General features: G+C 43.4%; 2 protein-coding genes and 1 pseudogene across 2 annotated transcripts; 2 read left to right on the top strand and 1 right to left on the bottom strand.

The window, feature by feature from the left end:
* The first annotated feature begins 38,440 nt into the window (after window positions 1-38,440).
* LOC133019349 (E3 ubiquitin-protein ligase TRIM41-like) lies at window positions 38,441-40,637 on the top strand. The gene is made up of 2 exons (XM_061085788.1): window positions 38,441-38,509; window positions 38,593-40,637. The coding sequence occupies exon 2, from the start codon at window positions 38,595-38,597 to the stop codon at window positions 40,221-40,223; it is 1,629 nt and encodes a 542-aa protein (XP_060941771.1). The 5' UTR covers window positions 38,441-38,509; window positions 38,593-38,594; the 3' UTR covers window positions 40,224-40,637.
* Window positions 40,638-42,823: 2,186 nt separating this feature from the next.
* LOC133019753 (protein EOLA1-like) lies at window positions 42,824-43,332 on the bottom strand. The gene is given in 3 exon segments (XM_061086309.1): window positions 42,824-42,991; window positions 42,994-43,097; window positions 43,245-43,332. Coding segments are annotated over 2 exon segments (270 nt in total). The 5' UTR covers window positions 43,096-43,097; window positions 43,245-43,332.
* An 18,838-nt stretch (window positions 43,333-62,170) lies between these two features.
* LOC133019752 (putative bifunctional UDP-N-acetylglucosamine transferase and deubiquitinase ALG13) lies at window positions 62,171-68,158 on the top strand (annotated as a pseudogene).
* The last annotated feature ends 3,931 nt before the right edge of the window (window positions 68,159-72,089 follow it).

Here is a 72,089-nt window from a genome sequence, read left to right as displayed (position 1 = left end):
GCAGGAATCACTTCTGCTCGTTCAACCTTCACGCCGAATAAAAGGAGCTCTCGTCGCCAAATTGTGTTTTAAATCAAAAGTCTGCAGACGCCTTGTCTCGTTCTTTCAAAGTCTTAAAAAGCTCATAAATGAAAACACACAGTGATGCAGCTTCACGTCTCCCCTCCGGCGTCCTGACCAGGGCTTTGGCAGCGAAGCCACTCGGCCTGTGTGTGAAATCAATCACGGCAGACAAGCGCAGTTGTTTTTGTGCTTAATACAATGAGATGGAATGAGACCCCCCCCCCCCCCCCCCACCCCACCCATCCCCTCCCTTCCAAATAAACTCTCCAAAACCACAACTCAATTATTCTGAGAGCTTTCCCGGCTCCTCGGAGAAGGAAGAGGCCGAGCTCCCGATGGGACTCATCCTCCTCCGGGCTCGTCCAGTCGGGATAATGAATCGCTCGGTGAATAATTCATTGTGAGGCGCGAGTCAAACACAGACAGTGGGGGGGGGGGGGCTGTTGTATGAGGACGATGGACGAGGCCTCCGGTCGGACGCTGACCTGAGACCAGCGTGAAAAGCACCTGCACTGATGCAAACATGAGGCCGACAAATCTCCGAGAACGATTCCATCAATAATTGAGAATCGGTGTTAGAACAGTGTGAGACGAATCATCTGGATCGCCCCCTGGTGGCTGGCTGCAGTGTAGCTCGTAAACCCTGTCTCCTCCATGTTAAGAGACGGGACATGGACCAAACTCTAAAGGGAAGAACACATTAAAAAGACGGTTCTTAGCACACGTGCATGTTCAAGTGTTTTAATTTGATATTTGATGATATAAAAACCGAGTGAAAGTCATTTTCTCACAGACTTCTTCTTCTTCTATTTTTCAGGCTTCACTTTCCAGACATCCATTTTTTATTAACAGTCGCTGGTTCGTGTGGATTCAGTGGAGACGTGTCGTCCATCTTTACACTCAGGAGAGGAAAAACGGTTTCCTTTTCACAGGTGCATACATCCACTGTAGGTTTCCCACAGGAGAGAAACAAACACAGCATTTCTCCTCGATGCACAAAGGCCCAAAACAATCTGTCACGCACGCCGCCTCCCGCCAGTGTGGACATGGATGTGGACGTCTCTGTCTGTCTTTGACCCACCAGCTGCCTGACTGACCTTTTACTTAATAATCTCCAAGTGGTCCAGAAGCAGATGTGTGCCAGCTGCTGCCTCCGGGCCTGCTCCTCACGCTCCTCCTGCTCCTCCTGCTCCTCCTGCTTGTTGCTCTACGGCAAACACACACACAGCTCTATTTGGATACAGTGGTATTTAAACTCCAGACGTTTGGTTGAGGTGATGGATTCATGTCACTTCTCTTTGTAAGATGACACACGTGGATGATGCATAACGGACTTTGAAGAACCGGAGTCAAACCTGTGACCTTTAGGCTGCTGAGCTCCTTCCAGACGTTTCTGATAAATCATGATATCTCAAATTGGCTGCCTTGTGTCGTTGTGTTTATTTCATCTCAAGTAACAGCCTGAAGCTGCACACACACACACACACACTCAGACACACACTCTGACACACACTCTGACACCGTGCACATGGCACAGCTTCATTAAAGTTGTTGTTATAATGGCGCCTGTTTTGCTCCAGATGTCACCCTAAAGATGTTTAAAGTGAACTCATAATGCAGCGTTGATCAATTGCATGTTTCCACTGCTGAAATATTGCCGCTCTGAGCTCTTGACAGTTTAATTACTGTAATCTAAAGACGAATTGTAGCACAATCTCTGTCACGGTTTTGCGATTGTGCGTTTGCTGCCAGAGGGAAATGGCACCGGTGCAAATCACGCCAGAGTCCCCTCCGGCAGCTGTCCTTGTCAGGGCTTTTTGATTTGGTGCGAGTGGACCAGAGGCACTCATTCAAAAACTCACTAATGGAGAAAAGTGAGAAACACTGGGGTGTTACTCATCATGATTTACCGCGACACGCAAACCCACAAAGAGCCTAATCTGTGTCAGACTGCTGCTTTTTAGATTTTTGTTCCTCTGAAAGAAAAAGAATGGCCTCGGGATCCGTGTTACTTTATTGACCAAGAAGAGTAAAGGCATGTTAATTTGTCTCAGTTACACCGGCGCACTGAGGGTGTCAAGTATAGTCATGGTTCTCTGATTTGATAACAGCGTAAAAAAGATTTCATTCCAAAGCCCAGAGGGAGAAGCAGGCCTGAACAAAATAGAAGATGTTGCACACGTTTGTATCACGGCAGCAAGAAAAACCGCCAAAGCTCGGGGGCGAGAAACGCAGGAGTCGGAGAAACTGACAATAACAGGATCTCCTAAAAGAGAGAGAGGAGGACGGGAAGAAACTAGTGAAAGATAAAATGATAATGAAGCGATCAGAGAGGAGGGTTGAATTGGCTCAACGCACTTTATCTCCAGGAAAGTTCAAGGTTTGAAACTTCAATGTTCCGCCACAAAAACCATCTTGTTTCCACACAGCAGGATTGTGAGTCACTTCAAGAGACTTTGCCACCGTGCACTCTGAGTTTCACTCTGTTCAAGGTTGTGTGTGATTTCATTTCTACGGTGACGCATCAAAAGCAAAGTTAGAAGAAGAAGGTGAGAACTTCTGTCTCATTAAAGCAACAACGGAAAAACAGCTGCAGGCTTTTTTTACACATACGATCAGGTAAAAGATCCGAGATCAGTTCGACCACTTAGTGTGTCTGTGTGTGTGTGTGTGTGTGTGTGTGTGTGTGTGTGTGTGTGTGTGTGTGTGTGTGTGTGTCTGTGCGTGTTACAGTATTATATCTGTTATCATGTCATTTCTTACATATACATGTTCAGGTTTCATCATTGAGATTGATCTACAATAACCAGCATCTGGAATAAAAGAGCAAACTGGGATAAGAAGTCATAATTATTTATTTCTCATTTTCTATTTTCCCATAGTATGAAAGTATAGAGGTGTGAGGAAGGAGGGGGAGGGTGAGGATTAGGGGATGGTTGAGGGAGAGGAGGGATGAGAGAGGTTATAGGAGTAGCTCCGTCGTTTAAAGAGAAAACTGGGGAACATCTTCCTCCTCTGTTCCCCTTCTCTCTCCTCCTTCTCCTCCTTCTCTCTCTTCTTCAGTGCTTTATTCTCCTCCTTCTCCTCCTTCTCTCTCTTCTTCAGTGCTTTATTCTCCTCCTTCTCCTCCTTCTCTCTCTTCTTCAGTGCTTTATTCTCCTCCTTCTCTCTCTTCTTCAGTGCTTTATTCTCCTCCTTCTCCTCTCTCTTCTTCAGTGCTTTATTCTCCTCATTAATCTTCTCTCTCTCCAGTTGCTCTTTCCTTTCCAGCTTCTTCTTCTCCTTCCTCTCCTTTTTGACCTTCTTGTTCTTCAAGGCGCGTTCCTGAAAAGACAGAGACACAACATAAGTGTCCACATTATCTTCTTCAAAGTCTGAACATGGAACAAACCTACAATCCATATCATTCAAATCTAAAATGATCTGATGTTATGACCCTGAAGCTTAAAGTTCTGCTGCATCAGCACTTTTACTGCAAACAGCTTCTCCTTTGTCTCCGTGATCTGGTTCAGCTGAACCTACACACGTCTGCTTTTAAAGTCTGTAAAACTACAGTTAAGTATGAAAAGTTGTGTTTTGAAGTCTCTCCTGCTTAGAGCAAAACTTACTGTGTCTCTAAAGCAGTCGATCGTCTCCGTCGAGGATGAAAGGAGGTAATCCATTATAAAAGACAAACTTGTAAAGTATTTTAGCCGTGAAGCGCTGGTCTACTGACGCTCGTCTGTCGCGGTTTCAGGACGTGGTCAGAGAGAAGAATCTCGTGCAGCTGTCGTCTACTAACGTTGAGACAAGACTCATGAGACCTGTTGCTCCTTTATATGAGAGTCGATTGGCTTTGATCTAGAATCCTGAGTTTGAAATGTGACATCAACATATCAAAGGATCTAAGAATCTAAGGACTGTTGTTTATGTCATTCGACCGACATCAGAGCACAAACTGTTTGAGTTGTTGTGAACAGAATTACTTATATATATATATATAATAAAACAAATATTTTGTATAATTACTCTGATGTTAATATGTAACATCATCTCTCTGTGTACTTGAGCTGACTTATGTTTCAATTGATAATTCGGGCCCTAGCCCCTCAGTTAGCTTTCACCGATCTTCACAAAAATCGTAGCCCAGGTGTATCATGACTAGACAAAAAAAAAAGTCTGAGGTGCAATGGGAAAAGCCTAACAGGAAGCCCGCCATTTTGGATAGGGCCCTTGTCTTTTCATGACAAACAAATAAGTCTGATGAACTTGTCCTTGGGCTTAGAACAACTTCAAATTCTGTGAATGTCATCTCAACAAGATGGATATATCAACCACCTCGGTATAAATGATTTCATCACACGGTGTGACCGTGGCGTGACATTTTGATGATTCGCCAAAAAAGGGGTTTATTATAACTCCTCTCTGCATTGTTCTTTCAGCCTCAAACCTCATTCACACATTCACAGTCCCGCCCTGATCAGATCCATATCAATATTGACTCATCATTACAGCGCCACCTGCTGGCTACAGGAAGTGACATGTTTTAAACCTTGATGAACTGCTCTTGGCTGCTTTATAATATACAGCTCAAATGAGCTGTACATATGAAAGAACACTTCAAAGGATACATTAAGCAAATAATTATTTGTTGTCAGTTTGCTTTAATGTCACAGTGTCAATGGTGTTAGAATCCTCTGATGTCTTAGATGTAAAGATGAAAGATTTATAAGATCTGAAGAGAGAAATTAGTGATTTTGACCTGAACAGATCTATGAGTCTAGTAAAGTGAGAGCGATAGCACCACCTACTGCCAAAAGGATGTAAGCCTCGTTTTAAAACTGAATTTGATGAAGATAAAATTTTTACGGAAGCGTATTGCATTCACTTGAAAAAATAAAAAAAGCTCTGGGTAAATAAAAAAAAAAGTTCGAAAAACAGGATTTTTCCTGTTTTTTGAACTTTTTTTTTTTTCTTCCTGTTTTTCGAACTTTTTTTTTCCTGTTTTTCCGAGATAAAAATCCTGTTTTTCGCTCAAATTTTTTTCCATGCTTTTATTTTGAAAGTGACGTATAGCGTCCATAGACGTAGCGTCAAATAAACCTGAAAACATCAGTCGAAAGTCTCGACCATCTTTCGGGGGATATGCTACATATAGTTAGAGGATAGTTTTTATTTTTGTCCCGTTAGTGGCTTTATTATAGAAGATTGATGTGTAGTTCCTGTTATAAGCAGGTTGGTAGTTGGGACTCTTGTTTTGAAAGGGGTTCTAACGGAAAAGGGTTCAATCGATAGAGAAAAGTGTGAAGGAAAATAAACGAGTGTGATGTCCCGATTCAATGACCATCTCTTGTGTCCTCTTTCGGCTGAGGCCTCCTGACAGTATGATAGAACAAACTGCTCGGCTACATTAGTCTGTTGCAGGTTCAGGCTGATGCAGCAGCAACCAGACTCCATGCGTGTGAGAGCTTCAGGCAGGATTAAGGGAACGCCTTTTCCGGAGAAAACTTAACTCAGAAAAACAGGATTTTTATCTCGTAAAAACAGAAAATAAAAAATCTCGAAAAACAGGATTTTATCTCGGAAAAACAGGAAAAAAAAGTTCAAAAAACAGGAAAAATCCTGTTTTTCAAACTTTTTTTTACCCAGAGTTTCTTTTATTTTTTCAAGTGAATGCAATACGCTTCCGTAAGTTTTCACTACGGGGTCTAACTTGATGGGGTGGACCGTAATGCGTGATTAGTGAGCGTGGTCCAGCGGTGCATGACAGACGCAGGAAGTGAAGCGTTTATTCTTGCCGCAGTACGCAAAACTCATGCAACGCGGAGACTTGCGCTTGGTCATTGATCGCTCTCTCCACTAACCGCTTTGACATAAGGGCAGCAGCTGCTGAGGAGAGGTAAGACCAGACTGTTGCTCTTTTCAATAGTGTGTTAAAACGTGGGAAAAAGAGGAAGTGAACGAGAGGGGGAGGAGCAGAGATCTGTTTCTGTTCAGAGGAAGTGAATCTGTTCTACAGTCTCTGGCAGCAGCTGAAATGGAGCAGCAAGAAAATCAACTGGACAGAGGAAGATTCTCCTGTTGGATCTGTGTGGATCTACTGAAGGATCCGGTGACTACTGTCTGTGGACACAGCTACTGTAAGAGCTGTATTAACACCCACTGGGACAAAGAGGAGGAGAGAGGAAGCTACAGCTGTCCTCAGTGTAGACAGACCTTCACACCGAGGCCTGTCCTGGAGACAAACACCATGTTAGCTGATTCACTGGAGGAGCTGAAGAAGACTGATCTCCTAGCTGCTCCTGCTGATCACTGCTATGCTGGACCTGAAGATGTGGCCTGTGATGTCTGCACTGGGAGAAAACTGAAAGCTCTCAAGTCCTGTATGAATTGTTTGGCCTCTTATTGTGAAAACACCTCCAGCCTCATCTTCAGTCAGCTGCATTGAAGAAGCACAAGCTGGTGGAGCCCTCGGAGAAGCTGCAGGAGAACATCTGCTCTCGTCACGACGAGGTGATGAAGATGTTCTGACGCAGAGAGCTTCAGGAGAGACTGGAGCAGGAAATCACTGAGCTGAAGAGGAAAGACCATGAACTGAAGCAGCTCTCAGACACAGAGGATCACAACCAGCTTCTACACAACTACCCCTCACTGTCACCACTCAGTGAATCTACACACTCATCCAGCTTCAGGATCCATCCTCTGAGGAACTTTGAGGACGTGACAGCAGCTGTGTCCTAGGTCAGAGGTTGTAGCTCCCAAGTAGTTCACACGAGGCCAGAGGTCTTTGTTAGAAAACGGGGTTTTATTTCCAGGTCGAACCAACCCGTGAGAACTGGGTTTAGAGAGAAAAATAAATGAAAATAAATACAAATTCACAATATGCAAATGTCCGTTTTTACAGCAGCACAACAGGTGTTACATTACACCAAAAAACACTTCACACACACCTCACATACAGCCCGCAGCTCAATATTAACTTGCACATTTACAAACTTAACTTACATAAACATATTCACAACTTTACATAGTATGCAAATCACTATCACGCACAACCATGCAATTGAAAGCAACACAATAAAATCGTTCACATTCTTCTTAGATATAAATAAATGATAAACATACCTCGTCCACTGCTTACTACTTGAGGGAATCTTATCTTATTGCTTGTCCTTTATAGTTTTTTCTTCTTCTTCTTATGTGCTTTTACTTTTAACTTTAATTTATAGCTTATTGATTGTGCTGCTTCTTTCACGCTGTTTGGCTAGGTACGTCGCTTAAAGGTGTGGTGTAAGAAACATATGACGGCGGCAATTAGTTCCGCCCCAGTGCCATTATAACCAGTAGGAACCAAAAACGGGAGGTTAACCAACTAAACAAACTGCCAATGTGCGGCAGTTACAGAGGTCGACTACAGGACTATCTTTTGGATAGACATGCTACACCAAACAGGAAGCCGTATGGCTTTCATCAGATCAACTTATTGTTTCTTACTTTATATAGTGTCTTACTGTATATATTGTTTTGTTTTTATGTACAGTGCACCAACCACACCATGGCAATTTCCAATATATGCAAATATACGTGGCAATAAAAATAATACTGATTCTGATGCAACTTCTGGGAATGTCATCTCAACAAGACAGAGATATGAACTACCTCGGCATATTTGATTTCATCACACGGTGTGACCGTGGCGTTGCATCAAAGTTTGATTAAACGCCATCAAAACAGGAACTTCTGCATCTCGGCCTGAAGACATCTACACAGACAACATGACTTAAAATCACAGCGCCACCTGCTGGCTACAGGAAGTGACATGTTTTATACTTTGATGAACTGCTCCTGGATGCAAAACAGCTCAGTCATCTCATTGGATCAAGGTCAGAATTGTGACATTTCCTCAAACCGTGTAAACGTTGATGTGCGGCGACCGATCATCCTTCGCCGCACATCAATGACAACATTGTCTCCTTTGGCGAAGGACACGATGTTGTCATAACTCCAGTGTGCATTGTCCTATCAGCATCAAACTTCTGTCACATGATCGGAGACTAAGCCTGAACAGCTCTATGTGTAAATATTTCCTCAGTGTCATAGCGCCACCTAACCCTAACCACCTACTGATTCGCAATTAAACAGGAAGTACTATGTAAATCCACTCTGCATTATCCAACCGGCTCCAAACTACTGACCAATGATCACAATCGTGACCTGAACACATCCATATATTAATATTACTTCAGGGTCATAGCGCCACCTACTGATCAGTATGAAAATTAAGTTGTTGTAACATTGTCCAATTTACACAAAATTGCTCACGCTACATCAGAGCGCCTACTTGAACAGATATATTAGTCTGTACGCAATAATAGGGAGGGCGCCACCTACTGGCAACAGGAAGTAAGCTTTGTTTTACAACTATCATTCGATTTACATAAAATCGGATTCAACGTGCGGGTGCTCTGTCAGGCCTGGACTGGAATGAGGACTCAGAAGCAGAGAATATCACGTACCAGCACACTTTATTGAATTCAGAACCTCAATGCAGAGTGACAAACAAGAAGGCTATGAAAATCTCACTAACTATATCTATATAATAATATAATACCTGGCAAGAAATAACTGGGGGAAAAGAACTTCCTTATAAATACAAAACACGCTACAAAAAGAAAAAGGTTTTAAACATAAATCACCCCCGATGGAGGACAAACAAATGGCAAGAACAAGAAATCAAAAGCGCTCCCGAAGGAGGAAAACCAAACTACTAATGAACGGGACAAAAGAAAAGGCTCACCTAAACAGGAGGCTCAACAAACTAACTAAATCTCTCTTAACATAAATCGCTCCAAAAGGGAAGAAAAACAGATTACAAACAACACAAAACAAAGCTAAACTGGAAAACTTTAACAAAAGAAAAATCACTCTCAAGGAGGAAACAGAAAACAACTTACATGGCGTAGCAAAAACTCTTTGGCAAAAACGACAATGACTGTGGGTAAGGCTTAGGTGCACGAACAAGAACGAAACACTTCGGCACAAGACAAAGGGGAGACGCAGACTATAAGCACATGAGGGTGAAGGGAACAGGTGGAAACAATCAGAGACAATCAGACCGGTGACACATGAGGAAGGGCAAGTGACCTGAAACGAGAGGAGAGTTAGGATTTCAAAATAAAACAGGAAGTTACGAGACAAAAACCCCAAGACAAGACAAACCTCACCGCGGTGTGACATGCTCGAGCCCGCCAGTGCTACAACGTATCCCTAGTTTAGATTGATTTCCCTTCAAATCTATCTATGGCCTCAGAATTCAATAACAGTCATTGGAGTCGACAGACGCCCTTAATTAAATTGGCTGAATTAATTACACTTCTAATTAATCAAAAGCTGTTTATGCTTGGTGATCTTAATTCAGACCACAGCATCAAACAATCCTAAATCATCTAAAATCCATTAACAGCTTGTTTCACATTCCTCTCACTCCGACCTCAAGGATTCTGCTAAGTCAAGCTCAACTGACGTGATACTGACAAACAGACCTGACCAATATCTGCCAGTGGTGTTTTGACCTTGGTATTAATGATCATTGTCCGACAGCTTGTACCACACTTCTGAAACGGAACCAAACAAATTCACACACAGTGGTCAGGAGGACAGTGGAACATTTGAATGACAAGTCCTTTACTCCAGACCATTTGGTGACACTCCAAAAATGCCTGAATTAACGTTCAGCTATTTTACTTGTGTTTCGAACTCGCAACTTTTAAAAACATAACAACAAGTTGTAGCTCAACTCCGTTGTTCACAGCTGAGATTTCTTACTCAAACTATTCCACAGATCCTGGGAGCAGCAGAACAGATCCCTGCCATCGACTCTTCTTTAGACCGCTCTGACTCTTACCCAAAGTCTTTTACTAATTCTTCAGTTAAATCTGGTGTGTGGTGTGTTTGTGTCAGAGCCGTGAAGATGATACAACCTTTGTCTGGCTCGACATTCAGATATAACAATGTGTTATTTTATCATGATATTCATAACCAGCTCGTTATCGTTGTAGTTACTAAGTGTGAACAGCGCCGCCGCTCCCATAACGTGCACTACGCACTGTGCGTAGGGCACCAAGTCCTCAGGGGGCACCAGAAAATAGGCAACTGAAAAATCATCATGTTATAATAATTATGTAGCCGAGCGTTTGGTTGTGTCATAGGTCGACAAGGACACGAGAGCAGGTCATGGGCTCGGGACAGCACACCCGTTTAGTCTCCGCTCACTTTGCAACTTCACTCATCACAGAACCCACTTCCTTTAAAACCCCCTTTCAAAATAAGAGTCACTACCAACAACCCGTTTAGAACAGAAAATACAAGTCAACCCTCAACAATAACGTCATTAAATAAAATAGCTTACAATTATAATGCCGATTTTATTTCAGTATAGAAATATTAGGCCCCTTTTAGGCATGTGTATCACAAAACAAGAGATATATTTAATTGCTAAAAAAAAAAAAGTTACATGAGAAGTCCTGTCATTGAGAGTCCATCAGCAGGTGACAATGTAGAGACCTGTGTGCCCCTCCAACTGATCCTGCTCTTTGGCCGCCACGAGTTTTAGACGCTGATCGTGTTGAAATAGTACGAAGAGGTCCATTTAAAATCCCAGATTTTCTCAATACTTGAATGTGTGTGTTTGTTCAACATAGTGTGTTTACAAAGTAAAGTAAAATTGTGTGGATTTATTGAAGAAGATTTCTAACTTGTATACTTCTGCTATTAGTTTGTATTTATTGATGACTATTTAATTTCTACGAAGATTTTGCACATCCCAATACTTGTGTGTATGTATGTTTTGGCTGTTTTAGATTTTCCTTTTTTCGTTTTAATAAAATCATCATAAAGGAGTTATGCTTAGGGCCCCGAAATGGCTAGCAGCGACACTGAGTGTGAATCTCAATAAACATGTGAATCTGTAGAATCTGGTTACATGTGGTGAGTCAGGGAAGTGAGGGAAAAAGAATGAGAAGAGAAGAGAGTAACGGAATGAAGGAAATGAGACATGAAAAGTTGCTGAGTCAGCAGGAGAAGAGGAGGATGAAACAGTTGAAAATAAAAGGAGTGAAGAGCAGGGGAGGAGAAAAAAGTAGAAGTTTGGAGATGTTTGATATCATAAACACCTGAAGAACTCTTAATAAATCTTTTATTTTCTATTTTCCTCTTTCAGTGGAGGTGATTTCCAGGAATAAAATCGGTTTTAAGAGTAAAAACGCTGTTTACAACAAATGTTTTGCCGCCGGTCTCCCTCAAGTCGATTCTGCGTGAATCTGCAGCTTCACTCTCGGGTTTGTCCTCCGACTGTGGATAAGTGATGGAGGCTGTATGAGGCGGTCGGTATTAATCCGACATGTTCAGGAGGCTCATCAGCTGCACAGCGTGGCCATGGAGTCGGGGAGGAAGCGCTTGTTCTCGTCTCCTTCCTCCAAACGGATTCACACCGAAAGAGAAAAGTCATGAGAGACAGAGGTGTTAAAAGTATTCACATTCATTACTCAAGTAGAAGTATAGATACTAGGGTTTAAAAATACTTTTGTAGAAGTTGAAGTATCAACTCCAGCTTTTTACTTAAGTAAAAGTGTAAAAGTACTGGTTTCAAAACTACTTAAAGTATAAAAGTAAAAGTAATGTAAGGGGAAAAAAAAAATTCCATTAAGGACAAACTCTTAACTATGACTATAATGTTATATTAAAATGTTATGTTGAAAAATGTGGGATGCACTAGGCTACCCGTTTGAACTGCAAATATGCCCATTGAAAATTATAAAATTTTATTACAATGCAAATACATATATTGTTGGAAGAGACCTTTGGACTCAACACTACCAATAATCAAACTTGACTATCTAGAGGAAGTAAAAGTTGTAACAAGGTCGTGTTGCCTTTTTTTGTGTGTGTTTTTGAACGATGACAAACCGGAATGAAAACAGGCCAAAATTAAATAGGAGTAACGAGTCTATTTTTTAAATGTAAGGAGTAGAAAGTACAGATATTTGCATGAAAATGTAAGAAGTAGAAGTAAAAAGTCGTCTGAAAAATAAATACTCCAGTAAAGTATAGATACCCAACATTTCTACTTGAGTAAGGTAACGAAGTATTTGTACTTCGTTACTTGACACCTCTGATGAGAGATAATGAGATATGAGACTTTTGGCTTTTGTCTCTGCAGGTGAAATGTGCTTCTAACCTGCTTTGTTTCAATCTTTATTATATTTCAGTCGTCTCTTCAAATAATCTCTGGAATCTGGCGACAGCTTTTTACCTGGAAAAAGAGGATTTCAAAGTGATTGAATTCTCCCTCGACACTGTTGATGAATCTGGACGTATTTTTGGAAGAGGTTTGATTAAAGTACTTCTGTGCCTGTTTGGAATGAGCCGCACGCTGATGAGTCCCAGTCTCTGCTGCCACAAAGTCCGGGGTCGCCTATCAATTCAGATTTTATTATTATTGAACACATCATGAGTCCAAGTTGCACAGAATACAACAAGGTTTGACGCTGATTAGAAGAAGCTCTTTAGATATGAGAGACACAAACAGACAGACGAGTGTGTAATTGGAATTTTGGTTCAGATCCAAATAAGAGTCTGGACGTGGTGAATTTAAATATGGTTTTAAAAGGGGACTGCAGAGGAACAGTTTCCTGAATCGTTGATCCAGATCCACAAAACCACAGCGATCGGAACCTGACGAACATCTGCACGGGGACTTTGTCATCGTGAGTTTGTTTGCATGACGACCGCTTTCCTCCCGGTGACAAGACCCAGCGCTCCGAGTGCTGCGGAACCAATTAGTCCGTGTGCAGCACCGTGGCTCTGCCTGGTGACAAGCTCTGTGGAGCCCAACCGCATAATGGTGCTCGGCTCCGGGGGCAGAGGCTGCTCCCGCTTCAACAGCTTCTCAGCAGGACACCGAGGACACACTACAGGGAGCATGTGTGTGTGTGTGTGTGTGTGTGTGTGTGTGTGTGTGTGTGTGTGTGTGTGTGTGTGTGTGTGAAGAGAGGCAACTTGTAGGGGACGTCAGCTGAGAGATTACATGGCGGTGCAGATCGGTAGCTGCGGCACGCTCGAGGCGGAACCTCGGCACAGCGAGGTGCATTGTTTGTGTCAGTCACAGAACACGAGGCTCCAGAGGGAAACACAATAATCTCATTGTAGGATTTAAATCTCAGCAGGCGAAAGGAAAATAGGAACGTTTTCCTCCGAGCGCTAATTAACTAGAAGGCAAGTTTTAAATTGGTCTAAAAGGAACTTTTATCATTTCCAGCTCTTATACCAGTGACGTCTCTCTGTGCTCATTAGAACTCATTGTTCACTGAGCCTGACCTGCTCCACGTCAGTTTCAGTGCCACAGAACAAACGTCCTCCATCGCTCGGCAGGGACCGAGGATTCTGCAGAATTGATCTTTTCTTAATGTTGTTGTTCTTTCACGTTCAGGATTCTGCAGTTTGAACCATATTGCAATTTAATTATAAAAGCAGTTAATACCTGCTTTCCAACATTTAATTGTTTTGTCGTTGGTGCTAAAGTTGCTTACTTCAATCTTTATGTTTGGTTCCTGGTGGCGAATTATGAGAATAACGGCTGTTCTGTGCAACAGCTGAGCTACAGGGAGAAGCTGGAATCAAATCATTTAATGTCATTTAAATACAGTTCTTAAAAGACACTTGCAGCTTTGTGAAGTTCAGATGCTCAGACATAGATTTATGTTTTTTAACTGGACAGGATTCAACTGAAATCATTTGTGAATGTCCACGAAATAGACAATCATTTGAATAACCTGTATTTTTGATTTGATAATTGTCTCAAAGTGCAGCTGAGGCCAATGGGACTGTTATAATAGATATTTGGCCATAAACTAAAATACTGTACTAAACAAACCACTTTACCTTTTCTTGTGTCGCACCAACATTCTCAACAAAGTTTGACTTGTTGGAGGCTAGATTATGGAAATATACAAATCCCATGAAATCTCTTTTGAAATGTTTCAGTCTGAATCATTGACTATAAATAAAGATGTCAATCGAGACGTTTCCCCCTGTTTCTATATAATCAAATAAGTATTTAAAAACTTATCAGAAAACCTTCTCTTCTTCCATCTTTCCCCGTGTGAGACCTGAAGTTTCTCTGTTTCATGTGATATCAAATGAAATCCCTGGTTTGCTAACGCCTGGTTCCTTTGTATGATTGAGTTGTATTGGTCTCCAGAGGACGGGGGCGTGTGTCTCCTTCGCCCTGTTCCCTGTTTGCTCGTACAAACATCAGGAAGGTGTCGTCTGTCACTTTGTTTTATTCCTGCATCAGAGGTGAAGTCTCCCTGACTCTCATCAGCTCGAGCTGGAAACTGTGAGATCGGTGCTGCTGCACTTCTACCAGGAGACACGTTGGACTGATCATGACCTCATGCAGGGTTACGCTTGTCAAATAACGAGTACACACAGAAACACGCACACACACACACGACCTCACTCATTAACGTACAGTACAGGCAATGCACACACACACACATTTATGTATATTTCATGCTCTGTTGGCCCACACACACTACTTCAGCCAAGCCTGAATGAAACATTTATACAGGAGCCTCCATTTACATACCGAGCAAGTGTCAGCAGCTGAGAATGGTTGTTAAAAATACCTCCTCCGCTCCTCTGCTCCTCCTCCGCTCCTCCTCCGCTCCTCTGCTCCTCCTCCGCTGCTCCTCTGCTCCTCCTCCGCTCCTCTGCTCCTCCATGCGTCTGCGTTTGACACAACATTCTGCAAAGTGTCGCTCCGCATCTCAAAGTACAAGAAGAAATGATTTTACAGAAAATACAGAAGTGGCAAAAAAAGCTGAAACTGAGTTGAGTGAAAGAGAAATATAGAGCTAGTGTCAAAGCAGGCGAACCAGTGGAAGACAGAGTATTACAGGACACTGGGACACCAGCTGATCGACGCCCAGAAGACCTTAACCAGACTGTGATGTCCCGGTGTCCACACACTTTTGTCCAGTTTCAATTTTCAATTCAACAACAGGACTTTCCCAGCAGGTACTGTTCATCTGATTTGATTTATGACGATTGAGAAAGTAAGATATTTCTTTGCATGTCCCCTTTAAATTTACAAAAGGTTTTTAGATTTATCAACACAATTTTCAAACCTCCACTTTCCTTCTTATCTTCCCCATGGAAAGACTTTCAGTCCCTGAGTGACGGGCAAATATAAACTTGCAGAACTACAGAGCGAGTGGCTTCCTGAAGAGAACCCATCACCTCGGGGGTTTTCACAATCACTGCTGCGAAATCGAGCTCAGGAAAAAAAAATCTCTCTGCATCGGCTGCTCGTGTCGACGGGACTCGTGTCCAGCGACTTTGAAAATTGCTCAGTCAAGTAGAAATTGACCGCTCGGCCATTCGGGCGCCGCGGCGAGAGAGGAACTTACCGGCTTCTTCTGGAGAAATGCCACAACATGAAGTCCCTGGTGCAGAGATTATACCCCGAAGACTGGGAGGAGTGGATCCACGGGGAATGATTGACACATAAATATTCAATTACATGAGGACAAAACAACCACATTAAAGGTTTCTACTAGTTTCCATTCAGGTATTAACAGTTATAATCAGTTAGAAAGAAAAGGACAATAAACCCTCACCTCCCGATTCCCAAACTATTTGCAGAGACGTGTTTTATTAATCTCCTCATAATGAGTTAGCTTCCTGGTTGTTATCTCTTAATGTATCCGTCCTGTTAGCTTCTCTATTTAACATCTCGATTTAGCTGCTTCTCTATTTAGTTTGTCTTATTTGTTATAAGAGGCTTAAAACACTTTATTCAGTGTGCGTGAGAGACCTTCAAACTAATAAAATGACGATTGACTAGGGTTGCAAAGGGGTGGAAAGTTTCCGGTAAATTTCCGGAAACTTTCCGGAAACTTTCCACGGGAATATTAAGCACGGGAATTTTGAAAAAAAAAAAAAACTATGCAAATTAAACGCTGAGCAATAAAAACATCATTCAAAACTCTATTTTAAAGATGTATGGAACATTGAGTTTCAACCCTCCACTGTGCATTCTTCCATCACATGCACAGATAACTCCCAGCATGCTTCACTCTACAGCAGGGCTATTGAGGCCTGCTGTAGAGTGCAGGACTAGTCAGGTAAGTTTCAATGATATTACTGGGAAAATATATTAGCATGCTGATTGAGGATTGTTCATCTGTTCATCTAGCCTATTTCCATTCATTTATCCATCAATTGTAACATATTTTTACAGACTATTCCAATTGTTTGGCAAACTATTTATATCTCTGGCATTGCATGAGTATTTGACATGGTAGTATTTGTATGAGACATTTCACCCCATCCAATGTAGAAGGAAGGGCTGTGTACATTTGCAAATACTGTGCAAAGACCTATGTTAAGAATGACACAACGATGCAGAAGCATATAGTCAAGTGTCCAAAGTTTCCTCAGGGCTCAAATCAGCCTATGACAAAACAAAATGTTTATATTTATGTCTGTATATGACAAGGTAAATACAGTTAGTATAAATTACCCACAACATTTCCAGTTTATTCCCATTAATTCCCGTTAATTCCCGTATATTCCCGTATATTCCCGTTAATTCCCGTTAATTCCCATGGAAAGTTTCCAACTTTGAAAATTCCCGGAATTTTGCAACCCTACGATTGACACATAAAAAGATTCACCTTGGAGCCGAGTAAGAGTTTTAATCAAATCACTAAATCTTTTACATTTGCACAGACCGGTAAAATGTATTTTTCATCAGGTCTCTGTGGCCTGGAGCAATAGAAGGGCCAAGATTTGAGTTGTTGTGTGTTTGCGGTTGGCCGGGGGGGTTTTTACTCCTCTGCATCTGTCCCTTCAGAAGCCGCAGGATTTGGATCTGTTCCCTGCTGGAAGCTCGCTGAACCTGCTTCCTCCTCCCTTCCACCAGCCCGGCCTCCGAGGCGGCTGCCATCTGTATCCCAGACACTCGTCCGCACCTCGGAGGCCGGCGGGCTCAGGGTTTCTCTTTCTTCCTTTACACCTCAAAGGCTTCAGATGGATGGATTTCCCATTTCTCCGGTGTAAATCTTTCATGTGTGAAATTGTCTGTGCTTAAAGAAGCCATTGGCTGAGGAGCTGAAGAAGCCGTCGACTCGGCAGTGACAGCCGCTGGCGTCACCTCAGCTCTTTTCATTCAATAACAAACAATGAAAAGGATTCCACAGCCGTCCGTCCACACGGAGTCCACCAGGGGGCGCTCGTCTTCCCTACTGGATTCGAGTCGTATCTGATAATTGTATATTAATGAAACACGTTTTATTGGATTCTTTTATTTTTTCTAAAAAGCAGCTTTCTTTTCTCGTTCATTTCCAACGGAGCGGTAGAAGGAACAAACATCGGAGCCCTGAAGAGCGGCGACAGTTTGTCAACGTCAAATCGGGCGAGTGATGGAGTCAGAGATGGGCCAGGTGTGATAGATGAGGGCCGAGCGCCGCCATCAATCCTCAGCTGGTAACTCAGGGCAAACCCTCTCACACACGGGAACAAGAAAGAAAGAAAGAAAGAAAGAAAGTCTTTGTTGTATCGACAGGAAAAGTCACAGAAAGTGTGCGAGTTTGACGCTGGAGATCAAAGTTCACGTCTCAGCAGCAGCACTGATTTGTCTCTGTATAGTTTCTGCATAAAAATGGAAAAACACACATCTGCACTTTGAAGCCTTTTCTGTCATCTCGCTCTTTGAGATTAAATTCAAAACACTTTTAATCGTCTCCGAAGGAGCAATCGAAGGCAAACAGACAACTCATCCACACAAATAAAACACATGACTCATCGCTGACAACTCTAAAAACAAATTACTAATAAGTCACATTAGAAATTTGAGGATGGATAAGACTCGATCACTGTTCTCCAGTCTGGGGGCTTCTGGAATAAACCCAAACTTCTGCACATTAGTTTTGCATAAACAATCTGAAACATATTTCTGACGTCAGCACCTGAAAGTCAAATAACGTTATATTGTTTGATTGATTATGACAAATTTAGTAACATGACGGTTTCTCCAAACTTAACATCACTATTGCTATATCTGTTATTCTAAATGGGCCTGTTATTATTTCATTTTGAAAGAGTTTGAGTTTCCTTATTGTGCATTTGCATCTATTTAATTTATCTTTTTTTAGTTTGGAAAGATCAGATATAAACGTCCATAACTTATACACACAGATTTATGCAACACAGCATCAGAACAAACAGGAAGAACATCTTTTAAAACTCTAATATGAGGAAATGTCCGTTGCTTGTTCCGAATGTTTCCTTCAATTGTGCATTTTAGGTAATAATAATAATTTTTGCAGCTATTCATGTAAAAGAAAAGCCTTTTCTGTCATCTCGCTCTTTGAGATTAAATTCAAAATACTTTTAATCGTCTCCGAAGGAGAAATCGAAGGCAAACAGACAATTCATCCACACAAATAAAAGACATGACTCATCACCGACAACTCTAAAAACAAAATACTAATAAGTCACATTAGAGATCTTGAGGATGGATAAGACTCGATCACTGTTCTCCAGTCTGGTGGCTTCCGGAATAAACCCAAACTTCTTCACATTAGTTTTTCATTAACAATCTGAAACATATTTCTGACGTCAGCACCTGAAGGTCAAATAAAGTTTGATTGTTTGATTGATTATGACAAATTTAGTAACATGACGGTTTCTCCAAACTTAACATCACTATTGTTATATCTGTTATTCTAAATGGGCCTGTTATTATTTCATTTTGAAAGACTTTGAGTTTCCTTATTGTGCATTTTAATCTATTTAATTTATCTTTTTTTAGTTTGGAAGGATCAGATATAAACGTCCATAACTTATACACACAGATTTATGTAACGGATTTTTGTTGTGCATTTTATCTGATGCAACACAGCATCAGAACAAACAGGGAGAACATCTTTTAAAACTCTAATATGAGGAAATGTCCGTTGCTTGTTCCGAGTGTTTCCTTCAATTGTGCATTTTAGGTAATAATAATAATTTTTGCAGCTATTCATGTCATTTTAAACTGCAGCATCGTCTCTGCAACAAAGAATGCAGGACTTGAGAAGCGCCACGGGAACAATTGTAGTAATTACGTCTGTTGAAGTGGACTCAAAGTGCTTTGGTTTGATGGACGAGATGAAGATGGATTCTTTAATGCGGTGAAGTCGCTCACTCACAAAACGTCCTGTTCTCTGGAAGATGCTCATGTTCCTTTATTGCTCAATCAGCGCTGTAGATTTGTGCGTAATCCTGAGGAGATGAGGTCTGAGTATTAAAGACACATCCTGAGTGCGGAGCTGAATTAAAAGCCACGTGAGAGGATGTAATCCCAGAGCTCTAATTCTGCTCTAAATGTCCTTCTCCGTTTGACGCTGCCGTGTCTCACGTCCACACGATTCTCCCTCTTCCTGATTCCTTCGGTCCAGGGAGCCGGGAGACGTGACAGGCTCATAACCTCGAGCTGAATAATTACAGCTAACCTGCTTCTCCACAGGGCTTTGCTGCTATAAACGGCCCTGCTGTCACACTCTAATGGAAACTCGTGGCAGTCGCGGCGTCGCAGCGGCAGGTTCCCGCCACCGGGGACCTGGGCGGCCTCCACGGGTCAAATCCTTTAGTTCTCCTGCAAAGCTCCCTGAAGACCAGCTGGGATCTGTGAACCGGGCGGTTCCAGAGCTGGTGTGGAGGGTTAGAAACAGCAGCTCCGGATCGGCTGATCTGGCACTGGAGCACAGGACAGTCACCGGCTGGGAGACGTGTTTGAGGGTGTGGTGTATTTTAGCTGATAACTCTTTTGAACATGGTCATAAACCACGATGACATGTTACCATCTTCAGTGTTGATTCTCAAACTCTTACACTCGTTAAACACTATCCCAGATGGTATGGAATGTATGCGTTAACTCTCTCCCCCAGAGAATACTTTCGAACTGTACAAGTGAAGACGCCTTACACTACAAGATACTAAACATGTCCTTATTTAGGCTGAAGACCCTGTTGTGTGATGTAATGTTATCTCTAGGTTTGGGGTCCCACCTCCAACCTATAAAACTTCTTGCCCTGCAGGGAGACTTCAGACTTTCACTATTGGCTTGTGATGTCTCCGGGTATACCATGGTATCCGTCTGACCTGTGAAACTTCTGTGTAATAAACATTATTATACTTATAAGTACTGGGTCCGCGGTCTCCTCTCTTCAAACACCGACTTCAACAACACTGCTGCTTGAAAGACACGACAAGGGGTCACACGCCATGATTGACAGCTGATTGGCTCCCGACCGGTCGAGGGCGTGGATCAGTAGAACCTCGCTGCGGCACAGACTCTGGCTCCTAATACGCAAAATGGTTGTGTTTGTTTCCATGGATATTTTATCTTCATCTCAGGATAACTGGAGGAAGTGGAGACGCATCGATCATCTTTATTCACAGTCTACGATTTAAATAGACAACCCGATGCATCATGAGAGTAATTGTGCACGTGTTACTGTTTTATTCCACTAGAGGGCGCACCACTCCGAGTGTAGATTAAGATTAAGATACATTTATTTGTCCCAAACACATGCACAGACATGCACAAGCACACTCATGCAATTGTAGGGAAATGTAACCTCTGCTTTTAACCCATCTGGTGCAGGACACACAGAGCAGTGAGCAGCCATGTACGGCGCCCGGGGAGCAGATGTTGGGGGAGTAAGGTGCCTTGCTCAGGGGCACTAGACAGGGTAGGGAGAATCCTCTTGGATTTTTGGACAGATCAATCCAGGTTCGTCTTTTTGTTGTTTCTCCGAGTCGAACCAGAGACCTTTTCTGCCCATAGTCCAAGTTTCTGCCACTAGTCCACCGCCTTCTAGATTCGGAGGTCACGTACTGCCCCTCACATTCATATGCACATCGCAATTCGCAGACATGCAACTGTGGTTTCTGAGAACGTGCACCACTGATGCATCGAACAAAGGAAGGACACACAGGCGGCCATGATGCATCTGAGCATTAACAGTACACATCCGACCTTTGTCATGATGTTTTTGAGATGTGGATGTTGTCCAGAGCCGAAGCTCAGTGAACCTGTTTCTACTTGAATTAAATTTGTCTTAGCACATTTATAACCATTGTCTTTCAAAGCAGATGATTGCATGAGTAGTTGTTTTAATTGCTGCTTATAGGGCTCTTCTTAAAGGACTCTATAAATAAAGATTATAATTATGATGTCAGCTCCTGCAGCACTTTACCTGCTCCCGCGTCCACTCACTGCTCAAGTACACAGATAATCCACACGCAGGGAACACGGAGCGGCCTCGTTATTAACGGCTCTCAACACGGGTCCAGAGTCGACTCTGTAAAACCAGGACACTTCACTCTGTGATTGTAAATCCTCCGGCAGCGTGTGTGTGTGGTGGTAGTTTCACATGCGGTTGTTTATGAGCCTCGGTATCGATCGTGTGCTAAACTAACACCGAGCGTCGGCTCCGGAGAATCCATCCTCAGCCTGAAGACGTCTGATTACACACACACTTGTTATCCTTTCTATATGCTACACTTCTAACCCCTGACACGGCATAATGCACCCCCCAGCGCCTAAACCATCTAAACCTAATGCCTAACTCCAACCTAAACCTGATTCTGACCCTAAACCAAGTCGTAACCCTCAAACAGCCCATGGAAAGTGGGTTAGAACAGCCTCACTGTGTAGTGCACACACACACACTGACACACACACACTGACACACACACACACACACACCGAGTACTTTGAGTGTCCTCATCACCACGTGTGTGCACAAGTGGTCCACACTCAACCAAAGCCGGTGCTATTCTCCTCCACTCCAGAGGAGCTGGTGAGAGGAGCTGAGGAGGAGATGAGGCCTGAATGTAAAGAGTCCTCCTCGGGCTCAGGAAGCAGAGAGGACTCTTCCTCCTCACGCTCAGGAAGCAGAGAGGAAGCTTCCTCCTCACGCTCAGGAAGCAGAGAGGAAGCTTCCTCCACGCGCTCAGGAAGCAGAGAGGAAGCTTCCTCCTCACGCTCAGGAAGCAGAGAGGAAGCTTCCTCCACGCGCTCAGGAAGCAGAGAGGAAGCTTCCTCCACGCTCTCAGGAAGCAGAGAGGACGCTTCCTCCTCACGCTCAGGAAGCAGAGAGGACGCTGGCTCCTCACGCTCAGGAAGCAGAGAGGACTCTTCCTCCTCACGCTCAGGAAGCAGAGAGGAAGCTTCCTCCTCACGCTCAGGAAGCAGAGAGGAAGCTTCCTCCACGCGCTCAGGAAGCAGAGAGGAAGCTTCCTCCTCACGCTCAGGAAGCAGAGAGGAAGCTTCCTCCACGCGCTCAGGAAGCAGAGAGGAAGCTTCCTCCACGCTCTCAGGAAGCAGAGAGGACGCTTCCTCCTCACGCTCAGGAAGCAGAGAGGACGCTTCCTCCTCACGCTCAGGAAGCAGAGAGGAAGCTTCCTCCTCACGCTGAGGAAGCAGAGAGGACGCTTCCTCCTCACGCTCAGGAAGCAGAAAGGACGCTTCCTCCTCACGCTCAGGAAGCAGAGAGGACGCTTCCTCCTCACGCTCAGGAAGCAGAGAGGACGCTTCCTCCTCACGCTCAGGAAGCAGAGAGGAAGCTTCCTCCTCACGCTGAGGAAGCAGAGAGGACGCTTCCTCCTCACGCTCAGGAAGCAGAGAGGAAGCTTCCTCCTCACGCTCAGGAAGCAGAGAGGACGCTTCCTCCTCACGCTCAGGAAGCAGAGAGGACGCTTCCTCCACACGCTCAGGAAGCAGAGAGGACGCTTCCTCCTCACGCTCAGGAAGCAGAGAGGAAGCTTCCTCCTCACGCTCAGGAAGCAGAGAGGACGCTTCCTCCTCACGCTCAGGAAGCAGAGAGGAAGCTTCCTCCACACGCTCAGGAAGCAGAGAGGACGCTTCCTCCACACGCTCAGGAAGCAGAGAGGACGCTTCCTCCTCACGCTCAGGAAGCAGAGAGGACGCTTCCTCCACACGCTCAGGAAGCAGAGAGGACGCTTCCTCCTCACGCTCAGGAAGCAGAGAGGAAGCTTCCTCCTCACGCTCAGGAAGCAGAGAGGACGCTTCCTCCTCACGCTCAGGAAGCAGAGAGGAAGCTTCCTCCACACGCTCAGGAAGCAGAGAGGACGCTTCCTCCACACGCTCAGGAAGCAGAGAGGACGCTTCCTCCTCACGCTCAGGAAGCAGAGAGGACGCTTCCTCCTCACGCTCAGGAAGCAGAGAGGAAGCTTCCTCCACACGCTCAAGAAGCAGAGAGGACTGTTCCTCCACACGCTCAGGAAGCAGAGAGGACTCTTCCTCCTCACGCTCAGGAAGCAGAGAAGAAGCTTCCTCCTCACGCTCAGGAAGCAGAGAGGATGCTTCCTCCTCACGCTCAGGAAGCAGAGAGGACGCTTCCTCCTCACGCTCAGGAAGCAGAGGGGAAGCTTCCTCCTCACGCTCAGGAAGCAGAGAGGACGCTTCCTCCACATGCTCAGGAAGCAGAGAGGATACTTCCTCCTCACGCTCAGGAAGCAGAGAGGACGCTTCCTCCTGACGCTCAGGAAGCAGAGAGGACGCTTCCTCCACACGCTCAGGAAGCAGAGAGGACACTTCCTCCTCACGCTCAGGAAGCAGAGAGGACGCTTCATCCTCGCGCTCAGGAAGCAGAGAGGACGCTTCCTCCTCACGCTCAGGAAGCAGAGAGGACGCTTCCTCCACATGCTCAGGAAGCAGAGAGGATACTTCCTCCTCACGCTCAGGAAGCAGAGAGGACGCTTCCTCCTCAGGCTCAGGAAGCAGAGAGGACGCTTCCTCCTCAAGCTCAGGAAGCAGAGAGGACGCTTCCTCCTCACGCTCAGGAAGCAGAGAGGACGCTTCCTCCACACGCTCAGGAAGCAGAGAGGATACTTCCTCCTCACGCTCAGGAAGCAGAGAGGACGCTTCCTCCACATGCTCAGGAAGCAGAGAGGACGCTTCCTCCTCACGCTCAGGAAGCAGAGAGGACGCTTCCTCCTCAGGCTCAGGAAGCAGAGAGGACGCTTCCTCCTCACGCTCAGGAAGCAGAGAGGACGCTTCCTCCTCTCGTTAAGGAAGCAGAGAGGACGCTTCCTCCACACGCTTAAGAAGCAGAGAGGAGGCTTACTTCCTAAAAATACAGATACACAACTCAATACAAATAATATCACCACACTATTGGCTTCATATGAAACACTTGTGTGGATGGAGACTAACCTAAGAATGCACCTCTTGCTATAATTTTCAAAATTAAAAACCAAAACTGGCTGAAACTCACAAATCATGAATCAATCTCCAGCTAAATTAATCGAGTTCAGATGCAGCTCCTTCAGTTTGCAGGAATAATACCAACCAATCAGATCCCATGGAACTCATGAATGCCAAGAACTGACAGAATCTAAAGCAGAGATCTATGTAATCCTCAGTAACTAATATTTATAGATTTCTGTTGAGTCATCGTCTCTTACGGGAAAATCTAATTCAGTTGCAAACAAAAAGAAAAACCTTATTTAATCGTTTCACTGAGAATTTCAACAAGATTGTACAAGAAAAAAACAAGAAAAGTGTGTGTGTGTGTGTGTGTGTGTGTGTGTGTGTGTGTGTGTGTGGGTGTGACTGAGAGAGATAGTGACAGTAAGATGGAGTTAATGTGCATGGGTACAAATGTCACTTGCATTATTGAACCTTCAGTGTGAGGGGGGGGGGGTGCAAACAGCCTGTATTTTAATATGCCTCCCCTGCTTCCTCTTAATGTCCCGAAACCACACGACTTGTCAAAGACATTTTCTCCACTTGAAATTAGCTCCTGCTAATGAAATTTTAATTTGTTATGATGAGAGCAGTCGTCGCCCGAGGCGCTGCCTGCGAGACGGAGATTTAAAAGCCTTGAATGCACTCGACTCCCAAACAAATGGATTCCAGTGCCGGGAGAAATTGGACGTATCCATTATATTGACGGCGCCCCGGTGCCGAACGTGGACCATTTGTCTCCGCTCGGCCCGGCCCGGCCCGGAGCAGCTAATGGCTGACGGTGCATTCAGCAGCCGAACAACAGGGTCATTCCACTCGGCAATAATCACGGGATCACATCAAGTCCATGACACCGTAAATGGCTTTCGCAGAAATTGGGCAATTTTGGGGTCGGGCAGATCCTCCGGTGACGAGTCTGGAAGTGGTTTTCTGGAGATGAGGTGAGAATCGGCCGCGGATGAAACTTTCCCAGGAGGAGAAGTTTATGTAACGAGGAAAACTTGTGGAACACGAATTAATCTTTGGTACAGTCAGACCAAATGTGTTCAATACTCCGTCCTCTAATGCACAATGGTTACTTCCAATCCATGATTTCATCGACTAGATTTGCTTTGTATTCTAAAATAATAAACATGAATTAGTCCAAATATTGTATCTTAATATTAAAATGATGTCCAATGTTTGTATTATTTATTATTATTTAACTAGGGTGTCCCTCAGTAGAGTTCACACCACTCAACCATCCCTTTAGATCAAGCTGCTCTAAACTTCACACACTTATAGACCTCAGTTCTCTAAATGAATTATTTATCCCATGAAATATCTGTATGAATGTTTGCAGTGTAATATAAACATTTATGTTATACTGGTAATCCAGAGACACGCTGGTGTGTTCTTCATCCCACTGATTATATTACATCTAAGTATTTGGTGGATATGACACGTTGAACATAAGGTTATGATGAATTAAAAGTTGTATTTTGCTCATTCAAAACACTCAAGCTCGAGTGTTTATTAAGTTATTTATATCTATAATAACAAAATGTATGTTTGTGTTCAGACACCCAGGGAATGACTCTGGGTGAGTTAGGGATTACGGGTCTTTCTCAAAGCATTTGATCACTATCTTTATATGTGCAATGTAAAGATAGTGATCAAGATTGTTGAATTGGGCAATTTGTAAAAGCCAATGAAAAATATGAGCAGCAGTGTTCTCTTAAATTATAGATTCTAGTATTTTATTGCTGTTAATTATTATTGTTATTGTAATTATCATACAAGGAAAAGTCACAGCGACATCCAGAGAAAGAAGAATAAACTTAAACCCAACAGCTTCATCACGGTTCTGTGGATTCAAACCTGGGATTCTACAGCTCAGATTCCTACAGTTGCATTTTTTACATATAAAAATCGTGAGTTTGAGTGTTTATTAAGTTATTTACATTTTGCATTTAAACACAACTTGTTATGGTTATGTTCAGACACTAAGGGAATGAATCTGGATGAGTTTAATACTCTCACGCCACAGGCTTTTCTAAAAACTCTTGGAAATTTCAGTTTTCTTTTGCTCTTTTATCTCAAATGTGACTAATTAACTACAAGTCAGCTGCCTTTTGTTTTTTTTTGACACTTCGTTTATTGTTATTATCATAAAAGGAAAGTCACAGCAACTTCCAGAGAAAGAAGAATAAACTTCTTCATAACAGCTTCATCACGGATCTGTGGATTCAAACCTGGGTTTCTACAGCTCAGATTCCTACAGTTGCATTTTTTACATATAAAAATTATGAGTGTTTATTAAGTTATTTACATTTTGCATTTACACAACTTGTTTTGGTTATGTTCAGACACTAAGGGAATGAATCTGGGTGAGTTTAATACTCTCATGTCACAGGTTTTTCTAAAAACTCTTGGAAATTTCAGTTTTCTTTTGCTCTTTTATCTCAAATGTGACTAATTAACTATAACTCAGCTGCCTTTTGTTTTTTTTGACACTTTGTTTATTGTTATTGTTATTATCATAAAAGGAAAGTCACAGCAACTTCCAGAGAAAGAAGAATAAACTTCTTCATAACAGCTTCATCACGGATCTGTGGATTCAAACCTGGGTTTCTACAGCTCAGATTCCTACAGTTGCATTTTTTACATATAAAAATTATGAGTGTTTATTAAGTTATTTACATTTTGCATTTACACAACTTGTTATGGTTATGTTCAGACACTAAGGGAATGAATCTGGGTGAGTTTAATACTCTCATGTCACAGGCTTTTCTAAAAACTCTTGGAAATTTCAGTTTTCTTTTGCTCTTTTATCTCAAATGTGACTAATTAACTACAAGTCAGCTGCCTTTTGTTTTTTTTGACACTTTTTTTATTGTTATTGTTATTATCATAAAAGGAAAGTCACAGCAACTTCCAGAGAAAGAAGAATAAACTTCTTCATAACAGCTTCATCACGGATCTGTGGATTCAAACCTGGGTTTCTACAGCTCAGATTCCTACAGTTGCATTTTTTACATATAACAATTATGAGTGTTTATTAAGTTATTTACATTTTGCATTTACACAACTTGTTATGGTTATGTTCAGACACTAAGGGAATGAATCTGGGTGAGTTTAATACTCTCATGTCACAGGCTTTTCTAAAAACTCTTGGAAATTTCAGTTTTCTTTTGCTCTTTTATCTCAAATGTGACTAATTAACTACAAGTCAGCTGCCTTTTGTTTTTTTTTACACTTTTTTTATTGTTATTGTTATAATCATAAAAGGAAAGTCACAGCAACTTCCAGAGAAAGAAGAATAAACTTCTTCATAACAGCTTCATCACGGATCTGTGGATTCAAACCTGGGTTTCTACAGCTCAGATTCCTACAGTTGCATTTTTTACATATACAAATTATGAGTGTTTATTAAGTTATTTACATTTTGCATTTACACAACTTGTTATGGTTATGTTCAGACACTAAGGGAATGAATCTGGGTGAGTTTAATACTCTCATGTCACAGGTTTTTCTAAAAACTCTTGGAAATTTCAGTTTTCTTTTGCTCTTTTATCTCAAATGTGACTAATTAACTATAACTCAGCTGCCTTTTGTTTTTTTTTGACACTTTTTTTATTGTTATTGTTATTATCATAAAAGGAAAGTCACAGCAACTTCCAGAGAAAGAAGAATAAACCTAAACCCAACAGCTTCATCACGGATGGATCTGTGGATTCAAACCTGGGTTTCTCCAGCTCAGATTCCTCCCGAGCTGATTTGCTGTTGCACTTGAGGAACGTGATCCTGAGGAATCACACTGTGACAGAATCCCAGCTGTGATTCCTCTTCCTCAGACGAAGCGCTGCAGCTCTAAGTGGAGCTCGTCCTGGTGAATCGGGCTCGACACGCGTGACGTCCGGTGTCAGGAGGATGTCACCGCTCTGCTCTGATGAGGACGCCACACGCCGCCTCATTGTCTCGCTCTGCTCGTGCGCCGGCCTCTTTCTGATGTGCGCCTGTTCTGTATCCCTCTTTGAAATCTGTGCCAGACTGAACGTGGCTCGTCCTCCTGCTCCACCGCGGAACACATTTAGAAAATTCTTTTGATGTTACAAATTGCATTTTTGACACTCGGGCCTCGTCCAAATGAGAAGCGTTTACTTCCCTCTGATACCACACTGGCAGAGACACGGCTGCAGAGAGGCGGCTTTCAACGGACAGAATTGGTTTGATGGCGTTTTGTTAAAGCTGGATAAGAATTATTTGACTTGATCTGCACTGAGACAGAACTGAATTTATTACCTCTGCACAGGAGCGCTTCACTCGGGACAGTTTCTTTATCTGACAGCGGGATAACGAGAAATCTAAGGAATCAATTTGCACGAAACATAATGGAGAATGGAACTTAGGCCAGAGAAGAACTAATAGACTATAACTATAGAAAAATATCCTGGATTTCCATAGTGTGCTGGTTACGTCATTCGGAGTCAGAGTCAGTGTGGATATCACATTGTCAATCAAGAGGCTGCACTGAATCTCTCATCAGAATAAAGCACAGGGGAGTTACAACAACTTGCCTTTCATGGCAAACCAGTAGGTGGCGCTATGGCCTCGAGTTACTTTCGAGTCGTGTTTCTGTTCAGGCCGGGACTCTGATCATGTGTGAGATACTTGGCTGGTGATTGCTCGATGCTCAGTGGAGTTACAACAACTTCCTGTTCCATGGTCGAATCAGCACAGCTAACATGGAGGAGGCTGGGTTTAGGAGCTGTATCGCAGTGAGCCACCAGGGGGCGATGAGGATGTATCGGATCTGGTTAAAACTGTGGATTTTTGTCATCGTTCATCATTTTAGAAAATGCCTCAGGAAATAACGGCAGAATTATGAGGTACAAAAAATAGTAGACATGTATTATATTGCATAATCACAACCCACAACAACAAGGACCTTATTTTGTTTAACTGAATATATTCTGTGCATGTTTCAGATGTAGGTCTATGTATCCACCCGCCCCCCCCCCCCCCCTCAGAGAAACAAGGCAGAACACAAGTGGACGTGTGATTGAGTGAAAACACTCAGGATCCGACCGTTATTAAAAGCGTTGAGTGTTTTATTTACTAATACACCTTCACATGCACTTTCTGTCAAGTATCTATATCTACAGAGAGATGCTTGTGTTTCTACATGAACAAACACACACACACACACACACACAGACACACACACACACACACACACACACACACACACACACACACACACACACACACACACACACACACACAAACGTCTATACAGAGAGCAGAGCTGCGTCTGCACAACAACATCTCACTTAAATTCAAGTTATTCAACGTGAAGAAGGTTTCTCATTCCTGGAAATGTGCATTTTTTCCATCGTGTGTCAAACTATAAACAAAGAGATAACGCAGCAGAGGAAAAAAGAGAAGACGTGTTTATTTAAAATATCCGTCTCCTTCATGTCACGCTGGTTTTAAAGCCGCTCTGATCATCTTTAATCTCGACCTGCCACAACCTGAGTTTAACGCTGCAGCAGCAGGACACTGATCACATCTGGTTTACGTTACTATGACGGACGCAGAGAAAATGAAATCACGTCGATCATCATCCACCTCATCTCTCCATCACCTGACTGGAAACAAAACTCGGCTTTTATACATTTAAACCTGCTGATACAAAACTTCTCGTTTGTAGAAGCTGCCGATTCCTCGTGTAAAATCTGTCAAAATGAGCCTTTCACATTCACATTGGTATGAATTGTAATGTTTGTTGATGTGGGTTAATATAAAACCTTGGATTTGACAGATGCATTCATGTTATTATGTTGTTTATAGGTCAAACTGTAAAATATCAAGCCTCAGCTACATTTCTTTGCCAGAGTGGTTTGACATTATTGTAAAAATTTAGCAAAATATGGTTTTGCAGCTTCTACTTTCAGATAAATTCATGTTCCAAAGCGTATTTATAAAGAATATCTGATTTATTTATTTCTAGCCACATCAATTAGCACCTGGAACGAGAACTTTCTATGTTAGGTTTACGTCTCTTCCCATTTCTGACATTTTGAAATCCTGGACTGGAATTTATTTAAGAATAAACCAATAAATAATATTGAAAAGAAGCAATATAGCAGCAATATAATTGAAACCAAGATTTGGATCTAAAGTTAAACAGACTGAGCTGAATCTGCCGGAGCAAATTAGGCGCTGGACATATTGTTGTTGTTAAATGAGCTCCACGGTGGAGTCGTGCCGGCGCTCTGACCGTGAAGCTCCACCTCCAGATGGAGCTTCCAGGTGAGCAGCTGCAGGCTGAGAGATGGACTCCAGATGGAGGACGGAGCACGTGTCCTTCCTCGGGGTCGTTCCACACGACCTGCGCTCCATCACCGTTTTTCTGCCTCACCAACCCGCTCGGCCTCATGCACATTGTGTGAATCTGTGATGAAGCAACACGCTGCAGCTTCTTCACCTGAAAGCAGCAGCTTGATGAGAGTGAGTCTGATGTGTGAGTGTGGAGAAGGAGAAAGTTTCCGTCTGTTCTCTGTAGGGTTGCAAAGGGGCAGAAACTTTCCAGAAACTTTCCATGGGAATTTAAGCTCAGGAATTTTGGGAATTTTGAAAAAAAAAAAAACTATGCAAATTAAACGCTGAGCAATATAAACATCATTCAAAACTCTATATTAAAGATGTATGGAACGTTGAGTTTCAACCCTCCACTGGTCATTCTTCCATCACATGCACAGATAACTCCCAGCATGCTTCACTCTACAGCAGGGCTATTGAGGCCTGCTGTAGAGTGAAGGACTAGTCAGGTAAGTTTCCATGATATTACTGGGAAAATATATGAGCATGCTGATTGAGGATTGTTCATCTGTTCATCTAGACTATTTCCATTCATTTATCCATCAATTGTAAAATATGTTTACAGACGATTCCAATTGTTTGGCTAACTATTTATATCTCTGGCATTGCATTAGTGTTTTTTTACAAACTTTTTTCTCATCTTATTCTACAGAACAATGCCACGTGCACTATCTCATGTGTGGAGACATTTCACCCCATCCAATGTAGAAGGAAAGGCTGTGTACATTTGCAAATACTGTGCAAAGACCTATGTTAAGAATGACACAACGATGCAGAAGCATATAGTCAAGTGCCCAAAGTTTCCTCAGGGCTCAAATCAGACTATGACACAACAAAATGTTTATATTTATGTCTGTATATGACAAGGTAAATACAGTTAGTATAAATTATCCACAAACTGTTCAATTTATTCCTGTTAAATCCCGTATATTCCCGTATATTCCCGTTAATTCCCATGGAAAGTTTCCAACTTTGAATATTCCCGGATTTTGCAACCCTAGTTCTCTGTGACTCTGCTGAGTGGGTCCCCCCCCCCCCTGGTGAGTGGGTTCCATCTCCTGAGAGAAGAACTGACTGAGAGTCACAACCTGTCTCAAGCAGCTGCTGCTGAAGAGTGAAGCTGAACTGAGATCAGTTAGAAACACTCTGAAGTTATTAACAACCAGAGAACGCTGAGTCAGAGAGAATTGAGCTGAGAAAAGGTTCAGATAATGATTTCACATTAACTTCAGTGCAGCGGTGCAAGATTATTGATTTTTGTATTAAATTGAACATTTTAAAGCTGTTTTATAAGTTTATGTGCAAACACAGACATATTCAGCTGTGGACAGTTCACAGACGCAGGTTTATTCTCCATCAGAAGTTGCTTCACGTTCTACATCAGATCGGCTAAATAGAAAATACACAGACAATCAAATCTTATGCAGCTCTCGGAATAACATGAAATGAAACTTTCAAAATAAACTTTTCCTCCAACAACTTGGTAAAATGAAGTGTTCATCGTCAATATTCAACAGGAAACTTAAAAAATGAAAAACGAGACGTTCACAAAGCTTCTTTTCCAAATGCAGATTTCCCGATGAATCGAACCTGACTTTATGAAACCATTTCCTCACACAGAAACCATCTGTCACCGTCGGGTTTCCTGCTCACCGCTTGTTATTACTTTATTGACGATGGTGTTTATGTGCAGATCCGAAACGGAGGAAAAGGTCAGATTTTGTTATTATCCATTTCACTCCTCTTCTTTTCATGGACTGGTGAGTTCTCCAGCTCGGCTGCGGGCGCTGGTTTGATATATCGGAGAGATAGTGGAAACAATTTACAGCCGCGGCCGCCCGGTGCAGGTGGACCTCAGATTGGCTAATTGGAAAAATGAACAGGGGATGAAAATGAAACGGGGGGGGGGGGGGAAATCAACGAATCTGCCGGCGACTGTCAGCAGCCAGACTGAAATATTACCCAGAAGCCTCAGATCCAAACCTGCAGCCGAGTCCTCAAATTAAACCTGTCCGTCCGTCTGCGGGGGGGAAATCGTTACCGACTCATAATGTTCAGGTTTATTAAAAAACAGAAACACAACTTGGATCCATCGACTGAAGAAGAGACGCACACGCTGCCAAGTTTAGAGAAGGAGAAAACTTTTCTATTTATTGATTATTGTGTGAGTGAGCGTAAACAGGAAGAGAGAGAGGAGCCCACAGACAATAACTGTTATGAATATAAACCTGTCCAGCTCGTTGTTGTGTTTTCCTACGTTTGTTTAGTTGTGTAATTTACGTTCTTGTTACCGTTTGTTCTACTGTTATTATTTGCTCCTCGGTCTCTGTCCATTGCTTTAAAGGCATATTCCCTGATTGTGCGTCTTTATGAATGTCTCCACTGTAATGTTTAGATTCAAAAATCCTTAAAAACCCAATAAAAAAACTCCTTTAAATATAGATGATAAAAGAAGTTGTATGTTACTCTATTTATTCTCCGTATGTTTTAGATATTTTTTTTAGGGTTGAACCTGAATCAGGCCAAAAATGTTTATACAGTTGTTAGACAGATGTTAAAAAAACCTCATTCATTATAAAATTGTAAAACCAATAATCTTTAACACTATAAACATAGTTTTTCTTATTAAAAAAATAATTTTTCACAAGACAAAATGAGCCAAACTTCAAAGCGGGTTGTCCACTAACTGGAAGGTCAGCGGTTTGATGCATGTTTGTGTGTTTGTGTGTGAATGTGTGTGAATGTGTGTGAATAAAGGTGTGAATGTGAAGTGTGAACTGTAAAGTGCTTTGAGAGCAACAGGAAAAGAAATGTGTGATGTGAATATATTTCATTTACAATGAGCAACAGGAGATTTGCCCAAATAATTAAAGTCTTAATGTCTTAAAGGTTTTTCGATGACTTCTTTTTGGATTAGAAATATGTTTTTCTAATTAAATCATAACACAAATACAATCCACCTCCTCAGTTTCTGCTGATTATCCAGACTCATGATTCATCTCCCATCACAGGAGCAGAAATCCTGATCAGTCGTCTCCTCCGGTTGATTCTGACGTGAAGAAGAAGTGACTCTGACCCTGAGCTTCTTCCGCTCCTCTCACTTTAATCCAGTTACTTCCTGGAACCTTATCTCTACCTGAGCATCTCAGGGATCGATTCTCTAAAGTCAACCCAAGGACTGGGAACTGTGGTCTTCAATCAAGTCCTCCGAAGGATTCTGCATTCGTGCCTGCGACCTTTGAGCAAATGAAACTCTTGCTTTTTAAACTTCATGCTTTACCGACATCTCTGTCTTCTAACTGGAGTGAACATCCACAGAGCAAATGGGATTTGACTCGGACAGACTGAAGGAGCAGTTGGACTCGTCCTCTCAGATTGATGGTGTTTGTCTTGCAGAGGTTTTGGGTGAAAGTCCCCGAGCAGAACACGGAGCCAGGGCGTGTAATGAAGCACGTCAGATTCAATCACCTCCGCTGCACCACAGCTGGAGGACACCTTGTTTTGTCTTGACCACCTTCATCGGGTTATCGATTCCCCCCCCCCGCTCCCCCAGCAGCACCCTGCGACGCTTATTAACCTTGTGGAACCGGCTCGGGACGGAATGATAAAACGCTGGATTCCACAAGGAAGAAGAATAAAAAGAATAATAAAAAGAGAAGCAGAGAGGAGAGAGAGACACATGCAGCGGAGCATAAAAAGCTTTTCTGCAAATTTAATTCCTGGAGAAGAGGCCGAACGATTCGAGGAGCGTGAAGCACGAACATGAAAAATGTAAACTTTGTAATTTGGTATTTTCGGTTAAAGTGAACGTGGGAAGAATCAGCGACTGAGGGAATTCAGATTTCCACACAAAGCGAGTGAAGATTCCTCAGACACAGATTCAACTCAGCATTAATTCCACACGGTTCCTGTCATTAACAACCAGTGGTGTCAGAAGTGGGATCCACGTTACAGCAAAAGATGCCAAAGCAGGGAAAGAAAAGTGGCCAAGAAGAACCAGACCAGGGGCCATCTCAGAGCGGAGGAACAACTCCAGGCCCTCAGCGTCCACGTTCCAACTCTGGTCGAGAACTGACAGATGAAGAAATCCTGGCTTGTGTGATGATCAAGAATCTGGACACTGATGAAGAGATCCCTCTGATCCAGGCAGAAGAGAAACTCCCTGCTGGAATTAACCCTCTCACTCTGCACATCATGAGAAGGACCAAGGAGTACATTACGAACGATGCAGCACAGTCAGATGATGATGCAAAGTCTCAGGCTCCACTGACTGACACAGATGGAGGGAAACTGAATACAGTGTCCAACTGTGATCCATACCCAATGCCTCGGATTGATGATCTGCTGGAGAGAGTTGGGAGAGCTCAGTACATCACCGCACTGGATCTCAGCAAAGGCTACTGGCAGGTCGCCTTAGCACCAGATGCCAGGGAGATGACAGCTTTCAGAACACCATTTGGTATGTATCAATTCAAGGTCATGCCATTTGGTCTCCAGGGGGCGCCAGCCACATTTCAAAGGCTAATGGACCATGTTCTGAGAGATTTGTCTGACTGTACGGCTGCATATCTGGATGATATAGTTATTTTCAGCCAGACATGGGAGGAGCATATGGTTCACCTGCAACAGGTGCTGCGGAAAATAGAGGCAGCTGGCCTCACCCTCACAAGTGTGCTGTTGCCCAAACAGAAGTGGAGTACTTGGGTTACATCATTGGATTTGGACAGATTAAACCACAGCTGGGGAAAGTGGAGGCCATTCAATCCTTTCCGGTTCCCACCACCAAAAAGAAACTGAGGGGATTCCTCGGGTTGGTGGGCTGGTATCGTGAGTTTGTGCCTCAATTTGCTGATGGAGCTGTTGTGCTGACTGATCTAACCAAAGCCTCTGCTTCAAGCAAGGTTCATCGGACGGATGAGTGTGACAGAGCTTTCAGGGACCTCAAGGAAGCCATCTGCACTCACCCAGTCCTCCACAGTCCTGACTTTGAGAAGCCGTTCATCCTGCAGACTGACGCTTCTGGAGTGGGCCTGGGAGCAGTGTTGCTGCAGGAGGTGGAGGACGTGTGCCATGTTGCCTGAGAGACCACAATAAACCCGTCTGTGACACGCAACTATCCTGCCTTGGTCTTCTTTTGCTGTACGGTCCAGCCGTTAGCGTGGTCGTCCTAACAAGTGGTTAGGACGACCACACTAACACGCTCGTTTATTAATGAGCCTCGTGGGCGGAGCTACTTTTAACTTTTGTAATTAGCTGCGATAATCTGTGTTCCCTCTCAGCCCTTCAGGTCACATGTGTGCTGCTTCATGAAGTGGTTTTAAGCTGCGATAGGTTAATATTTGTGTTTTTAAAATAAACTGAGGGACGAGATAATTCATTCCTTAGATTTCAGTCTTATTTTACGATATATTTGAATTCATTTTAAGGGTTAGAATTAAAGAAAAGAAGCTTTTAACCACTAGTTTCATTATTATCACACAGAACTTCTACTTTTATCTTATGTCCTTGGTTTGTTTTATTTTGACTCTTGTGTGAATCGTCCCTGGGCAGGTGATTATTAATATGATTGTTTTGATTATTACTGCACATGTTCTACCTCATCTCAGGAAAAACATTTATTTTCTTCTCAAATCACTTTTTATTAAATATTTTGAATACAAAACAAATATTTAAAACATATAAATAATATCAATGTAAAAGGATAACGAGAAAAACAAAGACGGGACTAATAAAGACAAACACATAAAATAGAATTAAAACAATTAGAACATAAATACAAATTCTACATGGACCTGAGCTGCTTCTTCATCACTTCACACATCTCCAGCTCATGAGTCTGATATTTGATGCTGAACATCTCTATATGTCTCTATGTCTTCATTTCAAAACGTGGATCCAAACTGGTCCACTCGACTGTTCAGTGTTCATCAGACTCTCTTCACTAAAAGCCTTGATACGCTCGTGTGTGAGCATCGATTCCTGCCGGCAGACGCTGAAAGCTTTCACCCTGATGAGAGCGTTCCACAGAGCTCGTCTTCAAAGGCCTGAAGAGCCTGAAGAGCCTGAAGAGCCTGAAGAGCCCGAAGAGCCTGAGAGAGAGAGAGAGAGAGAGAGAGAAAGAGAGAGAGAGAGAGAGAGAGAGAGAGAGAGAGAGAGAGAGAGAGAGAGACAGAAGCAAAGACAAACACAAACCAGTTCACATATTTCTTTAAATGCAGCTAAAATTTGTCTTCTTATTATAATTCTCTTTTTTAGCAGCGAATTGATTTGCCACAATTTCAAGAACACCAATTTCTACCTGGAACATTAAATTCTCTCTCAAATAAAAGCTTATGCCATGAGCAGCATTTATAAATTGATTTCATCATATAAAAAAACATATTTATAATAACGCTGCTGTAGGACAAAATGAATAAGTTACAGAAACAAAGTGTTTATACTTTGTTTCCCAGTATTACTGTATCTTGTGCTTGTCATAAACTCCACCTCCCGCATGTTAGCAGATGAGATATGGACCAAACTTAGAAGTGTATGAAGACTTAAAGAAATTGTTTCTCAAGAATGGTCTCTGTCATTTTAGTTTTGGTTTCGAGTATGAATTTTATTATGGAAAATGGGGGAAAATATTATGGTGAGATCAGATCATCACTGTCAGTTACTGTGTTGAAAAAAGTGATCGAATCTATAAAATACTGGTTTCAAATGACTACAAAACTAGAATGTCACTCAGTGGAGCCTTTACATCAGGGGTTTTCAACTGGTTTTGTCCCAGGGACCATTCTGACTGGAAAGTAATCCGCGGCCCACTGATGTGCCTACGCATGCGCGTGCCTAAGGAAGTTTTAACATTTAGTTTTCCATGTTGGTTTTATTCAAAAACCTCAAACAAATCTAGAAAAATATGTGAAAAAACAACAAAAACGGTTGATTCTCAGTGCTTAAGAATTGAAAACAAAATTAAATTGCAGTTTGTAGTTGTACTGCATCTCAGAACCATATGTACATCAATATATAACGTTCATGACTTAAATGTACAGACATGTAGCTGACATGTTGAGAGAACGTTAAAGTAACGGTGATCAATAACAATCAACATAAACTGGGGCTACAACTGAAGAGGGAAGATGACAAAGAAATGCAGAATATGTCACAAATGAATATCATACAATATCACACAAACAATTGAGGCCTACTTAAGTTTAACCTCATGATCACCAGCACCTTTATATTATTTTAGACATATTTTTCTTATTTTAGATATTTTTCACTATATTCAAAAGTAATCTGGAAATGTGTTGAAATATCAAAGCGAATTTTGCGGACCCCCTGTAAGGCCGTCGCGGACCACAAGGGGGCCGCGGACCCCCGGTTGAAAACCCCTGTCCTATGACATCAGTGTCCATCACTTTTAGTTGTCCTCTGGAAACACTTCCGTTGTCGTTTTCTGTATTTGCTGTGCGTTTCTGTGATATGTTGTGTAGTGTTGTGTTGTGAAATTGATGAAGATGTTTTCCACCTGCATGTGTTTTGTCCACTTGCATGTGTTTTGTTAAGTTGCTGTGTGTTGAGCTCTCAGGGCCACCGTAGTTCCCAATGTGAACAGAGTCATATATCTATGACCAGAGTGGAAAGAGTTAAACCTAACCAGGAAGTGGAGCAGAGCAGCAGGGGAGGGGCCATCACCAGCGTCATCATGCTGAAGTGAAACTCAAGGAGGAAAGTAACACTCTGCTCGTCACTTCAAGCTGCTGCTTCTAAACCTCTCAAACTTCACAGGTAAATTTAAACCTTCCATTAAATCTATAACAGATTATTCAGCACAGATATGAGTTATAACTGCCTCCCATGTGTTTGTCCAGATATGGCTTCAGCCAGCTGTGTGCTGTCAGAGGAGAGGTTACTGTGTTCCATCTGTCTGGACGTGTTCACAGACCCAGTCTCGTTGTCGTGTGGACACAACTTCTGCAGCTCATGTCTCCACACGTACTGGGACAGCGGAGACACTTGCCAGTGTCCCATGTGCAAACGGGAATTCTCCACAAGACCTGAACTTCAAGTCAACACTGTCGTCTCAGAGTTAGCTGATGAGTTTAAGAAGTTGGTTCAAGTCAAAGCCTCGACTCCAGGCCCACAGCTTCCTGCTGTTGACGTTCTTTGTGACTTCTGCTCTGAGATAAAAGAAAAGGCCGTTAAATCTTGCCTGACGTGTCTGACTTCTTTCTGTGAGTCACACCTGGAGCCGCATCTGAGACTTGCTGGGCTCAAAGGTCACACATTGTTAGAGCCAGTGAAGAATCTCGACGACAGGATGTGCAAGACACACAACAAGATGACCGAGCTGTACTGCTTGAAGGAGCAGGCCTTCATCTGCGTCCTGTGTCTGAAAGCTGATCACAAGGGTCACAAGGCCGTCCTCCTGGAGGAGCAATATGAAAGAGTGGTGGCAACAAAAGACGAGGCACAGGCAAACATGCAGAAGTTGATACAGACACGGATTGAGAAGATAGCGGAGGTTGAAAAATTACTCGATGTCAGCCAGGTAGATTCTGAAAAAGAGGAACAAGCCGCCGTGCAGGTGTTCACCGAGTTGATCCAGTTCATTCAGACGAGCCAGGCCGAGCTCGTTGAGGCGATCCAGCAGAGGCACAGAGGAATAAAGCAAAAGGGTGAAGAGCTTCTCAAAGAACTGAGGAGGGAAGTGACTGAGCTCAAGAGCCGAAGCAGTCAGCTGGAACATCTGTCACAGTCACAGGATCACTATCGTTTCCTCCAGAGCTTCCCCACCTTGTCCAGACCTCCACACGAGAGCTGTCCCGACACAGACCTCGGCCCTGACCTGTCTTTCCAGGCAACGAGAGGTCACCTGACTCGGCTGAAACAGAGAGTCGATGAAATAATGGAAGAGATTCCTGAGATCAGAATGAAAAGAATGAGACAGCACGCAGTCGACTTGACCCTTGACCCTGACACTGCACATAACTCACTTGTCATAAGCGAAGACGGAAAACAAGTTACAGTAGAAGACAACATTGAAAAGGACAAAGTTAAAGACAATCCAAAGAGATTTCATGTGCGTCAGGTTTTGGCAAAAGAGGGATTCACGACAGGGAAGTTTTACTTTGAGGTGCAGGTGAAAGGAAAGATAGGTTGGATCGTTGGCGTGGCCAGAGAGTCGGTGGATAGAAAGAACAAGACAGTTCTGTCAGTTGAAAATGGATATTGGTCCATTGGATTGGTTGAGGGCAAATATCAAACAACTGCAGCCTCAGAACTTAAAATATTGAAAGAAGAGCTTCAGAAGTTGGGCGTCTTTGTAGACTACAACAAAGGTGAGGTGTATTTTTACAATGCAGACTCTAAATCACTCATCGGTTGTATCACAGGCTGCTGCTTTACAGAGAAACTTTATCCGTACTTCTGCCCTCAGACGAATCATAATGGAACAAACTCCGCCCCTCTCATCATTACACCTGTACCTCAAACTCACTAGTCCATCCGTCCCATTCTGGAGAATGTGAAACCCATGAAAGTCAAGTGGGAATTTCTTTAAATTCGGTAGAAACAATCACTTGGAATCCAGGATGAACTGGTTAGAATCTGGTAGCCAAAGGTCAAAGGTCAGGGTGGCCTCACAGAGCAACAAATGAGAAAATGTTGATTATTTATCATTTTGAATCAAAGATCTATTGATGAATTACATTGGTCAAAGGTCACAGGGACCCCATGTAAATCTGGAAAAAATGTATGGACCCAGTGCATGTTTCTAGTTATTGTTACTGTCTGATCCTTTTATATAAGAATGGTAAAGTTTACTGTCATAATGTGGTGTTGGTTTTAATTCAAGTATTTTATCAAGTGATTCAATCGTTGAAATATTTACATAATAAACTGAATATATACAGATTCTGTTGTGTCGTTCTTTCATGTCACAGCTCAGCTGGATTTATATATTAAAGACTAAAGCAGTTCCTCTACACATCACACTACTCGTAGGATTACAGTCCGAGGTTCCAGTGTTAGGAGCAGATCACAGGTTCAGTATTTTGCACTGAGATAAATGTTAAGGGGCCTAAACTACATCTTATTACAAGAGATCTGTCTCAATGATCGTGGAAAATTTGCTAAACTGTAACTGTTAATTCATTTTTATAAATAATAAACTTTATTTCTGCAGATGTCTACTGTTAACCCTCGGAGACCCACTGGGCCGTATACAATCTCAAATATCATGTTGTCTTTAGACAGAACTGACTCCTCTGGTCTGAGCTGGAGACATGTCATGTTTTCCTGTTAAACTGAATAAACAGAACCAACAAGCAAGCTCCTGTTCACATGTGGCTCCAGAGCCGCGGGTTGTCGACCCCTGTGTGGAACCGAATTTGTAAGATGTATTGGACGTTTTTGTGTCTCCTATGACAGGGGTTTTCAACTGGTTTTGTCAGGGACCATTCTGACTAGAAATTTTTAACATTTGGTTTTCCATGTTGGTTTTATTTAAAAACCTCAAACAAATCTAGAAAAATCTGTGAAAAAACAACAAAAACGGTTGATTTTCAGTGCTTAAGAATTGAAAACAAAATTAAAATGCAGTTTGTAGTTGTACTGCATCTCAGAACCATATGTACATCAATATATAACGTTCATGACTTAAATGTACAGACATGTAGCTGACATGTTGAGAGAACGTTAGAGTAACGGTGATCAATAACAATCAACATAAACTGGGGCTACAACTGAAGAGGGAAGATGACAAAGTAATGCAGAATATGTCACAAATGAAAATCATACAATATCACACAAACAATTTTAAGCCTACTTAAGTTTAACCTCATGGTCACCAGCACCTTTATATTATTTTAGACATATTTTTCTTATTTTAGATATTTTTCACGATATTCAAGAGTAATCTGGAAATGTGTTGAAATATCAAAGCGAATTTCGCGGACCCCCTGCAATGCCGCCGCGGACCACCAGGGGGCCGCGGAACCCCGGTTGAAAACCCCTGCTTTACATGACAATCCTTTCATTCAAATTCACTGGTTGTCCCTCCTCCTCCTCCTCCTCCTCCTCCTCCTCCTCCTCTTCCTCCTCCTCCTCACCAGTTCCCTCCTCCTCCTCACCACCGGTTCTATTTCCTCCTCCTCTTCCTCCTCACCGGTACTCTCTCCTCTTCCTCCTCACCGGTTCTCTGTCCTCCTCCTCCTCCTCCTCCTCCTCCTCCTCCTCCTCCTCCTCCTCCTCCTCCTCCTCCTCCTCCTCCTCCTCCTCCTCCTCCTCCTCCTCCTCCTCCTCACTCTCTCTCTCCTCCTCCTCCTCCTCCTCCTCACTCTCTCTCTCCTCCTCCTCCTCCTCCTCCTCCTCCACACCGGTTCTCTATCCTCCTCTTCCTCCTCTTCCTCACCGGTCCCCTTCTGCTGGGTGAAGCCTTCATGTAGAGCAGAGGTCTTCAACAGGGGGTCCGCGACCCCTAGGGGGTCCGCGGAGGTACTGCAGGGGGGTCGCAAAATCTTTGGTTGATTAGACAATTTTTTAAATTTTTTATAATTTAAAAAAAAATTTCAAACCAATTTTTTTTATACACATTAACATGCATCCAGCATATTGTGAGGCTGATTTGACCTGACGACCTCCACCCGTCCAAGGTCAGATCAGCTGTGTGCTGCCCAGCAGGTCCCACATCTCACTCATGAGGGAGTGTGTGTGTTACATCCACAGATGGTTTGAGGATTCACTGTCTCGTCTACATGTTTAAAATAAAAACATGAATCTGTGAATTACTTTAATAGCTCAGTGCTGTGTTTATAAATGGCAGTGGCATGGCCACCCTGTACCTTGCACATGTTTAAATTAAAAACATGAATATATGAACCCGTGTAATATTTGAATATCTTAGTATTGAATGTACAATATCAGGGTAGTTATGTTTATACATGGCACTAGGCCCAGTTTAATATAAAACATTATTTTATACAATATATATAGTAGGGGGTCCCTGCTCCATCTCTCCACTAGTTTGGGGGTCCTTGGCCTGAAACACGTTGAAGACCCCTGTGTTAGGTGATGCCTTCAGGAACCCACAGAAAACCCAGGTCAGTCCCCACCTGCCACCACGCCGCGGCCGAACCGCTCCCCGGACTCCAGGAGCGCTTGGATCTGAGCCTCGTTCATCCCCAGTGGGCCGCGAAGCACCGCCCGCCACTCGTCGCCCTCCCAGTCCCGCCGGGCGATGTGGACCACCAGGGTGTGGTTCTCCAGCGGGGGGCCAGCAGGGGCCTCCAGCGGCTCTCCAGCGTCTTCAGCCCGTCCAGAACCAGACCGGCGTACGGCTGGCGGAACGACAGACACCACACCGTCACCGACATGTCTGCAAAACAAGCGCACCCCACCCTTACTGCTGTGTGAGAGAAACAAGCGCACCCCACCCCTCCTGGTGTGTGAGAGAAACAAGCGCACACACAAGCCCCCCCCCCCCCCCCCCCCCCTCAGATGTGGAATGAAGTTTGTCACAAACCGGTTTCCGTACAGATCAAAGTCTCGGCGGTGAAATCCTTTGATTTAACTTTACTTAAGCAGTTTTTCAGTTTGATGACGTGATGACGTTGATTCTTGTTCGTTGGTTTTTACGCGCACACAGAGAATCTGCTTCCTGTTTTCTACGTTTTTCTTCTGTGTAGAATAATGTGCAGCTACTGAGCAGCTCGGTGGTTATACTGCCCCCTACACATTCACCAGGCTACTGCAGCAGTTCAGATACTCCTGTGTTTTCATTTTTACTCTGATGAAAAAATAAAGTTACAAGAAAACTTGAAAATAAAAAACTCATTGCTCGTGATGAACAAAATCTTTTTTTTCCATCTATTCTAATTTTCATTCAAATGAATAAAAAATATGTGATTTTAAATATTAAAAAACAAATAAGATAAAAGCATGAATCATAAATAAACATGACTTGCACACAATGATGACGATGAAGTTATTTTTTATGACGAACTCGTTTGACAGTTTTCAATGTTTGAACCAATTAATTTTTTTGCCATCATGCAAATCACAGCACAGATCAATTAATCTCATCTACCAATAACAGATGATACAGATAGTACACGCCCCCTCATTACATATATTACTGATGAGGTCATAGATGAAATCATCAGCATTATCGATGACATCACAGCACAGAAAATACTGATTTGAAACAGTTACAGCTGATGATGTCATTATTACATCATACTGATTAATCTAACGCAAAATTCATATGGGAACAAAATGCAATGTGTCAACAGGGACTGCAACACCTGCTCCACATCCTCTGCAGCACTCTGGAGGACCTGATGCTGGTGACGTCACAGAGGGTTTCCATGGACGCCTTTGTGAGGTGGCCCAGTTTGATGAGGCCCGCCTCAATAAACTTTAGGAACTTAAGGAAGTTATTCCTTCATATTGTAGAGGAAAAGGTGTCAGTTCTCAGGAAATCATCGTAAAACAGCAGCTCCTCAAACAGCCATATCCCAGGTCTGGGGTCAGGAGGCCGCTTGACCTCCAGCGTCTGCCAGGCGTTCACCACCGAGCTGTAAAACGGCGTCAGCCCGGTCAGGTCAGCTTCAGTTGTTGATAACAGAAATAACTGTTTGTCCAGCCCTAGTCGGCCATCTTGTCTGAGCAGCAGACACACATGGAGACATACTGAGGGACAAAGGTGGACAATAATAAAGACAAACTTAAACACACTGTATGTGACTCTTTATAGAGGGTTTATATATTCTGCTTGTGTTGTGTCATTTCAATAAACACATTCTTCATGTGAATAAACACAATCGGGGCAGGAAGGTTGCTGGTTTGAATCCGGTTCAGATGGGTCTTCCTGTGTGGAGTCTGCATGTTCTCCCCGTGTTTTCTCCAGGTGCTCCGGCTTCATCTCACAAACACATGCAGATTAGGGGTTGTGTAGATTGGAGACTACACACAAGCTGCTGCTGCTTCAGCCTCTGGATCCTCAGGACACAGCTCAGCCTCCGTCCACACACACTGTCCTCTTCACACTCAGATCCACTGAGACCTCTTCCACCTGTTGAGAGAAGAAGACATCAGTGTCACAGAGACTCACTTCATCAGCTGTGAGTCAGTGATGCAGCTCATCCAGTAGAAAGAGCAGCAGGGACTTCAGTCCTGTTCAGAGGTGGAGCAGCTTCCTCTCTGCTTCATGTTCACGTGTTGGAATGAACACGCTAAGAGCTCAGTGTGTGTCCTCTGCATGTCAAAGTGCAGAGTGGACACCTGAGAGCTGGATTTACTGCTGTTACAGGTGAAGACATGTTTCACTGTGTGTTGATGAACATCTGCTTCTGACAAACTGGGACCAGATGAGACAGATGGACCTCAGCAGAGGTTCTGCTCTGTATAAAGAGCTCCTGGTTACCATGGTGATGAGGAGAGGCTTCAGTCCCACTGATCTCAGAGCTGTGACAAAGTTCCACCTGATCAGTTCTTCACTGATGAAGTGAGAGGACAAACTGTCTCAGATCAGATGAAGACGACACCGTCTCTGTCCCACGTGTGAGGCTCTCAGCTGTGGTCCAGCTTGTGTAAGTTACAGCGCCCCCTGGTGGCATCTGGTCAAAATATATTACGTGACCACGACATAATAACGTATGAACGAGATAAATAACTCGAGGCCACAAGATCTGAATCTGTTGTTTACTAACAAGACGAGTGGAGGACAAGAAGACACACACTGTCTCACTGACTCTGAGGACACACACTGTCTCACTGTCTCTGAGGACACACACTGTCTCACTGACTCTGAGGACACACACTGTCTCACTGTCTCTGAGGACACACACTGTCTCTGAGGACACACACTGTGTCACTGTCTCTGAAGACACACTGACTCTGAGGACACACACTGTCTCACTGTCTCTGAGGACACACACTGTCTCACTGTCTCTGAGGACACACACATGGACCTGTCTCCAGGAAGCTGACTGAGGTCATCTGGTGTTTTGGGGACAGGATGAGTCTGGAGACATTGAGATGTTCTGGGTGAGTTAGAGATCAACTGAAACAACCAGACGTTGATTTAAACTTCCCTTATCCGTCCCTTTAAGGAGAGTGTGCACCACACAACAGTTTAGAGTCACTGTGGTCAGTGGGCGGAGCTTCTATACGGGTTGATCTCCAACTTATCCTGGAGCAGGTTAGCCGTTCATCAGAAGTTACCATGGTGATTTACCTCGTTAAGAAGTGGACGAGCTTCGTAGGACTGAAAAAACTAAACCTGAAGTTCACCTGATAACCACAAATCCTGCTTGGTAGCACAGACCCTGGATCTGTGATACTGACTGTGTTTAGTAAAATACTGATGAAAGCAGCGTGGACTGACTCCAACCATCTACTGACCTCAGAGTCTCCAGTCGACAGGTTGGACTCTGCTGCAGATCAAGCAGCTCCTTCACTCCTGAGTCCTGCAGGTTGTTGTTTCTCAGATCCAGTTCTCTCAGATGAGAGGGGTTTGACCTCAGAGCTGAAGCCAGAGAAGAGCAGCTGATCTCTGTCAGAGTGCACCACATCAACCTGGATAAAGAATAAAACTTAACTGTAAATTAAACTGAGTTGAAAATAACATAATGTGTGAAAATAACAGACACATATTCATGTCAGCACAGACTCATAACATGGAAGATAAATATGAAATCAAACATGTTGGACTAAAAACGAGTCCTGATTCAGTACAAATAGATTATTTGGACCCGGTCTCTGTCCTGCAGATCGGTTTAGGAAATCCAGAACTAAACTCAGTGTTTAACAAGTAGCTGAATATTTAAAATGTCACAGATTAATGAATTATTGGATACAAGTTATGTATGAAGAGGAATTTTGTTAAATTAGAATTAAATTAGATACATTGTGTATAAATGCTGTTTTATAGATATGAGATCTACAAAAGTCAGACAGTGAACTGACCCCAGAGTCTCCAGTCGACAGGTTGGACTCTGTAGAAAACCACACAGCTCCTTCACTCCTGAATCCTGCAGGTCGATGTTGTTACTCAGATCCAGTTCTCTCAGATGAGAGGGGTTTGATCTCAGAGCTGAAGCCAGAGAAGAACAGCTGATCTCTGACAGACTGCAGCGACTCAACCTGGATAAAGAAATATGAATATTAGAATGTGTCCTCCTGTTGTTGTGGATCGTCATCATGTCAACACAGACTCTCAACATGCTGCTGACCTCAGTCCAGTCTGTGACCTGAAGATAAATATCAGATCAGACATGTTGGACCATTGTTTCATTCATCAGCTTCTTCTCTGTGTGTTGGTCACTGAGCAGGTTCGTGTAATTAAACACTGTTTAAAGTAGGGACGGCTCCTGATGTCACTTCCTGTTTGTTTCTATACTTATCAACTGTCCAACGTGTTTCAATAAGAATGTGTCTTATTTTGAAAACCTGAGGAGGACGAGTGCTCGGCCTCAGTCCACATGTTATTTACTGACACTTTCTCAGTGATCAGGAGCAGGTGAGTGCAGGTGAATGGAGTTGATGAGGTGGACGTGACTGACAGGCTGGGTGAGGGACAGATGACTGAGGGACAGTGAGCAGAGCAGAACTGAGACAAGTTAAATAAATAATGACCCAATAAGAAAGAAAGTCTGAAAAGTGAAGAAGGATTTAAGGACCTCAGAGTCTCCAGTTGACAGTTTGGACTCTTCAGTCCAGAACACAGCAGCTTCACTCCTGAATCATACAGGTAGTTTACACTCAGATCCAGTTCTCTCAGATGTGAGGGGTCTGACTTCAGAGCTGAGGCCACGACTTCACAGTGAGTCTCTGAGAGTCCACAACTAAAGAGTCTGTAATTAAAGAAAATATCAAATCTGTGAGAATTAAATCAGAAAACACAACATTCATACAAAACGTGATCATGTGACCCTCACCCTGGTAAATCCCCTCTTTGTTAAAAACTCCTCAAGAGAATCCTTTCAGATTTGGTTCAAGCTTCATTCAGACTAACAGAGGAACTCATTAGATTCAGGTGGTCAGAGGTCAAAGGTCAAGGTCACACAACATGTTCATTTAGACCAGGGGTGTCCAAACTACGGCCCGCGGGCCAACTGCGGCCCGCCACCCTTTTTTTTTTTTTTTTTGAAACTCAAAATTTTGTAGCGCTCAAATGGCACTAACTTAAAGCCTTTGTTTTGCTTTATGGGGCCAGGGTTCGTCTACAGGGGAGAGGCCGGTGCATGCTTCTGCGTTTTCCGAGACACGCAAGAAGGGGCACGCAAGCACGCAAGAGCCCTTGCGTGCTTGCGTGCCCCTTCTTGCGTGTTTGCTTGCGTTTACCAATTTTTGTAACTATACGACAAAGCTACGCAAGCCTCGCGCAGCCCGCAAGGCTGTGATTGGTCCGCTAGCTACATCCTTTACAGAGTCATATTTCCGGTTTCATGCCCCATAATACCGGCAAAAAACAAGGAAGATTTAGAAGAACGGATAAATAGAAGAGCACTTGGCAGAAGAGATCTGAAAGTATGACCACTTGTATAACCCGTCAACAGTCCACTCCAGGGCAGTGAGTGGCCCAGTCCTTGGTATTTTTTTCTGTATGTGGCCCTCCGGACAAAAAGTTTGGACACCCCTGATTTAGACTAACAGGGGAACTCATTAGATTCAGGTGGTCAGAGGTCAAAGGTCAAGGTCACATAACATGTTCATTCAGACTAACAGGGGAACTCATTAGATTTAGGTACACACACACACACTCACAGAGCCTTCCTGCAGTTCCTCACAGCTGGGATCAGTCTCGCTCGAGCCTGGTCTGATGTGTTGAACTTCTTCAGGTCCAACTCATCCAGAACCTCCTCTGACATCTGCAGCATGTAGGCCAGAGCAGAGCAGTGGATATCAGAGAGTTTCTCCTTTGATCTGTTCTCTGACGTCAGGAACTGTTTCATCTGCTGATGAACTGAGTGGTCGTTCATCTCAGTCAGACAGTGGAAGATGTTGATGCTTCTGTCAGGAGAAATGTCACCACTCTTCATCTCCTTCAGGCTGTTGATGACTCTCTGGAGGATCTCTGCATTGTTCTCTGTCCGACCCAGCAGGCCTCCTAAGACTCTCTGGTTGGACTCCAGACTGAGGCCGTGAAGGAAGCGAACAAACAGGTCCAGATGACCATTTGTACTGGTGAGGGATTTCTTCATGGTTCTCTCCAGGAGTTTATCCAGGGAGGAGGTCCTGTCTGTGTCACCACTTGTTCCCAAGAAGTTGTTGAGTTCTTCTGTGTTCCTCTCGGTGTAACAGTGGAACATGTAGACTGCAGCCAGGAACTCCTGAACGCTCAGATGAACAAAGCAGTAGACTGATTTCTGGAAGATCACACACTCTCTTCTGAAGATCTCAGTACAAACTCCTGAGTACACCGAGGCCTCTGTGACATTAAGACCACACTGCTCCAGGTCTTCTTGGTAGAACATGATGTTTCCTTCCTCCAGATGTTTAAGTGCCAGCCTCCCCAGCTTCAGGAGAACGTCCCTGTCAGCCTCCGTCAGCTGGTGTGGAGTCGTCTCATGTCCCTCACCGTACTTGTTGCTCTTCCTCTTTGTCTGAACCAGCAGGAAGTGTGAGTACAGGTCAGTCAGGGTCTTGGGCAGCTCTCCTCTCTGGTCTGTGGTCAACATGTGCTCCAGAACTGTAGCACTGATCCAGCAGAAGACTGGGATTTGACACATGATGTGGAGGCTCCTGGACGTCTTGATGTGTGAGATGATTCTGCTGCACAGCTCTTCATCACTGAATCTCCTCCTGAAGTACTCCTCCTTCTGGGCGTCAGTGAAGCCTCGTACTTCTGTGACCCTGTCAACACATGCAGGAGGGATCTGATTGGCCGCCGCAGGTCTGGAGGTTATCCAGACGAGAGCCGAGGGAAGCAGATTCCCCAGGATGAGGTTTGTCAGCAGCACGTTGACTGATGACCTCTGTGTGACCTCAGACACAAGCTCCCTGTGGTTGAAGTCCAGAGAAGGTCTGCTTTCATCCAGGCCGTCAAAGATGAACAAAGGTTTACAGACAGCGAGCGTCTCTGCCGTGAGCTTCTGTAACGCTGGATGGAAAACACGGAGCAGCGTGAGGAGACTGTGCTGCTGGTCCTTCACCAGGTTCAGCTCCCTGAACGAAAGCACAATCAGCAGACCCACATCCTGGTTCTCTAAACCCTCGGCCCAGTCCAGAGTGAACTTCTGCACCGAGAAGGTTTTTCCAACGCCAGCGACGCCGTAGGTCAGGACGACTCTGATGCTGCTCTGCTGGTCAGTGGAGGCTTTAAAGATGTCGTGGCACCTGATGGGAGTGTCGTGGAGGATCTTCTTCTTGGAAGCCGTCTCAAGCTGCCTCACCTCATGTTGAGTATTAACCTCTTCACTCTGTCCCTCTGTGATGTAGAGCTCAGTGTAAATCCTGTTGAGGAGGGTTCTACTTCCTGTTGCATCACTTCCTTCAGTCACATGTTCACATCTCCTCCTCAGACTGAGCTTATGTTCATCTAAAACCTCCTGCAGACCACGATCTGCTGAAAGACAAGAAACAATGTCAGATACACAGAATCTGAGAATCTGCTGATTGTTTTCATCAGATACAGAAAAAATACAGAAAATAAAAGCTTTTTAACTTTGTGCTTTTCTAACGATCAAATACGAACAAAATAAAACCACATGTGCTGTTGTCAGAAGTGAAGACATCAGCAGACACATGTACAGTGCTGCTCTGACCGGCTGTCTGACCTCCAGCTCCTGTTCTGGATCTCTTTCCACACTGGGGACAGGAGGAGTCTCCTGAAGAGCCAGACTGGTCCCAGTATGAGGTGATGCACTCTCTGAAGAACCAAACTGTCCACTGTCTGAAAAACCATGAATCCTTCAGGACGTCCTGACACGAAGCACAGCAGGACGACTGCTCCTCCTCAGAAACATGACTCTTCTTCCTCTCCCTGTGAAGACATGTCCTGATAACTCACATGTCACAGTCACAGGTTGTCATGACTTCTGTCAAGGAGGTTTTGTTTTCACCCAGTATGTTTGTGTGTTGGTTGGTTCGTTAGTGGGATTATAAAAAACAACAGATTACCAGTGAACTTGGTGGAAGGTTGTGGTCTGTGAACCAAATCGGGGGGGGTCTTTCACAGACATGTTCAGAGGTTTGATGTTTACCAGTGTGTGGAATTTGGTGCAGATCCAAATCAATATGAGTCTCTAGTGGATTTCAAAGTGGTTTCATAAGGAGCGTGTTGGTTGTTGGTGGAGGTCTGAGCTCTTTGAGTGATTCTGAGAGATTAGTCACCAACTTCAATGAAGCTGTGTCCTAATGCAGGGGCCACACTAGAGGAAACTAGATCCTCTTCAGAGCAGGTCACAGTAGAAACAGTCTCTTACTCTGTGTGTGAGGGTCCAGGTTCATTACTGAAGAATGGAGGAGTCATCATGGACCGGTCACTCTTCAGAGACAGACAGCTGGACCCTGGAGACTTTGCTCTCAGTCTCTGGTCCTGACCTCTGCAAACACAAACATGTTTTTATTCAGAACACATCATTCACTGGTTCATTCTCTGAGGATTCAGTTTGGAGGTTCAAATGTTTGTAGCAGGTCTCTTACTTTGTGTGAGAGGGTCCAGGTTCATTACTGAAGTTTACATCTGGATGATAATTGGACAAGTCACTCTTCAGAGACTCACAGCTGAACCCTGGAGACTCTGCTCTGTCCTCTTCCTCCTCATAACCACTCATCTTCAGTCTGACAGTAAAAACACTGTGAGCTCAAAGGAATCAGGACAAACCAGTCTGTTCAAGAAACACACCCAAAAATACCAAGCAAGGACACATACACACACACACACACACACACAGAAACACCCACAAACACACTCAGGTGACTGTACCGTATGATTGTGAAAACACGTTCTGTTATTAAACACTTGATAAACAGATGTGATGAAGATAAAAAGTGAAACTGTGAGTTAACTCTATTAATTAGTCCTTTGAAGGCTCTTTGATCCAGACCTGCTGTTCACATCTGTCTCTGGGATCCAGTAAAAAACACAGTGAGCTCAAACACACACAATGAAGCCAGATACGTAAACTCAGTGTTTCCATAACAGAGTCAACCCTCCTACACTGTTCCCCTGTTGTCACGGTAACCTGAGACAGTTGTTAGTTTGATGTGTTGGACTCAGCCAATCACAGCGTTGAGTCAAACTGTTGATTTACTGACAGAAGTTCATCCTGAATCTTCTTCTCTCTAAAGTCCACAAGTAGAAAACTGAATAAATGTAGCTGAACACTCACCAGCCTCAGACTTCACGTCTCCTCCGTCTGCTGCTTGAAGTTAGAACTGGAGGCTCCCCCCCAGACAGCGCACCGGTCAGAGGCTCCGCCCCCGCGCACTCGCTCAGAGAGACACAGATCAGAGCTCGTTCCCATGAAGCAGGCCGCTCACTGACTCCCCGGCTGCTTCTTAACTATGGAAACAGTGAAAACACAGAGTTTCTCTGGTCTCAGCTGCTCTGTGATCAGCGCCGCAGCTTCTGGATCAGAGCAGAAGCTGCGGCTGGTTTCTACCGAGCTTCAGTTTCCTCCTCCGGTCTGATCTGCTTTCACTTTTTGTTTTCACATTTCGCCAACGCCAACTAAAATATATAGGCTGCAGCTATATGTTTTTATTTATTTCAAAATAGGGTACTTCTCATTTGCATACATTTCCCACAAATATGAGGATGACTCAAATAACCCTACATAGTTCTGCGTTTAATTTATTTCAAAGTAGGCCTACACTTGCCTGTGTATTTTCTTCTCCTCTTCATAAGCATTTGGTGTTTCCCTTTGTTGTAACAGGTAAAAATAAATAAAATGTCAACAGTTTTCTTTATTGTTGTTCTATAATTTCATAAATGGAATAATCTACAGATTAGTATATTATAACTTTATATAAAATTTTATCAGCTTTGTTATCAAATATGTTTTGCGGCTCCAGACAAATTTTATTTGGGGGAGGAGGGGGCAAAATGGCTCTTTTGATAGTAAAGGTTGCCGACCCCTGCTATAGACCTATAGGAGGGACATCTAATGGACAACCTAAGTACTGCAAGCTAGACTAGTATGCAGTTGTAGACACAACACAGGGGGTCCCTGGACCTGAGAAGGGAAGATAAGGAGTTTAATGTGGCTATTAAATGTGACTAAAACTAGACTAAAATGTAATTTGTTTTCGTCGACTAAAACTAGACTAAAATGTAATTTGTTTTCGTCGACTAAAACTAGACTAAAACTAAGAAGGATAAAAATGACTAAAACTAGACTAAAACTAATATGCATTTTCGTCAAAAGACTAAGACTAAGACTAAATCAAAAATAGCTGCCAAAATTAACACTGCTGTGATCTGAAGGTTGTTATATTTGGTGTTGGAGCTGAATGTGTGACTCCATCTGCAGAACTCTGCCCCGCAGGTCACATTTATACATCCTCGTGAATAATAATTATTAGTTACATGGCAGAACTGATAAGATGCACAAACCAGGTGTTTACAAGCAAGGTCCATTTCATGTGTGCGTCTCCACTCAGGCCTTTAATCCGCCCACTGTAATAAGTATGAGGTCTAGATCTCATCAGTGTAGATCAGCAATACATAAATACATGTAGAACAACTACAAGTTTACATGAGGCAGAGTGAGAGAGAGAGAGAGAGAGAGAGGGAGAGAGAGAGAGAGAGGGAGAGGAAGAGAGACAGAGAGAGAGAGAGAGAGAGAGAGAGAGAGAGAGATTTTTTTGAAACCTTTATTTTCATAAATCATACAAAACTACTGGCCACGTTTCAATGGATATGTACCGCCAGCTTCAGAACATACTAAAACCTTCATAGAAAGTCGTATTAAATATTAAAACATCCTCAACTTCAGAACATATTACATCATTACAACACCACTGTTTGATGAAACATCCATGTTCTTCATTTCTTTAATAAAACCTAAAATCTACCCAGACTCCTGCTTGCTCGCTCTCTCTCTCTCTCTCTCTCTCTCTCTCTCTCTCTCTCTCTCTCTCTCTCTCTCTATCTCTCTCTCTCTCTCTCTCTCTCTCTCTCTCTCTCTCTCTCTCTCTCTCTCACAGGAATCAGGACAAACAAGTTCAAGAAACGCACCCAAAAATTCCCAGCAAGGAGACACACACACACACACACACACACACACACACACACACACACACACATACACACACACACACACACACACACACACACACACTCAGGTGACTGTAACGTATGATGTGAAAACACGTTGTGTTATTAAACACTTGATGAACAGATGAAGGTAAAAAGTGAAACTGTGAGTTAACTCTGTTAATTAGTCCTTTGAATTCTCTTTGATCCAGACCTGCTGTTCACATCTGTCTCTGGGAACCGATCACATGACGTCTGTCACCAGGTGTGAACTGACAAACTTAGAGTCATGTGATCAGCAGACGGATGTTAACAGCAGGTGTGAGAGTGAGACAGTAAAACTTTCAGAAATTTGTGTTCACACTCACCTGCTCACTTTCCTTCCTTCTGCTCGTCCAGGTGAAAATGGAGTCTTAACGCTCCCCCTGTACTCAGGCTCCTCCTCCTCCCTGCAGAACCAGTTCACTCTTGAAAACAGTTCAAAGTCCAGTTCATACCCATGAAGATGAACTGGTTCACAGTTCATGTTTTATTGTGATGTTATGATGTAGATAACAAACGTAGGATCATGTATTTAGTTACTAATGGACGGTGTGGGATCATGAATCCAGATCTTTCACACTGAGTCCTGACTGGGAGCGTCTCCTGGGACTGAGCCGTACAATGTGATTCATCGTGATGTTTAAATGAGCCTCAGAAACTCTGGAATCAAACACTTCCTGTACCCGACCCATTTCAAAATAAAAGCACTCCAGCGTTTCTGTCGACTGAATCAATTAATGTATTCATAAATTTTTTATTGTGAAATAGATGCAGGGCTTTATCGTTTGTAGTACTGGTATTTATTTGAGTACAGGACTTCTTATATACAAGGAAATACAGTGATCACATCAGAAACCTCAGGAAGGACAAGAGTCTCTCTCTCTCTCTCTCTCTCTCTCTCTCTCTCTCTCTCTCTCTCTCTCTCTCTCTCTCTCTCTCTCTCTCTCTCTCTCTGTCTCTCTCTCTCTCTCTCTCTCTCTCTCTCTCTCTCTCTCTCTCTCTCTCTCTCTCGCTCTCTATGTCTCTCTCAAAAAGTATTTTTGCAACTTGAGCATTTCCTTATCTCCACTCAAATCAATCAACTACATTAAAGTTAATTAATACAAGCTTGTAAAAGTTCATGTGACCTTCAACCCCCGGCCACTTAGAGATGGAAACTCAACATCTAGTATCATGTTCACGTCATAAAGGCTGGAAATGAATTACAGAACTTTATAGACAGTAACACTGAGAGCACATCAGTGTGTGTGTGTGTGTGTGTGTGTGTGTGTGTGTCTGTACCTGGCTCTGCAGCTCGATGTTCCTCACACCTCAGCCAGTGATGAGTCCAGAGCTTTACTGGGATCCACAGTGAAGACTCTCCACTGGTTGGTGACCACTGCTGTAAAGTATGATTGTGAAAACACGTTGTGTTATTAAACACTTGATGAACAGATGAAGATAAAAAGTGAAACTGTGAGTTAACTCTGTTAATTCGTCCTTTGAAGGCTCTTTGTTTCAGACCTGCTGTTCACATCTGTCTCTGGGATCCGATCACATGACGTCTGTCACCAGGTGTGAACTGACAAACTTAGAGTCATGTGATCAGCAGACGGATGTTAACAGCAGGTGTGAGAGTGAGACAGGAAAACTTTCAGAAAGTTGTGTTCACACTCACCTGCTCACTTTCCTTCCTTCTGCTCGTCCAGGTGAAAATGGAGTCTGACCGCTCCCTGTTCTCAGGCTCCTCCTCCTCCCTGTTCTCAGGCTCCTCCTCCTCCCTGTGGAACCAGTTCTCTCTTGATTCCACCCAGTTCAAAGTCCAGTTCATACCCATGAAGATGAACTGGTTCACAGTTCATGTTTTATTGTGATGTTATGATGTAGATAACAAACTTAGGATCATGTCTTTAGTTAATAATGGACGGTGTGGGATCCTGAATCCAGATCTTCACTTTCACACTGAGTCCTGACTGGGAGCGTCTCCTGGGACTGAGCCGTACAATGTGATTCATCATGATGTTTAAATGAGCCTCAGAAACTCTGGAGTCAAACACGTCTTCATCCTTTGAACACGATGAAGACGTGTTTCCTTGAGATCGGTCTGATCCGTCAATAGTTTGTCAAAATGTGTAAAACTCCCAAACGGCCCAACTCCTCGTGTGAATTTTTGAGTCACTTTTTTGCACATTTACAACAATATTTGTCAACTTAGAGATATTTTAAATATTTAAATCCAAATGTTAAATGTTACACTTAAATGTAAAATGTTAAATCTAAATGCTAAATCTAAATCTAAATCTAAATCTAAATGTTAAATTTAAATCTAAATGTTTAATTCAAATCTAAATCTAAATGTTAAATCTAAATGTTAAATCTAAATCTAAATGTTAATTATAAATCTAAATGTCAAATTTAAATTTAAATCTTAATGTTTAATCTAAATGTTAAATCCAAATCTAAATGTTATATCTAAATCTAAATGTTAAATCTAAATGTTTCGGGTGAAACTAAATATTTAACTAATATGCAGATTCAAATGCCGGTAACAGGAAGTAGTAACAAAATAAAAGCTCGAGGAGGTCAGAGTGTGTTTATAGTGGCAAATAACGAATAAATCTTATCCGGGTTTATTTATATATATATTATATATATTTATATTATATATACATGTGAACACGATGAAGACGTGTTTCCTTGAGATCGGTCTGATCCGTCAATAGTTTGTCAAAATGTGTAAAACTCCCAAACGGCCCAACTCCTGGTGTGAATTTTTGAGAGTCACTTTTTTGCACATTTACAACAATATTTGTCAACTTAGAGATATTTTAAATATTTAAATCCAAATGTTAAATGTTACACTTAAATGTAAAATGTTAAATTTAAATGCTAAATCTAAATCTAAATGTTAAATTTAAATCTAAATGTTTAATTCAAATCTAAATCTAAATGTTAAATCTAAATGTTAAATCTAAATCTAATGTTAATTATAAATCTAAATGTTAAATTTAAACTTAAATCTTAATGTTTAATCTAAATGTTAAATCCAAATCTAAATGTTATATCTAAATCTAAATGTTAAATCTAAATGTTTCGGGTGAAACTAAATATTTAACTAATATGCAAATTCAAATGCCGGTAACAGGAAGTAGTAACAAAATAAAAGCTCGAGGAGGTCAGAGTGTGTTTATAGTGGCAAATAACGAATAAATCTTATCCGGGTTATTTATATATATATATATATATATTATCGTGATATTAACTACATAAAATAACAAACACGTTTGGAGAAACTTTATTTGAAGAGTACTTTGCCTCCACCCGGTACACTCTCCTGTCGGCCATGCTTTTTTTTGACTATTCCACAGCAGTACAGTTACTTTTATTTTGGTGGAATGCATTATCTAAATAATTTTGGTTTCATATTACCAAATTAATAACTAAAAATTCAAACTTTTCTTGTCGTAGGTAAGTAACTAAGTGGAAGTGTAAGTAAGTGAAATGCACAGTCTACATAGTACTTCTGTAAATGTTGATTAAATGCAGTCATTTGATAAAATAAGATTTTAAGATTTGATCTGTAATATTTAGGTTCAAGTCAGCTGCTGTGACTCATGGCGATATCAAGTTGAGGGTCTTCCACTCGTAGTCACCATGGCCAACAGAAATGTGTTTGTGAAAAATGCAGTTCTATACCATACTGTTGTGCAACGGTAGAGCTTTCTTGATCAACTCATTGATGGCTTGTCCCACTATGGCAGGGGAATTCAAAAAAAATTTAAAGAGGTCCAGTTTGAGAGAATTTCTTGAAGCAAAGGTCCGGAAGATCATAATTTCTAACTATTTACTGTGATATATATTTAAGTAGCCTAGTAGTTGTATCAGCAACTGCATGTACTCAATACCTGACTGTCAAATCAAATGAATTCAGTACGATTCAAAACTTTTTGACAATATTTATTATCACGTAACATAGAACTGAACATATATGTATGATTGCAGGAATATATCATTAACTAAATAAAAGTAGGACTGCATTTCAAAATGAGACCAAATAAATACAAATGTGCAAATAATGTGCTTAACTTCAGAAAAATAAAATAAAGGAAGCAAAAGTTTGAATTTCCCTTTTTCTGTTTCACAACTTGACTTAACAGTCTCAACCAATTTCACAGATGATAACAATTGAACAGTTTTAGAATGACTGACTTCCCCTCTTATATCCCACTCCCCCACTTTTTTGCTCAGTGAGAGAATTGAGCTCTAGCTTGTCCTGCCAGGATGTTAAATCTGGGGCGGAATGGAGTCAGGGCCATTCTCATACACATGTGGAGGTGCTCATATTGGGCTCTGAGACCACTTATTTTTTGTGATCTCACTTCAGATTTAGGGGTGTATGTTTGTTCAAAACCTTTATGTTTTGTCTCATAATGGCGTTTCACATTGGCACTTTTAATAAGTGCCACAGTTTCTGAACATATGAGACACACTGGTTTAGTGCTCCCAGTGGGAAGTATGAACAGAAATGAGTCTGTCCATTCCGGAATGAATGCTCTATTTTCGCTGTCCACTTTTCTTTTTTTGGAGAGCGAGATGTGTATCTTACGTTTCTCCGTCTCACTCCTGTGTCTTTCCTTTTCTCCGTCTCACTCCTGTGTCTTTCCTTTTCTCTGGCTCACTCCTGCTTCTCTCCTTTTCTCCGTCTCACTCCTGTTTATCCGGCTCACTCCTGCTTCTCTCCTTTTCTCCGTCTCACTCCTGCTTCTCTCCTTTTCTCCGTCTCATTCCTGTTTATCCATCTCACTCCTGCTTCTCTCCTTTTCTCTGTCTCACTCCTGTTTATCCATCTCACTCCTGCTTCTCTCCTTTTCTCCATCTAACTCCTGCTTCTCTCCTTTTCTCCGTCTCACTCCTGTTTATCCGGCTCACTCCTGCTTCTCTCCTTTTCTCCATCTCACTCCTGTTTATCCGGCTCACTCCTGCTTCTCTCCTTTTCTCCGTCTCACTCCTGCTTCTCTCCTTTTCTCCGTCTCACTCCTGTTTATCCGGCTCACTCCTGCTTCTCTCCTTTTCTCCGTCTCACTCCTGTTTATCCATCTCACTCCTGCTTCTCTCCTTTTCTCCATCTCACTCCTGCTTCTCTCCTTTTCTCCGTCTCACTCCTGTTTATCCATCTCACTCCTGCTTCTCTCCTTTTCTACGTCTCACTCCTGCTTCTCTCCTTTTCTCCATCTCACTCCTGCTTCTCTCCTTTTCTCCGTCTCACTCCTGCTTCTCTCCTTTTCTCCGTCTCACTCCTGCTTCCTCCTTTTCTGCGTCTCACTCCTGCTTCTCTCCTTTTCTCCATCTCACTCCTGCTTCTCTCCTTTTATCTGTCTCACTCCTGCTTCTCTCCTTTTCTCCGTCCTAAATTAACATCCAGGCAAAAATTGCCTCTTTTAGACTCCAGGCTGCCCAAAGACTTATGTACAATTGCGGCCCAAGCTGGTTTGACACAGCTCGGCTGCTGCTGAAGAGAGCTGGGCGATTGGGCTTCGAAAAACAGCTTTTTCTTTTACAGCTTGAGGATGTGGACCTAACTGGACTTACACCTTTTTACAGTTCGGTATTGCAGGCATGGCAGATCTTTAAGGTTTCACGTGCCACAAATGAGATTCCGGGCATGTGGTTGTTTGAGGAACCTCTGTTTTATAATAATTTCATAAAGACTCAAACACTGCAGTCTGCCAGCCTGCAAGCCTATCTTAGGGAGGCTGGCTGTACCAAACTGGGGCATCTGATGAAGATGACGGCAACATCTGTGGAAGCCCTAAGAGAGAGAAGCAACATCACCTCCATCAGGTTGATCAACCGAGTGGTGGAGGAAGTCTGTGCTGCCCTGCAACAACCTCTGAGGGAATTTGCACAGAACCGCACTCTATGTGACCAGTGGAGCGAAGAGGGAGAATACAGTTTTCCCGCTCTGTCTATCGCCCCAGTTGCGGGGGAGTGGCAGGAGGGAGGAGGTCAGCTGCTGTCTCTCACAACCCCACACCTGGAGAGTTTTCAGGCTGCAGGGAAGAAGGATTTGTACCGAATCTGTTCTAAGCTGCTGAACCTGCGCTCTTTGGCAGGCATGCAGGAGTCGAAGTGGACGGGTTTTTTTGGTTCGGACGTTTCCCCGAAAGGCAGCTGGCGGTCTCTGTACAAGCTGCCCGTTGAAAAAACGGACAGCAGACCTCCAGTGGAGGATTGTACATGGAGCGATAGCTACGAACAGATACAGAGCGCACCTGGATCCAGAGCAGGGGGAGGAGTGTATTTTCTGCTCTCAGAGCGAGACCCTGGTGCATTTATTCGTTCAGTGTCCTCGGCTGACAGTGCTGTTTGAACTTTTAAAAAAGTTGTTTGTGGGTCTAGGGGAGAAATTTTCTTTTGATTTGTTTATTTTTGGCCCGAAGTACTGTGCTCAGAAGAAGAGTGTACACACATTGGTGAACTTTTTATCTGGTTCTGCCAAATTGGCCATTTGGCTAACACGCAAGAACCGGGCGCAGAGTGTCGGTAGTGTGGAGCCGGTGTTGGTTCTGAAGGGACTGCTGAAGGCCCGACTGAGGGTGGAACATTCTTATTATCAAATGATGAACGATTTGCAGGGTTTCAGACACATATGGGCTGTTGGAGGGGTTTTATGCTCTGTGGGGAGTGACGGAGAGCTGAATGTAAGTTTCTGATTTGAGAAACACGCTCTCAGGTGGACGTTTTTGTTGTATTTTAGGGATGTTTTGTTTTTGTTTTTTTTGCTCCAAAGGGATGATGTGATAGTGATCTGCTGTTCTCTTTTGCAGTGGTAAAATAAAGGGATTTGAAAACCAAAACCTTTTCTCCGTCTCACTCCTGCATCTCTCCTTTTCTTCGTCTCACTCCTGCATCTCTCCTTTTCTCCATCTCACTCCTGCTTCTCTCCTTTTCTACATCTCACTCCTGCTTCTCTCCTTTTCTCTGTCTCACTCCTGCTTCTCTCCTTTTCTCCGTCTCACTTCTGCTTCTCTCCTTTTCTCCGGCTCACTCCTCTGTTTCTCTCTACCTGTACCGCTATCTTTCCTTTTCTTTCTACCATTTTTTCGTATCTACCTTGCCTCCTCTGTCATCTGTCTGCAATGTTTACCGCCGTGAATGCACAGACTTGATTGGCTGAGTAGTATCACGTGGGATGGCTTTACTCGCATGCAATTGGTCAATGCGCTTCCTTATCCGCTAAACCACTACCGTAATAACTACAAAAGCTGCGCCGGTTAAAAAACAGAAACGCCCTCAACGTGTTTGTTATTTTATGTAGTTAATATCACGATAATCCATGTCCATTTCCCCGGATAAGATTTATTCGTTATTTGCCACTATAAACACAGTCCTCGAGCTTTTATTTTGTTACTACGTCCTGTTACCGGCATTTGAATTTTCATATTAGTTAAATATTTAGTTTCACCCGAAACATTTAGATTTAACATTTAGATTTAACATTTAGATTAAACACTTAGATTTAAATTTAACATTTAGATTTAGATTAAACACTTAGATTTAAATTTAACATTTAGATTTAGATTTAGCATTTAGATTTAACATTTAACATTTAAGTGTAACATTAAACATTTGGATTTAAATATTTAAAATATCTCTAAGTTGACAAATATTGTTGTAAATGTGCAAAAAATTGACTCTCAAAAATTCAAACCAGTTTTTTAAACATGGTTTGAAGCTAAATGTGACAAAATGTTGCTATTATTTTCAGCGTGAGCTGCTTTACAAACGGCACCCCATAGAACTCTGCCACGTCAGGTCACATTTATACAGTCCAGTCACAGGGTTGGTTTATAGATCTAGAGCAGAGATCTTCAACAGGGGGTCCGCGGAGGTACTGCAGGGGGGTCGCAAAATCTTTGGTTGATAAGACAATTTTTTAAAAAAAATTATGATTTTTTTTTTTTTTCATGAATTTAAATGTCTTTCAATACACATCAACATGCATCCAACATATTGTGAGGCTGATTTGACCTTCTGCCTGACAACCTCCATCCGTCCAATATTAGATAAGTTGTGTGCTGCCCATCAGGGTCCAACATCTCACTAATGAGGGAGTGTGTGTTACATCCACAGATAGCTTGAGGATTCACTGTCTCTTCTACATGTTTAAAATAAAAACATGAATCTGTGAATTACTTTAATAGCTCAGTGCTGTATGCATGATGTACAGTGGGTACGGAAAGTATTCAGACCTGTTTAAATATTGCCCTCTTTGTTTCATTGTAGCAATTTGCAAAAATCAAAAAGTTCTTCACTCAAACGCTTGTGATGTCTCTCTGTCTTAGACACCTGGTTCCTCTGACGGATCTGAAGCCAGTGAATCCAGTTCCTGCCTGGAATGTTGCTGCTCCAACTAGAAAAGGAGATCTGGGTAAGCGTACGTTACTCTATGACCTCTGACCTATTGCAACCACCTCCTGACCCTTTGGCCTCGTGCAGACCTGGACTCTCGTGGTCAGCGTCATCATCGTCACCGTTACTTCAGGAAGTCTCGGGGCAGCAGTGGAATGAAGGGAGCCAAGCTGATGATAGCTCCGCCCCCTTTATACGGAGGCCCCGCCCCATCCAGCCTGCCCCCTCGCTTCCAGCCGGCAGGTCACCCCCGCCCACCCCCTCCTCCCTCAGCTGGAGCGATGACCTATGACCCCTACGCCCCCCCACACCACCATCACCACCACCACCCTACAGTCAGAGCTCCTCGCTACGGAGCGTCCAGGTGGGAACTGATACTTGTCGTAGTTAGGGTTGCAAAATTCCGGGAATATTCAAAGTTGGAAACTTTCCATGGGAATATACGGGAATTAACGGGAATTAACAGGAATTACCTGGAAATGTTGTGGGTAATTTATACTAACTGTATTGACCTTGTCATATACAGACATAAATATAAACATTTTGTTTTGTCATAGGCTGATTTGAGCCCTGAGGAAACTTTGGGCACTTGACTATATGCTTCTGCATCGTTGTGTCATTCTTAACATAGGTCTTTGCACAGTATTTGCAAATGTACACAGCCTTTCCTTCTACATTGGATGGGGTGAAATGTCTCCACACATGAGAGAGTGCACGTGGCATTGTTCTGTAGAATAAGATGAGAAAAAAGTTTGTAAAAAAACACTAATGCAATGCCAGAGATATAAATAGTTAGACAAACAATTGGAATTGTCTGTAAACATATTTTACAATTAATGGATAAATGAATGGAAATAGTCTAGATGAACAGATGAACAATCCTCAATCAGCATGCTAATATATTTTCTCCAGTAATATCATTGAAACTTACCTGACTAGTCCTGCACTCTACAGCAGGCCTCAGTAGCCCTGCTGTAGAGTGAAGCATGCTGGGAGTTATCTGTGCATGTGATGGAAGAATGCACAGTGGAGGGTTGAAACTCAACGTTCCATACATCTTTAAAATAGAGTTTTGAATGATGTTTTTATTGCTCAGCGTTTAATTTGCATAGTTTTGTTTTTTTTCCAAATTCCCCAAATTCCCGACCTTAATATTCCCGTTGAAAGTTTCCGGAAAGTGTCCGTAAATTTACCGGAAAGTTTCCGCCTTTTGCAACTCTAGTAGTAGAACCTGTGAAGTTGATCACATTCACACCTGCTGAGACACAGGTTGACGTCAGGTGTGAAGACATGTGACACAGTGAAGACACCAGAGGCTGAAGGAGGCGGTACCCATCATTTACTCTGGATACTGATTGACTTCCTGTGTGTGTGTCTGTGTGTGTCTCTGTGTGTGTGTGTGTGTCATGTATTATGGTCAGAAGCTCAACCCGTTTCCTCAACCGTCACCTGATTGGCCCACAGCTGACCTACTACCACCCTGGAAGACGATATTACCACGACTATGAGAACTACGCCTTCAGGTCCCGGTAAATGACGTCATCATCTTGCCACCGTGCCACCGACCATTTGTGTGGTTGGTGTTCACCACGATGACCTGTCTCTCACATGTGATCCACTTTGAATCCAAAGGGACAGTGCACACTAATTAATATGAGCACAATGTTCCAGAGTCTCTTAGACTAATCTTCATCTCTCAGACACGTTGATGTTAAAGACACAAAGAAACGAGACTCTTCCAGATGACGACATGTATAATCATCACATGAATATAACACAACGGCTCTATGTAGAACCGTGACTGTGGCACCCCCGGTGGTCCATCACAGCGTCTCTTACTGTGTTCAGTCGTAGCCGCCGTCAGCTGGTTGCTGCGATCAATAAAGATTGTCAGTTTGGTTACCCTGCGGAGACGGGGGAGGAGTCAGGCGATCTGGACACGCCCATCACGTACTACCAGCTGGACGACGCCAGCGACGCCGTCTTCCCGCCGCTGCCGGTGAGAAAAGCACATGACCACGCAGACATGTGATGCTGCGTTTCCATTTGGATTCACTGTGACTCCTCCCACAGGGCACTGCTCCTCCCCCTCCACCTGGCTCCACCTATCGAGTTCAGAGAGCCTGTGGACACGCCCCCCCTTCCCATGGACCTGCAAACAGCCCAGTGTGCTCCTCAGAGGACGAGCAGGAGGACACCGCTGAGGACCAGGGTGAGGACGGCTCGGGACGCTTTCTCTCCAACTCTTTGTCTGTCTCTTTGACCTCTGACCTTTTGTCTCTTTGTCTCTCAGCTGAGTTCTCAGAGGATTTCATCTTCAGTGCTCAGGGTGAGTCTTGTTAAAGTAGCTTCATCCTGTGAAATCAGTATTTATCTGGGGGACAGAGAGTTTCCAGATTGACCTTGTGACCCCCCCTTGGGACTCGAACACTGACCACAGTGACTCTCCACTGTCGTGTGGTGCTCACTCTCCTTAAAGGGACGGATAAGAGAAGTTTAAATCCACGTGTGGTTGGTTCAGTTGATCTCTAACTCACCCAGAACATCTCCACCTCTCCAGACTGGTCCTGTCCCCACATCACTCAGCTTCCTGACAGGAAGTCCAGTTCCGACCCCACATGTCTCTGTGGCTTCGTCAGCTGCTGATTGTAACTTTGGTTTCAGATCAGAACTACCAGACGTCCGGTGTTTACACAGCTGCTGAGCCCTCCGACAATCAGGTGACCGCTCGAACAACCAATCATTCCACAGGATCTATTGAGACACAAGAGTAGCAGTCTGTCAGAGGACATGCTTCTGACGTGAGGGACAGACGGAGGACACGGAGCAGGACATGCTAACAACATGCTAACGTGTCATAATGATCATGTGATCAGTGATGTCACTAAGCTTCAGAAAGCTTTGACCTTTTCTCTTGTTGTGAAAGGATGGACAGGAAGGAGGATGTGCTGACTCTCCCCCGAGACCAGACATGAATTACAACTACACACAGCAGGTACACACACACACAGCAGGTACACACACACACCTACACAGCAGGTACACACACACACAGCAGGTACACACACACACACGGGTTCAGCGGGTTGAGAGGACAGAAAGATGGTAAAACCATAATAATTGTGACGGCAGCTACACTCACTGTGTTTGTGTGTTACAGGTAGTGAAGCCTTTAGCTGTCGTTGGCTCTTCACCCTCCTCTTCCTCATCCTCACCCTCTTCTCCATCATCACATGTTCTTCCAGCTGCTCACCTGCCGCCAACTGCACACACACAGACACGCTCAGGTGTCCACACACACTCGCATGCAACAGGTACACACAAACACAGCAGGTACACACACAGTTATTTTACAGAGACCCTCTGTGTGGATCTGTTTTGTTTAGATTCTGGAGACACAATGTAAACACAAACAAACCTGTTTCCTCAGATAATTGACATCAGTGTTTAAAATGATCTTTTCCTGTTCAGCCGCCATGTCGATCCAAGCTTCTTCTCCGTGGTTGGTTAATGAGCTCGGTGAGTCTCTCTGCACCGTGGTGGCTCCGCCCCCTTACTCCTACGACCCTAATGGCAGCGATTTACCCCGAGGTCAGAGGTCAACCAGCCTAACTGTCACACACCCACACTGAGCTGCTGCCGTCAGTCATGTTACTGTGTCTGTGTGTGTGTGTGTGTGTGTGTGTGTGTGTGTGTGTGCAGGGCCGGTCTTTCCTACAGGCGACATAGGCGGTTGCCTAGGGCGCCCCTCAGAAGGGGGCGCCAAAACTTTTTTGCGCCCCCTTTTATATCTTCAACCAATATCTACCGATCGAACGCACGACTGGACAAGAGGCAGTTACGTGGACGCTCCGGCACACGTACCCCTTTTTTTTTTTTGCCACCGCCCGCCCGCCGCCCTTGAGTGTGGTGGGCGCGCCACCGCGGGCCACCGCGCGCCCGCCGCGCACCCTTGACGATGTTGTTACGAGCATCGATCAGGACGGTCTGCTAGTCAATGCAACTCCACAGCGTGCATGCGTCGCTCAGGGAAAGCCATCCGGAGCGCAATTTAAGAAGAAAAGAAAGGAAGAAGAAGAGAAACGTGCAGTGCAACTCTCCCAATAACAGTAGCTTCAGCCAGAGGAGTTTTTCTAAATTAAAACTTTTGAAAACATACCTGAGGTCAACCATGGCTCAAGAACGCCTCAGTGGTCCGGCTGTCATCAGCATTAACCATGAAGTTGGTGGTCAGATTCAATACAATGATGTAATTGATGACTTTGCAGCGAGGAAAGCCAGAAGGACTGCACTGTAACACTTGAAGTGAAGGGAGTGAAATGTATATAGTTCTTTAGACAACGTTCATTTGCACTTTTTATATTATACAATTTATTTGTTTATTTTTAATATTAGATTTTTTTAATATTATATTATTTAACACTCTTACATTTACATATATTATTGTATTGTTTGTTATCATTATTGTTTGTTTTGATTCTATATTGTAACATGTCAGTGATTTTGTTCTTTAATAAAAAATTGTTCATTGTTGCGATCGTTGTTGCGTTTGTTTGAAAGAAATGCAGTCTTAGAGTTGCAATTCATTTTTTTTGGGGGGGGGCGCCAGGAGTGAAGCTTGCCTAGAGCGCCAAATGTGCTAGGGCCGGCCCTGTGTGTGTGTGTGTGCACAGACTGCAGGATTCTTCAGTATTACTTCAACTTGGGCGTCCAGGTGAGTTCCTGTGACACTCTCTCTAAATATTTAAAATAACAATATATTATAATATTAAATTACCCCCCCCCCCAGTGGTACTGGCAGCAGCAGACGACGTACTCCTCCCCCTCTCCTGAGAACCACTACACCTACCAACCCTACCCCCCCTACCTGAGCCAGGAGCCGCTGCACGGTAAGACTGCTCTCTGATTGGTGCAGGTCTCACATGTGACCTCATCACCTGACCTCAGGACACACGTGATCATCAGAACAATAACATCAATCAGACATGTGACCTGAGCTGGGAACAGGAAGTACAGCTGGTGGAGTCGTTCACAGGAAATGGAAGCTCTACTTCCTGTTAAGTATCACACTTCCTCTTCTTCTCCCCCCAGCCGCCTCCCATCAGCCCCCCTCCTCCTACCCAGAATCCTCCAGGGCAGGAGATGGACAGACGGACGAACATGGCGGTGGTTAGTGATGACAGAACAGCTGATGCAACATGATTGAAATGTGCATTGTTTGAATTGTCTCCCCCCCCACCAACAGGCTCCTCCCCATCGATGGAGGGCTCCACCTCCATCGGCCCTGCTCCTCCAGGCTCCGCCCCCTCCGCTGCTCATCTTTGCCAGGAGCAGACGCCTCACCCCCCTCCCCCTATGCTACACCTGCCATATGAAGCCCCGCCCATCACCACTTACCTGCCCTCTGCTCCTCACCCCCCCCATCCTCAGCCAAGCCACCTCCCCCCCACTCCTCCTACCACTGCCTCCCACCATCAGTCCAGTGGGGAACGCTCCAGACCGGAGGCCACAACTCGCGGGTTTATTGCCCCGCCCCTAACCCCGCCCACGTGGTTGCTTGCATCACAGCCCCATCCCCCCACCACACAGCGACACACTACATGCCCCCCCCCCGTGTGAGTGAGATGCACATCCTTCTGAAACACACCTCAAGAGTTAGCATGGAGCTAACGAGTTCCCGTTGGCAGGAAAAGTTAAAGAGGAAATGGAAAGGATACGAAATATGAAAAATAATTAGGACAAATCTTTATTCTTTCTGTAAATTTTTCTTAAAAAACCCTGGATACTTCCAGTATTGAGGTATTTCTGTTGGCACTTTAGCGTGTTAGCTTCACATTGAAAGTTGTGAGAGTTCTGCACATGTTTGTTTGTTGCCAAAAAACTTTATTTACAAACCTCCGACACAAATCACTTCCTGCTCCGAACGTTCAAGTCGAGAGCCACAGGTGTTGGTACGATCACCGAAGAAGAACTGAGTTTTGTTAGTTTGTCAGTTAATTGAGTTTCAGTCGGCCAATCGGTGAGAGGGGGCGGGGCATGGTCAGTCCCTGTTTATTGATGAGGGATGTATTTATGTTGATGTTTTGTTCAAACTGCCGATGGTGATAAGTTGTTTCTGGGAGAATAAAGTTTGTTTCACAAGCAGACGACGGTTTGTTTCATCAGTGACAGAGATCACATGACCACAGGTGTCACATGATCAGGACCATCCTCCTCAACCGGTCAAATTCATCTGTTTGTGTAAATAAAGACGACTCGTTTCCACTTCCTTTAGAATATCTCAGATACGAACGCTGCCACCTGGTGGTGATGGAGTCTTTAACAGTCGGGTTGTGCAGTAGTAATTCTCAGCTGTCAATCATCACGTCTCAGCCTGTTTTTATATCATCAAATAACTGATTCAAACCAAACTGATCAGAAACACGTTAACTAACATCGGAGAGAAAAGAACGAGCTGAAATGACAGAAACTTCTTTACAAACATTTAGTTTAACTTTGACTTTCTGGGGCCTGAACTAGAATCAAAGTTACGAGCTGACTACAGGACCAACTTCATGAATAACCAGTTCCACGAGAGGTTCCACCGGACGTACGTTAACTCTGCAGCTTCCATGTTTAACTTTAACTCTGTATAAGCACCGCCCCCTAGACACATTATGACATCATCATCATTTGATCTGAATGAACCTTTGATTTATTGAAGAAACATTTTTTGTCCACATTGTTTTATTCCCTCAGTGAAGATTTTCATCATAAAAAATACAAGATGTTGACTGTTACATTAGCATGATATATTAGTGTGCTAAATTAATATACATCACTTTATTGAGTCTGGCCGACAGGATGAGGAGCTGAAACCTGCAGTGTCCAGTTGGACCTGCAGGTGGCGCAACAGGAAAAATCTGTAGGAGTCTTTCTCTGAGGAAAACGAAAGTTCAGGTGTGAACGCACTCCGATCAGATGAAGGTCTGATCCCACCAGACCACATGGGTCCACATCCTCTAACAGTCTCATTTCAAATCCATCCTGGTCCACACATGAAGGACGTCCTCTCAGCTGACGTCCTAAGAGTCACAATATCAAAACTGATCACAAGATACAGATCAATACTTTCATTCAAATGCTGGAATGCTGCCACGCACACGTCTGTAAACTGAGACTGGTCTTTAACACAGAGGACCAGGTGTTCACCTGCAGATCAGGAAGTGAGATCTGACCCCAGGAGACGCTTTCAGGACACTCGACTTAGCACCGGACCTGTGTGCATCACGTGTCGTCATGGCAACAGCTCCGTGGGGATCTCCACAGTCCAGGGGTCGCGGCCTCCTCGGGAGCTCAGAGGCTCCTTCAGCCAGCAAGGGTTGGACAGGTGAGTCACGTGTTTCTCCTGCAGACCAACCAGAAGGGCCGCCCTCTCCAGGTGCTGAAGCTCCTCCTCCAGCATGGAGGCGGGACACAGCGAGGTCACGCCCACATCCACCAATCCTGAAAGAGATGTATTAGGTCAGAGGTCTTCAACAGGGGGTCCGCGACCCTTAGGGGGTCCGCGGAGGTACTGCAGGGGGGTCGCAAAAACTTTGGTTGATTAGACAATTTTTTAAATTTTTTATAATTTAAAAAAAATTTCAAACCAAGTTTTTTCCCCACAAATTGAAATGTCTTTAAATACAAATTAACATGCATCCAGCATATTGTGAGGCTGATTTAACCTGACGACCTCCACCCGTCCAAGGTCAGATCAGCTGTGTGCTGCCCAGCAGGTCCCACATCTCACTCATGAGGGAGTGTGTGTGTTACATCCACAGATGGTTTGAGGATTCACTGTCTCGTCTACATGTTTAAAATAAAAACATGAATCTGTGAATTACTTTAATAGCTCAGTGCTGTGTTTATAAATGGCAGTGGCATGGCCACCCTGTACCTTGCACATGTTTAAATTAAAAACATGAATATATGAACCCGTGTAATATTTGAATATCTTAGTATTGAATGTACAATATCATGGTAGTTATGTTTATACATGGCACTAGGCCCAGTTTAATATAAAACACTATTTTATACTATATATAGTAGGGGGTCCCTGCTCCATCTCTCCACTAGTTTGGGGGTCCTTGGCCTGAAACACTTTGAAGACCCCTGATGTAGAGCAGCTGCTTCAGGCTGATCAGATGAGGACCTGATGCTTTGAGGTTCCTCAGCTACTGGAGGTAAACACAGGAGCTGGAGATGGTTTGAAGCTGATTAACACAGACGGAGGCTCCACCAGGAAGGAAACCAGGCTGAAGGTTGTTTTCTACTTTCGGTCCTGGTCACCTTCACTTTACACTGAAGTGTCAAAACAACATCAGAACAGCAGGAGACAGATCTGACCTGCCAATCAAAGTGTCGATGCAGAAGCTGCACTGGTGTTTGATACAGTTAACGTGCAATATAAACATAAAGGAATAAAAGAATACAGGATATTGAAGGATGCTAGTAGTTTCAACACAAGGTTTGTTTTACCTGTAACAGAATATGAATATGAAACCTCCTCCAGCACTGATCCTCCTGCTGCAGTAACATGATGTTTCATCATTTCCTCCTGAAGCTGCTTCTCCCTCCGGCTCTTTGAAAGTCATCAGCGCTACACGTTAGCTCCACGTTAGCTCCATGTTTGTAGTTGTCGAGCTGCAGGTTCCCACAGTTTGTCCTGGAGGCGGATCTTCTCCTCAGCTTCAGACTGAACACGCCCTGTGGCGCCTGTGGGGGGGGAGATGCTGCCCCTGAAGAAGCAGGTCTCACGTTCGCAGTAAATACGATCACTGAGCATCACAGACTGAGACATGTTTGTAGTTCTTTCATCAGGTGAAGGGATGCACATCTGTAGATGTTTGATTTGTGGGTTGATGGTGAATCTCTCTGCACAGATGGGAGATAACTGTTAATCATCATCATGATCGTGGCTTTTCTTTCTCCTACGAGCAGGTTCGGATTTCACTTTCTCTGCAGGATTTCACAAAAACTACCAATCGGATTTCTGACTTGGTGGAAGGATTGAACAAGAAAGAACTCCCAATGATTAATGAGCAAATCTGACATATTCAGATGACTGATATCTCTGTTTGTATTTGTCATTTGTTTGTCTCGATATTAGCAGAGTTACTAAACTACTGCACGACTTCATGTTCGTGGAGGAGTTGGACCTGACGCCAGGAAGAAGCCTTTAGATTTTGGATCATACGCAGATTATTGGTTGGATCCAGGTTTTTTCCACTTTCTCTAACCCCTTGTTTACGAATGTCATGAATTCGCCTCAAACCCATTCCGGTCTTTTTATCCCACTAATGCCTGATGGTGCAAATACTACACATACCATGAAGGTATTGGTAGTACTCTGCAGCCATCTAGTGGTCGGAGTGGAGAATACATACTAGCCCCTTGGTACTGTGCAGCAAAGTTATTTTGAGATATTAAGCTGTATTTGAAATACTGTGATGATGGAACAGCAAATATTGTACAGAAACATATGTTGTTATTCAATTTCAAGCAAAAGCAGCATCAATATAATAATCTACATACCAGCGACTGGAAAATTTGTTAAATTACGGTTATGCCCCATTATGCCTAATGTCGCTAATTTGCCTCATACCTAAATTTTATATCTATTGTATATGATACATTGAAATTAACAATCTCCACTCAATTTAGAATCTGTATGACAGCCAAAAACACAAATAATATTTTTTTTAT

The sequence above is a fragment of the Limanda limanda genome, chromosome 14 (assembly GCF_963576545.1).
Source record: "Limanda limanda chromosome 14, fLimLim1.1, whole genome shotgun sequence".
NCBI classification, from domain to species: Eukaryota; Metazoa; Chordata; class Actinopteri; order Pleuronectiformes; family Pleuronectidae; genus Limanda; species Limanda limanda.
Note: the sequence above shows the minus strand (reverse complement) of the source record. Positions and strands in the feature narration are given on the sequence as shown.

Bases quoted from the DNA above. Each gene is read 5' to 3' on its own strand.
- LOC133019349 (XM_061085788.1), top strand. From the start codon at position 38,595: ATGGCTTCAGCCAGCTGTGTGCTGTCAGAGGAGAGGTTACTGTGTTCC.